Source organism: Taurulus bubalis (assembly GCF_910589615.1).
Source record: "Taurulus bubalis genome assembly, chromosome: 3".
Taxonomy (NCBI): Eukaryota; Metazoa; Chordata; class Actinopteri; order Perciformes; family Cottidae; genus Taurulus; species Taurulus bubalis.
Window position 1 is genome coordinate 24,750,474 of NC_136591.1, and position 72,089 is coordinate 24,822,562.

A 72,089-nucleotide genomic window follows, 5' to 3' on the forward strand; every position below is an offset into this window, starting at 1 on the left:
GTAGGACCTATAAATGCAGACTAATTTCTCTAATGTAAACCTTTGTTTGCACATAGTTCATGTTTAATTTTCACCAAACTTAGCTTTTCTGCATTGGATTCCCAGCAACTGTGTTGTGCATTTGCCTGAATTTCCTCCAACATTCACATTCTACAGGTACTAATTGTCTTATTACAAGAAAGCCAAGTACAGGCTCCAAAGCACCGACTTCTGTGCTGAACACATCACTGTGCTGCTTTTTTATTTAGACATAATTCCCACATATGAAGACATCAAGAGCACACACATAACATATTCAAAAGAGCTCAACTTTGCATGCAATGCACATACTGTCTCTGCAGTGTAATTACCCATTCACATATACAGGCTAAAGTACACACACACAGGCATACTAATACATGCAGATTAGACACACACACACACACACACACACACACACACACACACACACACACACACACACACACACACACACACACACACACACACACACACACACACACACACACACACACACACACACACACATAATTTAGTGTTTTTTTACCTGGAGCAACCAATATACTCTCTACCTAAACTGATGCAATCATTTGAACAGTATGGTAAACTATCAGGGTATAAGATTGACGTGGGTAAAACCCAGTTTCTCTCACATACATAACAATAGCCCACCAAGAGAAATTGAAAATAAATATCCCCTTGCATGGCAAATAACATCCTTCAAATATCTGGGCATCGATATTACAAAACTTGCAGAATATAACTATGATCCACTAATAAGAAAAATTAAGGAAGACATAGCAACTCCTTTCCTAAGTTTCCGTGCGAGGATTGAATCCATTAAAATGAATGTACTGTCCAGACTACTCTATCTATTTCAAACTCTGCCAACAGAGATTAAGCAAAAACAATTCCATGAATGGGACAAGATGTTATCTAGGTATATTTGGACAGGTAAAAGACCCAGGGTCCATCTCAAAACCTTACAACTACCTAAAGAAAAAGGAGGATGGGGCCTACCGTCTCTTAGGAATTATTATTTGGCGGCACAGATGAGAGCTGTAATATGCTGGTGCAATCCATCGTATAAGGCTCAATGGAAAAACATCGAAGAGAAAATAACCTCCACCCCCATACAGGCAATCCTAGCTGATAGCAACCTACAAAGTCACATAAATAATACTGATAACCCATGGTTGAAGTGGACTCTTGAAGTATGGAAAACCATTATAAGAGAACACAAATTAGAGGGAAATATTGTAACACTTAAATGATGTGCGTATGATTCCGACTTCACACCGAATAAATTAGATACTAGATTTAGGGATTGGACAGCTACAGGAATAACAGCCATATGCAAAATAATGAAAGGAGGCACACTGCTAAGTATTGAAACTCTTAAAAAGAAACAGGACTTCTATCGATACTTGCAGATGCGACACTTTGTGAATATGAAGATGAAAAATATGACAAAGAGTACATATCTGATAGAACTGTTTAGAAAAACATATAACTCAGATATAGGCAGTAAAATCATCTCATGTATATATAAATGTCTGTTGAATTTTAAAACACATTCAACCTCTTATATTAAAACAAAATGGGAGGAGGAGGGAGGAATAACTATATCCGAGGAAGAATGGACATTAATATGTAAAGTTCAATGGAAGTGTACCAGCTCGCAGACATGGAGAGAGTTTGGGTGGAAAAATGTCATACGGTATTTTATTAAACCCTCTCAGAAACGCCACTATGATAGTAACCCTCCCGTTTGCTGGAGAGGATGTGGGAATCAAAATGCAAACCATTATCATATTTTCTGGGATTGCCCAGCTATCGTAGACTATTGGAGAGGGATACACACCGCCCTACAGAACATGTTTGAAGGTGAGATACCTCTGGAAAGTAAGACCATGTGGGATATTTACCGGACACATTGTCAAAAAGAGACAAGTATTTAATAAATGTACTGCTTGTGGCCGGCAAAAAGACTCTCATCAGGAAATGGTTATCACAAGAGAGCCCCACTCTGAATACATGGATGGACATTACAATGCACATTAACAACATGGAGAAGATAACCGCATCTGTCAACCACAAACTGGAAAAGAATTTGGGATATTGGAAAAAATGGGTTGCATAAGTGGCACCCCATAGACCTGATTTTGTTTTCATGGATCAATGAATGAGAATGAGAACAGAGCGCTCCTTAGTTATACATTGTTTTTCTTTTTGTTCTTTGTTTCATTCTGTTTCTTTCTGTTAATTGTTCCGTTTTTAAAAAAAAAATAAAAAAAGAAAAGAAAAATGTGTTTTTTTAATTGCCTGGTGGGCTCCAGCCATGGCTTATCCCTCCACACTAAAAAGGCAGATAGCCAAGTAATTAAGCAACACTATTAGCAGCCTAACTTAGACAAGTTGTCACTATGAGGGAACGTTTCCCATCGGAAATGTTCAAAATGTTTGTTTTGCACAAACCTCAAGCTCCTACTGAGCAAAGATAAAGCCGCAGGCCGACAGTGTACAGACTGTGCATATAGAATACGATTGGACAGAACGTTATATCAACAAGTAAAATATCTTCCAACCGAAATTATAATATTGCCAGACACAGGAATGTAAACATTTTGGGTCTTTGGACTGAAGGTTCACACATAAATACAGACAATCAATTAATTTTAAGATAAAACAAATATTTCTATATGACATTATACAAACATTGTATTTCACTGTTAAGTTTTGGCTAACTTTGCTGAGTTGGACCAAAGGACCAAATACGAGCTGGCTCTAGTCCATACATGGCTGCCAGATTCGACAAAGATTCATGGGCTCAGACTTAGATCGATCTGGAAATACATAGTCAGACTAGCTTTGTACCAGTTATGGCCTTAAGAATCGGCGCAAGTGTTCTGGCAAAAATCAGTTTGAGACTACCAACTAAGTGTGCCGAAGTAAGTCCAAAGCTGGGCCGAGCACCTCTGGATACCTGACCAAACCTCATTAATCACAGATCATGTTATTTCACTCCATTTGTCTTGTTCACAATCTGTGCATAGAATCCTTGCATTGTTATATATATATATATATATATCATCATCATCTTGAATCAGATCATGCATCCATTCGAAACAAAGACCACACACACACACACACACACACACACACACACACACACACACACACACACACACACACACACACACACACACACACACACACACACACACACACACACACACACACACACACACGAATTATGTAAATACAGAGATGGAAATGACAGAAGGTTCTCGCTGATGAGACGCTCATGTATGATCAGTGGCTTGATACAGCATTAATGAGAGTGTTTAGGCTGCCTCAAAATAAGTGAAAACTACTGAATATAAACTTGTCACAACAAAACAGGCGCTATAGTGGAACATCAAAAAGCTGTGTTCCTTTTAACCTCTGTAACCTCACTGACCGTTCTAAAGGTCGGTCATCACAAAAACACGTTTGTGGACAAACGATTCCTTGTTTAGTTGGTCACTGAAGCTGCCAAATATTGGGAACATGTGCATAAAGTAAAGCAAGACATTGGGTGTATTTCCATTGACACAAGTCCAAAAACCTCCTATAGTGTCAATTTCTATTTTCTAGATGTTGAACTCACTTTATGACCTCTCTGTATATATGCAATGACAAGATGGTGGGGGTAAGATTAAGGGGAAAAGAGGGGTCCTGCTGTATTTAACGTCATCCAAGTCTCAGGGGACCATAGTTAACCACGCGAGGGATGGACGCAGATGCTGTTCAGAAAGAGAGAGTACATCTTCTGTTAACAGCTTAATGATTTTTCTTCTCCCTTTAGTGTGTGTGTGTGTGTGTGTGTGTGTGTGTGTGTGTGTGTGTGTGTGTGTGTGTGTGTGTGTGTGTGTGTGTGTGTGTGTGTGTGTGTGTGTGTGCACTACAGGATGCCGGTGCTCCAGAAACACGGCCTTAACAAGAATTCAAATTCTTAAGACGGAGGATTACGGAGAATTAAAACGAAAAATTTAAAATCTGTCCCAGAACTTTATTTTCTGTGCCGGAACACACACCGATACAAGATTAGTCTTGTGGAAATTTTAACCTGCAATATTAGATGAACTGACTTTGAATAACTGTGATAACACTGTAAGTATTCATTCAAGTTATTTGTCATATAAATGAGGAAAACTGCAAAGTGAATCATACTGTAACCTGCTGCTCAAGGTTTGGGAGACATCCAGTTCCTCTGAGAGTTGAACAGCCACACCACCGGAGAGGGTAAGAATCAGTTATGTTGAATTCAGTCCCATGGGAATTAAGATAAAGAAATAGCCCACTCTAAGTCTTGAAAAAGAAACCCTCTAGTACCCATCTGTGCAGTGTTACTGCTGGGTGTATACTGTATAACAGACTGACCTTTTATAAAACATACTTAATAATTTACATATAATGTTATGGACTTACTGAACCACACATCATGTATGTATGTCTCTCCAGTATGAGGACAGAGAGGAGAGATGTGGATTGCTCTGGTCAAATTTAAGATTGACTGTTCAACAAGATGGCTGTTTGACCTTGTGACCTGCTGAAGCACTTTACACCTGACCAACACGTATTCCGTGTACTATAGCTACACTAGCTCACAAAAAAAAAAGCTTTGGCCACACGTCTCGCTATTAATTCACAGCAGCAAACCCTCATTTTTTATTTATTTCCAACAGGCAAAAGAAAACTGATCCCTTGGCCAAAAGCACCAGTGGGCATCATTGCATAATGTACAAAGGTTCTGGCTGAAGTCTTGTTGACATGATTCAGCATGCTGATTCACACACATTTTAAGCTGACTACAAAAGCAGCACACACTCAAACACATTTCTACAGAAAATGTAATAGGAGGTAAAAACTTTTATAAAAAGGGGCAATCTACCAACCTTAAACACAGATAACAGTTTAACCCTTATGATGTCACCAGGGTTATCTCAGCTTGAGCTCGGAGAGTTTTTACAGAAAATGTATTCGTCTCAAAACTGGCCCTGAGAACCGGCCCACGTATTTTGGCTCGACATGTGTTACAAACTGGAGGCATGGAGTTCGAAAGACGTGGGCATTTACCAGGCAGCGAAGCTCAAATGAAATTATACTATTGAGCATTATGGGAAATGTAGGCTCTGTGTCTCTGATTTTGACCATTAGTTTTTTAATCCGTCTCTTGGGAGTCCCCACCTTTATAGAAGTGCAATACTAAATAGCTGGAGTACATTTACAGGTAACACTACTCTATGAGTGATGCCCATATGTCACATTTAACCTGTACATATGGTTGGCTTTGTGACAAGAGAATGTAATATCTAAACATACTGAATCAAAGTTATTAAAGAAATGGGAGATCATGACTTTAATGTTCTCAAATGAAGCACTTTCTGCAATATATATGGTAAAAAATACACTGTAATCCTTTGCATGTGAAAGTTATTCTTGTGTTAATATAGCCTTTCTGATTTCACAAATGACTTATAAGTTAGTCTATCGTGGCACTCTTTCTATTGATGACAGATACAATTACAATGACAGATGGGATTATTACACAACCAGCATCAGCCCTGAAGCATTTCCCCCTCTTTTGAAAAGCAAAACAGGCCATTTTTTTCCAGTATTTTGTCCTTTGAATGAACCATATCATCACCACCGGGTTATCTCCTCAGGTTTGAGGGGTTTTTAGAGGACACTTGTTAACGAGCTGTTGCTATGCAATCACTGATCAGAGAGGATGTCTGATGTGGAGTTCTGCCTTAGCTGAGGGAAACCTGATGATCCACCCTATTAAATATCTCATTCTCTCTACTGGACACAAGCCCACATCAGCAATGCGGGTTTCAGAGGCATGAGTGACCTCAGTCTGCACACACACACACACACACACACACACACACACACACACACACACACACACACACACACACACACACACACACACACTTCTGAAAAAATGTTCCATTTCTGCACAATGTGGCGCTCAACACTGAGCTTTAGTGACCTCTGGCAGCCTGCAGGCTATACTTTATGTTATTAAATAACCACAATATCAGTGATACAAATGTGTACATGATATTAAACAGTATCCTTTATTGGTGTGGAATTGCATAACAGTGCTATACGTGTTCGTAGTGTATTGTAACTCACTGATCCATAGGTTTTAACTCCACAGATTAAATAAGAGAAGTATCATTCAACCAAATAAAACAATAATAAGGACAGGCCATTCATTGGAGATGCAATTGTAAACTAAAGGTAGCCTGTCACAATAGCATACTGATCAAAAGCAGCCTAGCATAACCTCCATATTCCTTTAAAAAAAATAAAAAAAAAAAAAATATATATATATATATATATATATATATATATATATATATATATATATATATATACACACACATTTTCATACGTCCATTTTAATCATTTAAAGAGGGGTCCTTCCAGGGCATCAGTATGCTATTGCAGGGAGTGGCATGTTTAATAGGCTACGTATTGGCCTTCACCTACACCTCCAGATATCGCGCATACACATGAGGAATAGCGAATGTTAAGTCGTCCAAATGCGCGCTGCAAAATCTGCAGGATAAAACACACAATATGTTATATTACGTAAACGGTGTCTTACCTCTCAGTGCGGCGGCTTCTCTTTGCAGCGTAGAATCAACAACTGGCTCCTCCCCTTGAGGACCAAACAGTAGCACATAAATCTCCAACCAGTTTCCTCTTCTTCTTCACTGCTGCACACAAAACATATCTGACCGTCAAAAGCTGCAGAGAGGCTGGGTGCGCTGGTCCGGTACGCTACGGTGCGGGAGAGAGCCCAGGAGAGGAGATTCGCGGTGAGGAGAGCCTTCCCCCCCCTCCACCCCGGCACAGCAGCAGACTCATAGCTTCGCTGTGCGGCGGCCTGAGGGGAGGCACACTGCAGTGACATAAACCAATGGGATGACGCAGAATCCCAGGATCTCCTAGGCTTAAATGCCCAGTCTCATAAAAAAAAACACAGTGGTTCTCACATGTTTTTAGTGCTAAATATACACACATCTTTGTTTGTATTTTGTCCCAGTTAACCAAATATGTTTTTTTTAAATTGAATATTAAAAGCACATCGTGTAGACGCAATGCCCACGAGAGAAAGATGAGTTTATATGTTGTAGGTCTAATAACACATCGTATTAAAAGGTCAATTCATATATTTTTAAGCCTAATTCCAAATAAATAAATAGGCCATAGATGCACGTCCCTGTCTTTGTCACTGAACACCTTATACGTATTTGTATTGTTCCTATAATATACTCTATAATTTAATTATATAATTATCACTTACAAGGTCAATGTACTAATTCGTTGGACTGGGAATTATAATAAAATAAAGAGAATGCAATTCATTTCAACCTTGGGACAGAGGGCCTCTCCCTCATTATAACTTTTAATTATTTTGTGAAATTCAGATAATGACCTAATATAATATAAGACAGAACCAAAAGTATACAACATATGAATCGTTGCCCACACATGACACGTTGAGAGACAATATAGTTACAATTGAGGCATTTTTGCACTTCCTACAATTTTACAATGCACTACATTGTATCTTAATCATTGTGGATCCTCCATTGGGATCTGAGCTTAAAGCGATTGTGATGAGGTTACCGCTGTCTACTGGTTTTTGGAAGTATCCCTGCTTGGGTCGTCAATTTCCTTTCCAAATAATTAAATGAGTGCATTGTATTTTTCTAGGACTGATACAATTGTTTATTTGACACACAGGCCCAAAACTGTAAAAATGATTCAGTCAACATGATCATAATATAGATAATTTGATCATGATTGTATATGAACTACAACTACAATGATTCAGTTAGGGGTAGCAACCGGAAATTGTTTTCGGAAACGGAAACGGAAACACCCATCCAACAGAAAGGGGATGGATGCAACACAATGGAATCAAGATAAATCCCACCAGCAACAATAACACGTCCGGTGGGCGCTCCTGTCCTTCAGGATAAAAGCAACGAATTTAAACCGTTTGCAAAATTGGTTCTGAAATAGTGATTTTGATATCAATAGTAATACATAAATGCTAAGGCACGATATAATTGGGACACTACCCACACATCGTTGTATTTAATCCAAAGAAGTAGAATATTGTCTGGATGAAAATAGATAGCCCAAAACAAGTTGAGCTCTCATTTAGCACAGTGGCTACAAGGCCATACAACTCAGTAATGCCAATATAAATAGAAGAAAATACACAAACAAATCATACAATCACTTCAATATACAGAGTAGCATTGGATTTACATGTTTGCTTTCCTTTTTTACACAAGCACAGATTAAATGACCGAATAACGAGAACATTACGTCCGTTCAGTATATGTTCTATAATATGTTCAATTTGTTTTATTTAACTTTTATGTCGTCATTTGTGCAGCCGTGGCTTTTATTCTGAAGGGACTCGTGCCGGAAGTCGTCTTGTTGATGCTGCTGCTGGATCACAGGCGCATCAGAAAATCAATTAAGTTATGAAAAATACCATTAATTGCCTTTCTTTGTCACCGCAGCTCATGAAGAAATGGCGGATCTCCAGACGTTGTTCATTTGAGGGCAAACCTTTCGCACCCAATGGCGCGTATTCCGACGACAACCAGCACCTCAAACGACAGGAATATTTACGTTTTTTAGGTGAGTTAGCTCGATGGCTAGCTAGTGAAGTTGATATTAGCTGCTCGGCTAATTTAGCCGCTGGGTTAACATGTTCCGTCTAATGCTGACTGAAGAAGGCACTTGTCAATGATTACTACGTGCTGACAAGGAAGCGTTTTTGTTCAGCCACTCATTCGGCTGCGCGCCGCCAGTTTTGTCCAAATCTTGCTCCCATTTCACGTTGTGCTACAACATCTGTTAGCTGCATGCTATACGAAGACGTCTTTCGGTTTAAATTGCTCGTTGATTCGCTTGATTGCTCTCTGCAGCACCGGAGCTAACGTGTTAGCCATTTTGCTAAAGTAGCCTGATGGCTAAGCTACTTAAATGGTGGATTTCGAGTTTGTCTGCATCGTAAATGCACCAGATGATACACTCGTATGACGTCTGTGTTTTGTGATGTTGGTTTATTTAACTACAGTGTGTGCAATGTCCTCCAACTGGCTTCACTGGGACGTAATAGCGTGACTGATAAATGATACCGAGATGCACTGCAGCAAGACTCATGCCACTGAATTGGTGACTGGCTTAAATAGCATTTATAGTTAGCAGTTTTGTATTTGTTTTATTTAAGTAGGGGGCTTAACAGACGTGCACGAGCTAGACGATCTGCACACTGTGCACTGTGTGGTTAAGGTTGTTCTTCAAGAGCCTTTATGTGCAGTATGTGTCTTGATGACACCATCACTCACTCTTCACTACAGACTTGACACACTGTTGTTCGGCTCGAGGAGTCACTTAATCCAAATCAGTTTCAACCATTAAGCTTTGCATAATTGCAACTGAAATGTGTGGTCATCTATTTGTCGTTAACAAGCTACTTTTCGGAGCTGAAACGATTTTTAATTCGTCAGTTGATCAACAGAAAATACATGGTGCCAATTCAAATTATTATTCATCCATGTCTTTTTTTCTCAAGCAAAAATGCCATAAATGCACTGGTTCAAGCTTGTTAAATGATAACATTTGTATTTCTTTCTTATTTTTTGTGATATTTGTGTGGGTTTAGGTTCAGGGTTGTTGGTCAGATAAAACAGGCAATTTGAAGACGTCACCTTATGCTTTAGGAAATTGTTTTGGGCTTGAATTAAAATGGGTGGGTAAACTTACATTTTCTAGACCAAAACATTGAATTCATCTACGAAAATAATACCTACCTCTAATTGATTTAAATTGATTTTGTCTTGCATCCATAGAAATACTGAAGAATATCTTCCAAACGGATGACAATGAGCTGATGGTTTTGGAAGTCTGCAAGAAGACAAAAGACGGAGGCTGTCTGGAAGATGCCAAGAAAAAAACAACAGAATCCACAGCCAGTCAAGTGTAGGTATTCAAAGATTTTTTTAACATTTGAAAAGTTGATGCATAGCTGAGCTTCACAAATCGTCTGGCATCTTTAGTTTAACAACATACAGTAACTGTGGTTTCACAGTTAGTCCTCCGATTAAATCCCTGTGAATGTTGGCATGGTCGTTTACGACGTGGGTCCTCTTTGTCCGCTCACATCTGGATACCAGGCGTTGCTGTACGAGTGCTGGAAATGCTTCACATTCTGCATACATTAGAATGTGCTTATTGCAAGTTAGAAATATACAGATGTAAAAAACGGAGACGTTAAGAGATCAGATTCTACTTTTCTTCAATTCTCTGTAGGACCAGATTCAGAAAGAGGTGACTGATCATGTTAGTTATTACTTTAGCCGTTCCTAGAGACGTTACATACACAGCACATATACTGCTGTAGCAGGCTAACAAAATGTGGCCGAAACCAATTTCCCAAACCTCACAGTATGGCTAGGTGTGTGTGTGTGTAGCCAATTAGCAGTAGGATAGTATTTGTTTAACCAACTTCTTCATCACGCAACATTCACACTGAAGTAATTGTTATGACATTTAAAGCTTAAGAGAGACTGTCCCTACTTCTCCATGTTGTTACGACCTCTGTTTTGCATAGAAAAGGACAAAGATTCTAGTAGCATGTATTTCAGTGGTGGCCAATATGCAATGTCAACACCATAAACTCACAATCTGGAAACGGCTCAGTTACTCATTACTTATTGATTAGTATGTACTTAAAAATAGAACAAATAATGTTGTCATGCAGTAATTACAAAGGGTTTGCTTTAGTATGGCTTTTTATTTTTTACAGATGGTAACTTTACCAGATTATCCTAGTAGGTAGTTTTTATCTGCCCCTATTTAATATTCATCCATAATCTAATTTGATTAGATGTGTTTCGTTGAAAAAGAGAACCGTCCCACCTGATATTATTGTCATTGTGTCAAACCCCTAAACGACCAGTAGATGGCAGTATGGTGCCGTTTCTCAAGGATTTGCTCAGCAGTCCTGATGAGCACAATGCCCTTGAATTGGCCTCCTGAACAGTGACAGCTGTGTGATATCTGTTTTGGATTCCATCAAGCTTGAGAGACGAAGTTAGGATGTCAGGCATCATTAGCTGGAACTGCAGTAAAGATGCTCCATCTGTCAACTATAAGCACTTAATTTTGTGTGCATGAGATGCAGTTTGTATACTGTTGGGAAAGTAAATAAGATTTTCTGCATAGATAATATCAGACTTTCACTATTATCCAGTATGCTAAACAATTAACCTTGGAGTGTAACCGAAAGGATTTTCACCACCAGAAATACAGACCAGTTAATGACTACATGGCTGATTGCTTTTAAATACACCCCATATGTGTATGCTTTACTGACTTAATTTACCACTAAGCTTAATTCCATGCCATGTACAGTTGTGCATGGAGCCTGGTGACCCAGGCCCTTGTGACCAGCTAACCAGCAGGTAGTGGCTGCGAATGCCCTTTGATCAATGCTGCTTTACGAAATCCAAACAAAGCATTTTGTATAGTCTGCAGGAAAGAACAATGCTATTATCACCAGTGTTATTCATGCTGTTTGTTGACCCTAAAGGTAATGGTATGGTGACTAAGCACCTAACTCCCCTGTTCCAAATTTTACCCATTCTGATCTAGCCTCCCGATAAAGTTTCCGTGCCCTGGGTAAACATTAATATAAAGCCCTGATCAAATCACAATCAACGGGTCAGTTTTTCTGAAACGTTGCTTTGCCAATAACAGGGAAATATTGAGCCACGTTGATTTTAAACTGCCCCCTCAGTGAAATGTTGTTGATTTGCTCCTTTCTATGACTGTAGTGGATTCTGAAGATGCTGTAGCCATTGAAGCGCCAGGAAACCTCACCTTAGACACAGACTTCCTTCTTGGACAAGACCTTGAATTTGGTGATCCTGATCATGACCACAAGATTCTAGGCCTGGAAAAGTTCTCAGGTTTGTAAACCATTTTTAAGAAAACAATTCAGCATTTAAAGTTATCATCCTTAAGGTTTCAGTCCTGGTTGATTCGACAACACCCAAGGTTACAGTGGAAACAGCAAGTGCTTGAGCTTTGTCAGAAATGCAACAGGAGAGCAACTGGCTCATGATGGTTCAAAACAAAAAATGCCAACAGTGTTCAAATTGGTTTACATTATTAATGTGATCGACTGCAGTCGGCGCTAACCTTGTGACAAACAGCCGGCCACCACTTTGGGAAACACGGTCAAACTAGCCCCGACGTTGTTGTTTGGTACCTATTTAAGCAATAAGGTATGAGAGGCAGTACTGTATCGTCAATAGGGTTGTGTACCGAGAACCGGTGCCATACTGGCACCGGTTCCAACACATCCGGTACCTACCGGACCGTTTTTTTTTAACACTACTCTGTAAAGTTGCACGGTATATAAATACTAAAAAGGTAGCAAGGTGCCCGCACGCTAAAAACGATTATTAAAATAGCGCGGATCAGAGCACACTTGCTGCTCTGCTCTCTGTCTGCCTGCACGCAGATCGGGGCTCGAGGGGGCGGGGCTTCCAGCGCTCACACACACACACACACACACAGTGCGCGCACACAGAGATCGCTGGAGACACGAGCACGAGCTTTTGAACGTCCGTCCTCGGCTTGCTGGAACAAATCTCTCCAGTTGATATGAATGATGACGTGTAGTACAGTAAAGCAGCAGTTTGTAGAATCCAGCAGTTTCTGAGTTCTGTTGCACCAGTCCCATCAGGCCACGTTAAGTTAAAAGGATTGAAGCTGTAGTTTGAAGTGTGTTTTGTATGTACTTATTTATTTATATCTATAGTATACTTAAAACAGTTAATAATATTGTTCAATTTGAAGAAAAAAAATTGCCTTGGCAAAAAAAAAGTATCGGTTCAGGCACCGTTTAGGCACCGGTATCGTTTTAAAAGTATCGGTTTAGCACCGGTATCGGAAAAACCCAAACGATACCCATCCCTAATCGTCAATAATGTACAGTTGAGCCCTTGAACTTGGGTTTGCTATGCAAACGACACACATACGGGAGAGGTACACACACACACGAGAGAAAGAGAAAGTCTGTGATTTACTGACTGTAATCATCTCTCACTGGAAATTATCACGCTTTTATGATTAGCTATCAAACCCTTTTCATTCCTCATCTTAGTTTCCGGTTTTACGCACTCGCTCCCCGCTAATTAGTCTGCTCGGCGGTCAGAGCGTTATCTGCTCTGCTCTCCCCTCGCCCCCATTATTCACCGCTGCCATTTTCACCAAAAGTCCCCCCCCCAAAATATCAAAGTTTACACGAAACATGTTCGTTTGAAATGACAACTAACGGTCACGCTACTTGTTATTTTTAGTGCGCACTGATATGGAATGCTCTGGTATATATAAACAGGCGTACATTATGGCTCAATATAGTACACCCCGTGACTCACTCTCAACCAATCAGAACGCTTGATTTCATATACCCATATTATAATAGGTTATGGTAAGATTTTTTTAAATAAAAGCAACACTCCACATTCATTCAATAAATCAGCCCGCTAGTCAATCAGTCAATAATATATAAATTGAACAAAATTAACAAATATTAAAAAACAATCGCATGATTGCTGACAACTCAGACAATATCAGTACATTCTGAATTTACAGCTGTCTAAAATGTCATATAATAATAATAATAATAATAATAATAACAAAATAATAACTTTATTTATATAGTACCTTTTTAAAAACAAAGTTTTACAAAGTGCTCTACAGAGGAGCAAATTATAGTTATTCAAAACTTAAATAGTAGTAAACAAAAAAAGGACCATACCATAAAGGCAATGAATACATCGAAATCAAACAAATAAAAAAGGGCAAATGGATTCGCAAACAAACAAATAAATAAAATAAACAAACAAAAAACAGCGGAACAAAAAAGCTGCATTAAAAAAAAATCATAAACTGACATAAAATGACGACATCACTTAAAAACAATTCTATAAAAATGGGTTTTAAGAAGTGATTTGAAAGAAGTTATTGATTCTGCAAGCCTTATATTCCCTCTAAATTCTAATTAATATTGGAAGGAATCATCCCGTTTCCATTTCACCTCTGTGTGTAACTCCAGACATTATCAGGACATGCTGATATGACATTTCAAAATTATAGCCCTCAAAAATGTCATATTAGCCATGTTCCCTCTAAATTCAGATGATAATTAGAAGGAAACCTCCCATTTCCACGGAACAATTTTACTTTGCAATGATGGCCGACCCCCTATGAGCGCAACTCGGACAGTATTAGGATATTTTTGTGTTGAATAACGAAACTAAAAACAGCTAAAATGTTGCTCATGACATTTTAGATGGATTTCATTTTGAAATTGAAGGTCCATGCTGGCCAGACTGCAGTCATTTCACCAGGTGAATGCTATTAACGTGAAGCAGCCGCAATAGGAAATGTTCAGTTTGCATTGGCAGTAAATTAATACAGCTCTGATACAGTCAAGCTGCTTTCAGTTGGATAAAATTACCTGCTGCATCATTATCCGGTAATCTCAAGTGTGAAAGTAGCCCATTTTAATCTAGTGCGACTTTCCTAACGATGAAAACTGCTATATAACTACAGAATGTAAATGCATTAAAGAGTTGTGGCAGAAAAAATGTTGACCATGAATAGCATCTGGAATGAGGTTTGATTTCATTCAAATTTAATGGCAGTAAAAGTGGCGTGTGCCGTCGATGCCGGCTTATCTGTCACTCGTCAGTAGAGCAAGTCTATGCAGCAACCACATGTTTCCTCTTATAGTGTCAAACTGTTTCCAATTGCATGTTCACCTTCCTGCTTGCGTTTCTATTCGTATATATTTCCTAAACATCTTATCCCACGTAGGGCAAATGAGTAATGATTATACAATAAAAGGGAATGGGAGTATCTCACAGCCTGAACATTACGGTACATTTCAATTGACTCCACAGTTTGAACCGTGCCGTCTTGGTGAAAGGACAATAGCATCATTATGTTTTGTAGCCAGCATTTTAATTTACTGCCGTTACTATGAAAACATTTAATAAATCATTGTACCACGAAAGGAAGTGGTGGCTTCATTTGTCGGGAGGACTCAGAGAGGTTCTTACAGTTTGTTTGTCAGTGAAGCCTTTGCGACATTAAGAGAAATGGAACGACCGGCTCGTTTTTCCCCAGCATGACTCTTTGTCAGAGAGAATGATCTGAAAAATGGAAAAGTAGAGAAAGGAGCTGAGACACCATTCCATTATTATATAAGGGTCATAAAAACGGGACCATTACCATCAAGGACACCATTATAAGAGGGCATGTATTCATCATCATCATCATCATCATCATCATCATCATCTGCTGCTGCTGCCTCTGCTCCCACTACCCCACTGCCATTATCATTTCCCCCTCATCATCATCATCATCTACATCTACCCTCATCATCATCATCATCATCATCATCATCATCATCATCTACCATCATCATCATTATCATCAGCCGCAGCAGCCTCACCATTATAGTCATCATCATTACCATTAGGCTCGGTAATCATCCACGAGGGGTTTCCACGGGGCAGATAAAAGGGCAGTGTCGACTCTCGCCTTCCTCACATTTCGGCTCGGCGTCTGTGGAGCAGGGTGGTTTTTCTCTTCTGCCTTCTTGTTCGCGTTCAGAAGAATACGCTGAAGACTGAAGAGTTCCCCGTTTTGAAGCTTTTCTTCCTATCTTCTGGGGGGGAAAAGTGTCTTTCCTTTTTCTTTTTCTTGCCTGGAAAAACCCAGTTGTCCTTGCAGGTACCGCTGTGAGTATGAAATGTTTCTCTGAAATTCCCTTTGTTGCTGTGAAGAGAGATTCTGTCTGCACTGGAGTCAAGTTACGCACTGTGATGGAAACGGAAAGGGGCATTATCTGGAACAGATGGTTGTTGCTGGCTATTTTCTTCATTCCAGTTTTAAGTCATTCAGTGAGATCTGTTAAAAAGATAGTTTGAGTTGGTGTGCCTTCAGGTTTCAGTCTGACCTCAGTTCATTTGTATGTACTGGAAACTCGGTAATATAAATTGTGTCTTATTTTTATACTAACAGTGTAAACATAAAGAACTGTGTTGTAATCACAAATGTAGTGAGTTTTAACATGATGTTTTTTCACAATTGATCAGTTATTACAAACAGTTATGGTTCATCTGTTTGATTTAGATGAACAATACAAATAGTCTTACTGTATAATAATAGATGTGTGATTGTGTCGGTTAGTTATGAAAGTGCTTTTATGTGGCTGGCTGTTTGTTGTCTTTGTACTCAGATCTGTATTGCAAAAGAAATCTGAAATGCCTGAATAAGTGCTATAAACTGTACATTACAACACAAAAACCTTTCTCGGTAGATTCGGGACAGTTGCAATTATAAACCTTGGTGTGAAATATGGCAGTCTTTATATGTGCTCTGGTTTGTCAGTCTCTAATGACATTTAGAGGGATTTGGGAAGGTCTTTGTTCGGAAAATATGTGCAGTGTTTAGAAACATGTTTCTCTGTTTGTCTCCCCTGTTCAGAAGTAGCTGCCGAGATCGGTTTCTCTGTGTATCCTCTGGCTGATGAGGTGAGCCCTGCCTACAGCCAGCTCAGCATGGAGAGTGAAACAGACAACTCGCACAGCACAACTGACAACGGTAGAGAGGACGAGGGCAGCGCATCCCAGTCCGAGTCCACTTTCCCTCCCTACCTGTCCTGCAGGGGCTGCGGACAGCTCCGCGATGAACCTCTGGGGCCGGGCATAGACCTGGTCGGCCCTTACTGCCTTAGGTGCTGCAAAGCCTCCCGGGAAGCCAAAAGTACGGACTTCTGTTCCCCCTTCGGAAGCATCAGCGGGATCCGCGCCGGTTCCCATTTGCAGCTCGACGGCGACGAGTTGGGAAACGGGATGGACGACAAAGCACTGACAGCTGAGGACAAATTGGCCAAACTGCACTCGTGCCACCTTTGTGGCTTCTCGTCGCGTTACGCAAACCACGTGAAGCGCCACATGAAGACGCACAACGGGGAGAAGCCCTTTAACTGTCCCCTGTGCACATACGCCTCTGCCCAGCTGGTGAACCTGCAGAGACACCTGCGCATTCACACTGGGGAAAAACCATACAAATGTGACATCTGCACATTTGCCTGCAGTTCCCTTGGGAACCTCAAGAGGCATCAGCGCATGCATGGGCCCTCTGCAGGGCATGGGCCCTCTGCAGGGCATGGGCCCTCTGCAGGGCATGGGCCCTCTGCAGGGCACGGGCCCTCTGCTGGGCACGGGCCCTCTGCTGGGCACGGGCAGGACGTCCCGCCACGATCTGCCATTGGCCAAAACAGCCTGAAGAGACATGTGACTGGGCAAAGACCCAACGAAGACGTGTCTTGTACTTCAGCTAAGGGTATGTATCATGTTTTTATTCATTATTTCATCTCCAAAACTTTACTGTTTTTATGTTGTGACTCATGATACATGATCGTGAAACATGATGCACCATTTTGAAAAGCCTCAATCCGTTATCTAATATCGAATAACTGTCATCTTTTTTTTCTTTCTTTTTTAAGTTTCAGAAGTTGCAAGACCGTCTTCTAATCTGAGTTTGGGAGCCCAGAACAATGACTACCTATCAGCCTTTGATGGCTTAAAGGGGGCATCGCCACCACCCATACCAGCCTTGAACCCAGCTCCTGGCCACCAGCCTCCACGGCTGCTGAACGCCACAGACAGCGGGAGCAGCAGGGCGACCAGAGGGGGCGTAGCGGACGGCGCCGCCCTGCCCACGTCACTTTTCCCCTACACTTGCCGGTTGTGTGGCATCGTCCTGGAGGACGAGGACGGCTCCTCAGCCCAGATTTGTGCCAAGTGTACCCTTGAAATGCTGACTAAAGACTCTTCGTCCTCTCCAAACAGCCCTGGCGAGCGCAGTGACAAGGTGTACACCTGCTCCGCCTGCCCGTTCCTCACACACTACCCCAACCACTTGGCACGCCATATGAAAACTCACAGCGGCGAGAAACCATACAAGTGCCCACAGTGCGACTATGCCTCAGCGCACTTTGACAACCTCAAGCGCCACCACAGAGTGCACACGGGCGAGAAACCTTACAAGTGCCATTTGTGCGACTATGCCTGCGGGAACCTCGCCAATCTGAAGCGCCACCAGCGGGTGCACTCGGGCGCTAAGCCCTTCCAGTGTGCCGTGTGCAGTTACAGCTGCAACCAGAGCATGAACCTGAAGCGCCACATGCTCCGGCACACCGGAGAGAAGCCGTACAAATGTCAGGAGTGCGGCTACACGACCGGCCACTGGGACAATTACAAGAGGCATCAGAAGAAGCATGGCCTGGCCACAGACGGATGGGTCAAGGTTCCGATGACGGGTCACGATGACGACGAGGACGTGAGGAAAGGGATGGGAGCCGGCGTTCCAAGTCACCGAAAAGAAACGGGCGTTGATATGCAGTATATGTCGAGGGAGGGAGGCCTGCACTCGTGCTACAAACATGAGATTGCATAAAATATAACTCAGCAAAACTAAGCTACCAGCAACCTTTTTTTTCCACAGAGCCTTTATATTGTTTGTCTGTGTCAAACTTTTAGTGTTGTCGGATGTCTTCAGAGGCTGCTAATTGTTTATTTGTAGAATGTCGCACAATTTGTTCTGAATATTTGGATTTTAGTGGATGAGTGGACTTGTTTTCTACTCTGCTTTTGTGTCGGGACAAATAGACGTCGTCTACTGTGGAAGCCCTTTGACCGTCTCATTCTGTACGTTACTCCCCACTAGGCTAATTATAACAATCCCCTCATATATTACAATACATATCTGTTATTCCTGTGAGGACAACATTACCAAATACTCCTCGATACACATGTGCACATTTTTGCCTGAACTGTTGAGCTGCACTGTGTAGTGTGTATATATGTTTGTTTGTTTTTTAATAAGGGAAATTTGCTTTAATTTTTTTTTTTTTAAGTTGTTGGTCTTAAAAGTTTTGCTCAAATCTTTTAGTTTTGTACCAAAAATCTTATGAAATAACTTAAATGTTACTGACAGATGATCACACTTGCTTCATGAGGTCGTTTTAAGTCGACTACACAGTGCAGCTTCAAGTAAAGATGGGTCCTCGTAAGGGCCAATATTGTGCTTTGTTTGCATTGGGGCACACGCTCTGGTAACGGCATGCCTTCAGATTCATGTGCTAATGTATGTACTGCTAGCAGAGTGCTATTTAATTATACTGGAATTGTTTTACCCTCACTGAACTACATTGATTCATTAGGTTGTGTTAACCTAACTAAGTAATATCCCGTGTCTTGAACTGCATTATCATTTTTGCCAAACCCCTCAGGATTATATCTCTAATTTGGAATACTATGAAGACTATTTTAACACAAAAATTGCATGCAGAAGCATTCTGAAAGTCCTCCTCAGTTCTCACCTGGTTGGATGGTTAAAGTAAAAGCACAATCATACACACATGGTTGCATTTAAAAAGTTTCAGATCAAGTTGTGCAGTCGGGGGGGGGAAAGCATTGGTTGACATTTCTTTTGCGATTCTGGAGTAACACATTGTAAACGAGCATGTCGTTCAAAAGGATTCATTTCCTCTCAAACTTGTACGTTTTACAAATTCCTTTTAAAATGTCAAATCATCCTGATTCTTTTGTCACCTTCCTTTTGATTAGGTTTTACTGTTGACTGTGAAATTAGCCCATTCTTGTGTTTTTTTTTACTTGAAAAAAAAAAATCACACTATTAGTAAGCATGTGAGTGTGTAATTGTTTTATTTTTCTAATGTGGCTGTAATACACTGCTAGAAGTGCATACTTTAATATATTTAGAAATGTTTTTTTTTATCAATTTGAATGTGTGATGTGTCTTTTAGTTCCCATGGGAAGCATAATAGGGAATGTGATTTAAGTTTACGCTCTTTTTGAATTACTATTATATGCAAGTGAGATATTTTTCAGGTTGCCAACTTGCCATGACACAATGGAGAATTGATTAGTTCCGACATCCCCCAAGTGTCCGTTTTTTTGTCTTTATGCAGTGTCTCATAAATGCCTTAATTGAAGATTTTGAAATAAACACATTGAATTCATTTCATTGAATGTCAGACAACAGACTAGATCTAATTTTCTTTTCCTTAGATCGCCGATTGGGACGGACACGGACGGGGACACACACACACACACACACACACACACACACACACACACACACACACTCACTGACTGGAATATGCAATGACATTTGTGGTTGAGTGAAATATTTTGTATGGATTTCCATAACATTTGATTTGAGCCAGGATCATGATGACCAAATATCTGCAAAACTGGCATCGCTCAGACAAGCTATACTTTGAATTTAGTGCCATTTCTAAGGAGAAACTGTTGGCATGCTAACGTGCTACACTGAGATAATAAACATGAGCATGTTGGTGTTAGGATTTAGTTTAGCTTTTCAGTTTCTAAATTACCTCAAGTATAACTTTGGTATTGCTCGGCTGAAATTTCTTGTTTCTTATTGACTGACGCATCCGACTATAGTTTTAGCCGTGCCAAAAAAATATCAGCCAATTGTTAGGCCTGACTAATTCATCAGCCTGGCTTTTTTCTTCTTCTTGACAGACATGTTTGCTGAAATTGATTCAACTGTGCCCAAAAAATATCAGCCGGGTTTGCGTTTCTTTTTGACAGTCGTATCTGCTGATATTTATATTGTTTGTGCCAAAAAAAGGATCAGCCTACTGTAGATACATACGGTAATGACATTTAATGTAATATTGAACAACAAATGAAGGCACGTAGAGCCAGAACGATAAATCGGCTTATATTTTCTTGGCACAGCTGAATCAGAGACTGCTGTAAAATTGCTGTTGCTGTATATTTGAGGTCATTTAGAAACTGATGCAGTTACATAGTTTGTCCATCAGAGGGCACCAACATGTCAACTTTAAAATGTCCCACACACTACATTACTGGTTTGTGTATGTTGTTTTCAAGTAAAAACTGAATATTTGCAGATTTCTCATTTGGGCAATAACTAGATAATAATTAAAACAAGGGGTCACACTTTCCTCTCAGTTCTAAATACTATGAGGTGAGTTCTCTTAGCGCCCAATTATTTTGTAATTGTTGTGATGTACTGAATCATATCAGTTGGTTGCTCTGAGTGAGATTCTCTGCATATTACATCTGACAACACGATAACGAACACATGATGATGATGATGACACGAAGGAAGCGGACCATTAACAGACGACCGAGATCACCTACATTTTAGTTTATTTCAGCATCATGACAGTCATCACTGACCTTACCACTAAAATCAAAATGAAAAGTGGAATGAATCAAGACAATACAATCATTATGAAATTTGACATTTTCTGGAAAACGTAATGCTGATGATAAATGCACTTTAATTTGGCACCTACACAGTTATTAACATCCAGGACCTTGCAGTTTCCACGTACGTGCACAGGAATAATGAAAATAAAAATGAATAGTGGTGTCCGCATCCCTCTACTGTAAATGCAACTGGAGACAGAAGAAGCACAGCAGTGCAGGAACAAGACATTTAGTATATTGAGAACATTTCTTTCTACAGTCCTGGCTACCAGTGAGAGTAAAGCTGTTGATAGGTTGGCATCCATTTACATTTTAAAGGCTTTGAAACGAGCCAAAATGCAGCGCAACAGACACCCCAGCAATAAAAAATGGAACGACGTGTCTTATAAAACAAGCGGGATATGTTCGTTTTGTTGCCTGCTCCTCATGAACTTTGTTCACTCCAGCAATTGAGATCACATGAGCCACTTCACCAAAGCACCGTTTCAACTGAATCCTCTGAGATGATTGGCACAATGTGCAGACGCACTACAATGAACTGAAGCCCCAGAACGCTACCGACACCGTCGCTCGCCTCAAAAAGAACAAGACAAAGAAAATCAGATGCAAAATTTGTAAACATTTTACATTTAAACTAATAAAGTCCCCTAAACATGATGTAAACAATGATACGTTAGTCCATTTAAACTTGTTGTCCTATACAGCTTAGATTACGTTTGATCTATTTGATTACAATAAGCTATTGGTGATAAAGATATTAGTAAATGTTCAGAATACTTAATTGCATGTACATAATATAAAAAGTGACATTGTCATAATGTTTATGTTTATTCTGTGCAAAATGCTTTAGTAAACTATAATTTGGCATTTATGAGAAACCTTTAAAAATTGTTTAAAAAAAAAAGAACAAAATAATAATCATTGATGGATTTACAGAGACCAATGGAAAAAAATTAATCTCCACACAATGTTTGAAGTCATGCTCGAGCCTCCACTCAAAGCATTCACCTCCACCTGTAATACTGTGCAAAAGTGATGGGTTCAGCAAGTGCAAGCAGCCTGGCCAAATCACTCATCGACCAAGTTCTGCAAGATTCTAGGTAACACCGGCCAACACCGCCGTGTATCTGAAGCTTCAACCAATGTCTTGTTCAATGACAAGTCAACCCACGAGGCAAAAAAAAGTAAAAGTTAAGGCATCAGACTATTTCTGAAGGCAGTATGAGTGACAGACGCTGAAAACACCTCTGGCATCATCCCGCTAAGATGTCGACTGACTTGGCACATGAGTAGCATGACACAGTATAAAAACATGACATTTTGGTATATAGCCAGGCCAAACATTGAGCATCCATAAAAGTAAGCCGTTGCTCTGAATAGTCTACAGTTTTAAGATCAATGTCAACACATTCACTAGACTCTGGGTCAAGTCCAGTTCTGCTGTATTATCACTAGTGCCGGGTCGAACTAAACATTTGGCTCTCGCGTTGATGAGGGAACATGCAGCCAGCAGGGGGAGAATCCAGGAGAGAGCAGGTTTTTTTTCCCCATGTAGTTAATAATATATTAATTTACTTTGTACTTCATGTATTGAACTGCCTTATAGAACCTCACATATACCGATGACATACAGATGAAACGGTAATAATCCTTGTGGGTGAAACTGAGAATAAATCCTCCCTATTTGCGTACCTGTAGCTTTACTGTACACTGCCACACAGTTTAATAATATAGGGACAAAGGTTTCATTGAATATGGTGACTGTAACTAAAATACAAAGCAAGACGGGCATTTTTAGAGTCTAAAAGCAAGGACACGGTCAAAGAGGAAATGAGAGCTTAAGGAAGCGGTTTCTCCAGGAAGAAGCTACAATCTTGCAGAATCGGAGCGGTGTGTGGCCCGCTCGGCTCGGCTTGTAATCTTTGTCGTCCCAGTCGCAGACAGTGGAATGAAGAGGGGAGGGCGGCAGATCAGGGGTTACAGGTCATCGTCCCCGATTCCCTCGAAAGCATAGTTGCCATGGAAATCATTGCCGCTGATATCATTTGTTGAGTTGGAGGCGCTGATCCCTCGGAGGGACACCGAGCTCAGCTTGGTCTAAATGGAATAATTAAGTATATAATTAATCAGTATGCGTAACACTGACATTGATTCATTAGAATATGTTGAAGTTCTGGGAATACATTTTCTGACCCCATCATTCAACTGCATGTCATTGTTTTTAACAACGTTAAAACGTAAAGACAAAAATATACTCACTGAGAGTTTGACAATTTGTTCACGGTTCGGGTCAGGGGAATCCTGCAGACAAAACAACAACAACAAATTATGTTAAATTCCACACAAAAGTTCAAATAAAATTCAAACCATCAAACTCAGGGCATGTTATCCCACTCCTCACCAGTAGAGGGGGAGATTTCACAGCTTGCTGACTGTCTGACCGGTGGATGGAGCCGTTGTGTCGTTTCCTCAGCATCTAGAAGGAGACAGAGGACAGTAAAGTGACGCATCAAATTTTGGAAAGGTGACTTCACATCCTCTGCAAATTTGGGTATTGAATATAAACAGATTAAAAAGAGCGTGATCATTTTTTTGCTCTATGAGGATTATAGGTGGATTTGATTTTTCTTAACACAAACCTTCTTAATGCTGCCGCCTGACTTCTTCACCATTAATTCGTCCACCATAGACTGAAGGCAGATACTCATCATGATAGCCTGAAATCACAAACTGAAAGTCAATAACTGATAACTGAGTCAAGAAGAACTGCAGGAACAAAATGCTCCAAACATACCAATTAAACAAGCTCAGCGCTCTACTCTCTCATGCTTTCTCGAGTGATATAAACATGACTATAAAAATGCATTTTCCCCCAACCATAGCATGATCCGCAGATGACTTCCACACTGACCCTTTGTCAGTTCTTACCTGTTGACTCGTGATGGTGACCCACTGGAGGCGGTCTTTGCTCATCAGATACTCGAAGGCCAGCTCCAGTTTGACGTCGCATTTGGACGTGCTGCAGGGATTGGTGGTGCCGTTGGCTATCGGGACTTGCTGCAGAGTCAAGTGGGTTGTAACGTCATTCTTATGAACCTCGAAATACAACACAACTATCTGAACTGTCATCAACGACCACGTATGACTTGTGTTTATTCTATTGTGGACTTTTTCCTCCTTCAGCATTATAGTTAAATATGTCTTCTTGTGTATAAAGTGCATGGAACAGAAACAGATTTTTGTATTTCTTAACCAACATCCAACTGGCGTTAAGTCGAGGATAAGCTTGGTATTCTACTCCATGCCTAGAGAGGGTCATGTAAGCAGCTTAATCACATTTCCTATCCAACAGTACATCGCCTCTTGTTAAGCTACTGCATCATCGGGGACAGGCAGTCAAATCTTAAGAAGACACATGCTGAAAGATTAACACTGATGTAAAGAAAGAAAGCAACATGTACAAATAGAGAATATCAAAACCCCTGCAGAATATGTGAAGCTCAGAGAGACGCAGCTTCCCCAGAGACAAGCCCTCATTCCTCATTTATGGAGCCTGTGCTCTTCACTGAGACGATTCCCTCTGGGCCAGAAACTAGCTGTACCTCCCACCTGCCTAACTACACACAGAAAGCATAACATGAAGAAGAAATGTAGACAAAAACAAAGGGCTGACACAAACACACACTGACTGCTTATATATTTTCTTCCGGGTGCAATTGTGAGATGTGACTACAAGGGGGGTTGCAGCGCTGCACCAAATGAGATGTTTTGAATAGTTTGTTCAGAAAGGAAAGGGCTCATTAAAATTACTTTGACCTCTGAGAACGAGCTCAGAAATTAAGCACTCTGCTGGAAAGCGCGGGGGCTCAGCCTGTAATCAAACGAGCCAAGATGCATTTTAATTTGAGAAGTGTTGCCATGTGTACAGATCTCTGTGCAAATTAACTTTTGGAGAATCATAAAAAGCTTCTGCGATGCACATAATGACTGTGCTGCACGAACACTGATGCAATACAAAAGTGAATGTTTTTCCCCCATCTCCATGTAAATGAGGTCTTGGGTCGGAAAATGTTTGTCTTTCAAATGCTAGCAGACATTATGTGGGGTAGAGTTGCATGTAAAGCTTTTTTTGTTGCTCTTCACAGAAGTGAAAAAATATCCTTCAGCCTTTTTTCCAGACAACAATGCGTGGCATTGCATGATGGTTTAAATTTATGGTGACACTCAGTGACAATTATGGATTTTCTTCATTCTTAAACAAAGATTTGTTCTAGATTTCTTGCCAGCTACAGTTCCAAAGAAACCGAAATAAAGCGGCAACAAGAGAGTGGTGGACTTATTGGAAACATATTAAAATAGAGATCTGTGCAGCATAAGCAGAGAAATCCTGATTTTAGCCTCAACTATTGGTTAAGCTTGCAAACCACTGGATACTACATTTCCCACAATGCAACTGGATCTTCAATAGACCCACCCTGCATCCAAAATGCACACCTCTTTAAAATCCCACAACACTCTGTTGAAAATTATAATTTTAGCAAAGGTTTAAAGTTTCAAACTCAAGCCGAGATTCACCCGATGACATAATCAGAGTTATTTCCTCAGACTTCAGAGAGCTCCTCCAGGACCACAGAAGGCATTATAAAACCGTTTTAACAGGCTGAGGAGTACTCCCCTAAACTGATGCGTCAGATGGTTTGTTACACAGAACCATCTGACAAGCAAACTATTTGGAAAAGGTCAGGCACTTTAAAAAAAATACTCGGCAGGTAATTGGATGAACCATCTGTCAATCAAACTCTTAGTCGGCGGAATAAACATATTTTTCTTCAAGAAAAGCCTTCTTTCAACGAGGAAATACTCTCCAGTTCTGATATAATGTTCCCAACCGTGAAAGGTCAGTACTTCACATACCGAGTAAACTGATCTAAAAATGACAAAGATTTGTGAAACGTCGCGATAATAGTAATTTATTTTACGTTATTGTTATTATGTTATTTTTTCAAATCGGTGAGGCACGTAGTTTTTTTTACTCAAATGCCCGCCTGACTGAATAATCGAGTCTTCTGCCTTCAACATTTTCCTGTATTGATTAATCAGTGAAAATCAAAGCTACGATGTGCGACTTTGGAAGCCCTTGTTGGTGTGAGATGGACTCGAGTCAAAGCTGCTGCATCTCTACTCTGCCAGCTCATAGACTCCGACTAATATGGAGCAATTCCAATTTGATTATTTCACAGCTTCGGAGATACAAAGCATGCTTGAAGGTGAATTCACTCATTCTCAGTCTGTCACTCGCAAACGCAACACAATGTCTACTTACAGAGGACGTGACTCGCCAACACCGCATGCGCGTGACCTTGAAGCTTCCCTCCTTTATCTGCTCATTGGGCAGCTTCACGTGGAAGTTGAGCTCATTGTTGCCGGCGCTGACGATGACTTGGCAGCCCTTCTCAGGGAAGTCGGTGATACAAGGGTCAAATTTGATATAGCCGTAATATTTGAGAGTCTGACCCAGGTGGATGAACTTTAGGAAGAACAAGAAACATTTTTTCAATTAATTTACAATTTTTAGATGAGCAAAATATTTGGGAAATTCCATCTTTGAAAATAACTATAAATTCTCAACTGGATTGGTGTAATTACAAATTCATACCAGGAGGGAAACTAGGCTAATTGCATCACAGAATGCATTAGAGGCAGTAGTCTCTAAGGTCTACAGTTAGAGTTATGCTTGGAAAAAGACATTTCAGAGTATCCGCTGGACTCATCCAGAAGAGATGGCCTTTGCTTACTTCTTTCTTGGAGCCTTTCTCCTGCAGTGATTTGAGCTGCCTGTGCTGGTCTTTGTTGACGAGTATCCAGCCTCGCTCAATGTCAGACACTGTCTGGTGAAGCAAAAACAAGAACTGAAGTTCATCTCTCTGCACAGATGCACACAACAAATCAATGTTGTGTGTTTCCTTCAGTACATGTGGGAGAGATCCCACCTTCAGCCTTTCAGTGAAACAGTGCAGGTCAGCAAACATTACACAGAAACACCATTTAGTTTTCTTTGATTTCCTCTGCTACACAGAGGCAACACTCAGCAGTTCCAGATTTTAATCAAACTTGTAGCCCAAAAAGTGCTTCATACAACAGCAAAGGGATCCGCTGTTAACGGGATCCGAGAGGAACACAGAGAGGTACAGGGTTTTGAGGTGTTGCAAAGTCAAAACAAGCTGACATCACAATCAGATGTTGGAGACCCAGGGAATGGACAAAAGCATTTGGCCGCCCAGGGATGAAGCAGCGCTTGATTTAGTTTTCTTGGTGTAAAGCTGGCACCAGGCGAGCTCGATAAAGCACAACAGATGCAGGATGTACACAAACCCAACAGAATTAGGATGCTCTGTTTTCTTCTCAATGCTAATTTAATAATAAATACAAAAGATTGTTTGTTTTTTTGATCACTTTTGCAGCTGAAAATAAACGACTGCATCTGGTTTACCTTCATAATGAAGCCGCTTACCTGGGCGTAGAGCAAATTAAGGCCAACTCTGTTGTCCATGACATCACCGTCGTACGCCATGTCCCAGTAGCTGCAGAAAGAAAAGCCAGTCACTCTTTACAATATCCATATCCAAACGTAAATAAAAATGCACAAAGTGGCACAGCTACAATCCTGATTTGTTTGAGTGACTAAAGAGACATTTGCCATGAACAATACCCTCTCCTATGACTGTCTGCATACCAAGCAGCACCACGAAGAGGCTGCTGTCCAGTGAAGACAAAGTATCTCAAGACGGCACCAATGTTACACGAGTAGATGGGATGGGCGCTATATAAATGCATTTAACGTTTGATCAAATTATATCAAGTAAACATGAACTAACACTTGGCTGAAAGTGTGAAATGAGAGTGACTTGGAGACTAAATTCCTCAACTCAATGTCAACGAGGTAGCAGTGTGAGATAATTCATCTCAAGGAGTATCTCCTCTCGAGGTTGAAGGACAGCTGGAGAGTGAGACGGTACAGAGCTTGTGAGGCAGTGCTGTGCTTGTATTAGACACTATTGCTGGTACTTCTGTGCATGGAGATGTGTGGCAGCCTGAGGAGGAGAGCGTGACATTAAAAAAATGCATTAATTCAGTTGATGGAGGGGGATCAGAAATGAAACCGCATATGAAACTGGCCCAAATCGGATTATACAAAAGATTTAGGCTTTATTGTGCAATTAGTGTGTAATTTAGGATACTATATTTTGGAGTGTTTGTATATATTTTAGCCACCTTATTTTATATTGGTTTTAAACTTATCACTGTCAGAATTAGCAGAGCACTGGATTGTGTTTATCCGCATGTGCTCTTTGGCTATAATCTTATTGCATTCATGTCTCAACACTTTACTGCAGGCGTGAAATTCAACATCTTGTAATTGCATGACACAAGGGGTGTTAGTGGACGGAAAAGGTTGTTCAAGCAGATGTGAAGCATGCTGGCCTGGCCACATCTGCAATTCAAAGCAAGTAACAAGGGAGAAAGAAGACGGAGACACAGAGAAGGGATCTAGGAAGGAAGGGAATAAGAGTGTGTGGGGGAGGGATGAGTGCTTTTATTTGGCTGCTTTAGTTTCAATTAAAAGTGCTCTAAAGCCTCTGCTGAGACATGTGGTGCTTGAATTCCCTTAATGCATATACAGGCTACAAATGTCCATTAGCCATACTTTTGCATTATACATATATAAGTGCATATTGGTGCTGACCTACAAAAACCTCCACTACCATTAAAATTCCTGTTTTTTTTATTTCATACTGGAATAAAAAAAAGTTTGAAATTATGTTAATTCAATGTTTTCACTGGACTAAATCTCTTCCTTTTTTAGCATGTACTTTTAGCCCCCCAAAAGCTTTTCAATTCATTTTGAGCTGATCCTCCCCTGGATCTTGTACACTGGGGGTCTGTTTTTCCTCCACCTCCACTTGTTAGTTCTACATTCATTCTTTCCTCGCTGCTCGACGCTCCACAGAGAAACTAGGTCAGGAGTACTTAGACTTTCCTTGAGGCAGAAAGAAAGTAAACATCCTGTGTACCTCAGCCAGTGGGAGGAAGTAGAAAAATGTTGAGTTGAAGAGGGAAACAGTCACTAACTTCAGGCTCGGTGGGGACGCAACGTCAGGGTTTCCATGCATACCCACCCACAAAGATCTGCTCCCACCCAGGAAGGTTTTTTGCATTTTTGACCCCTTCCCTTCAGATGTTGTTGGGAGACTATATCAGAGACTTGGTGGTTCAGTTTCATGGGAATTGTTGCGGCTGTTCATTTCGCTTCAAGATTTAAGCTGTTAGCTCTACGTCAGGTGTTTACTAAAAAATAAAACAAGCTGTTAATCTATAAATGAAGACAAGTTAAAATATAATGATGAGTAAATGATGGCTTCAGTGGCCATAGCTGAGGATTATATTACTTACAAAGAGCATTAGCTATAGCAAGGTAAGTTATCATATTTAATTATTAAATGTATTAATATCTGCTATACATTAGTGCATGCACTTCCTTTATAGTGTTGGCTCAGTTCTGGCTCCTGTTTGTCCTGTATAAGTGCAATATGACCATTTAAAGAGAGCAGAGCTATTTGGTTAAACTTCAGGTTATTGTCAGTTCATAGACAGTAATTGACATCATCAGATTCATGTCTCAGTCTAATCCCTGACTTTTACAGCATGCCAGTCAAACGTGCCACCTGTATTGTAGTAATAACTCTTGTCGACGGCAAAATAAATTGTAAAATGAACTGCCTATGTTGTAGAAGTTGTTGAAGTCAGATACGCAAACCGCTGCTCTGACAGATTAAGAACAAGTGCTTCTCTGCAGATAAGGAATGAAATGAGAAACACCCAGAATTAATAAAGAAAACCGTGTCTACTGGTTGACCGATTAAAATGACATAAAGTACAGCACATGTAGTTAATGTACTGCTTACCAAACCAAAGATAGCTGACCTGCTTCTTTACCAGATTAGACCGAAAAGCACATGAATACTCTGGACAATGAATCACAGCAATAATTACATGTGGAGGAGAGCACTTTGGGAAGAAAATGATCAAATTCAACATCATGATGTGAGCAGGTGGTGGGTACCTTTTCCGTAGGAGTATGTGAAATTCAGAGCTCCGCAAGCTGGTAATGGATACATAAGGCAGCTCAAACTCCTGCAGCTTCCGCACAACTGAGAGAGAGAGAGAGAGATGAAAACAAAAACAGAGAGAGTAAGGAACAAGGGCAGCTCTAGTAAAGTAAGTCCCAACATTTGGATAATGATGGTAACAACAAACAATGAGGGGTGGGAGAACTCCACACTGTGTGTGTGTGTGTGTGTGTGTGTGTGTGTGTGTGTGTGTGTGTGTGTGTGTGTGTGTGTGTGTGTTTGAGAGAGTATTTAAATGTAAACAAATGATAATGTGTCTATGTGTGTGCATGCGTTCGTCCCTAATCTGCAGCGGTTTCATTGCTGCCCGTTCCCTAAGGAGAGTGAAGGGGTTCTCAGGTGCTTAGAGAGGCATCTATACATGTGCACAACACTACGAATCTGATGACTAAATAGAGCTGTGTTTGCCATGAGGTTTTTAAAGAATGTTTAGGACATTATGGTCAGAGATGCTGTGTACAGGAAGCAGAAACACATGCTGGTTGGAAACATCTGCAGGAATAAACAGAAAATGGACAGACACTGAATGCTTAAAATGTTTTGAAACTTTTCAGGCTTTTCAGAAAACTGCAAAAAAAACCTCTAAAATGCAGAAAAAAACAGCACTGCCATTTTAAAACACATATTCTTGACATGTCTTTGCATATATAACGCATGATTTACACTCAGATGTCTGCAAACGTAGTGCCTGTCAGAAAGGAATTGAATTATTCTAGCTATCCTGTTATGTCAATACACCCACCAGCAGTTGTGTTTGATCTGCGGCCTGCTGCGCCGGATTTATTCCGGTAGTCGAGTCGTATTCAACACATGGCCTTTCTCTTTCACATCACTCAGAGATTCAGATTTAAAACTGTGCTAAGAATATACAGCATGCCTGCGATATTTACAGATTCCTCCAAGTCCACCAGGCACCTTTTTCAGCCTGGAATGGATTTGGCGTGAGGTGTGGGGAAGCATTTGGCAAGTGGAAGATGAGAATTTGACCCGACAGGGCTGTGATGGATTGGAGAAGAAGGGAATGTGAAACTGAAATATCTCGATCTGGAACGCTTTAAGCCCGCCCTGCTGTGGTAGGCCTTGTGACAACAACGGTAAATGCAAATATTCTACTATGATTTGCATTCGCACAGTTACTTAAAAGTGAGAGCAAACAAATATTTCAGCCCCTTCTGAGTACTAGTGTGAAGGGTTAGGGGTATACGGGATGAAGAAAGGGGGCACAGGAGACAATGTTTTGACATGATAGAAAATTAACTTTGAGACAGCCAACACAGCTTGAAATACATGCAAATAATCTGCTGGGGCAGTGCTCAGAAACCTGCAAAGAGGGATATGAAGTCAGGAAGGTGAGGAACAAGCTCTCAATCAGGGTAACATGTTGGGTTTCCCCTTCACGGTCGACCAGTTGGGCTTTGCCTCTTACCGACTGAGATTTCTTGAGTCGATTAGTCATTTTTTATGCTTTTTCATGCTGAATGACTTATTTGGGCCTCTCCATACATTTAAAGGGTTAACAGATACTACTGACTGACATGAAAGCAACTCACTTTTGAGATCATGTTTATAATTATAAGAACCTTGTCAGATCAATACATGATCATATGTAGTATACAGTAGTCTTGAGCAAACCATGAAAAGAATAGAGTACAGGCACTAGACTTTCATGGCACGTTATAAAAGTTTATATTACTTATTTATTTTCTTTTGTGAGGTTGTTTTGTTTGCCATGCTGCAACACTGAAGTTACCCAATGGGATTAATACAGTATCTAACTATCTATTGTCCGCGCATTTACACTGTCCTCCTCCTGTAAACCGACTTTTAAAACTTCACTTATTAACAATGAAGGGCCATGGCAGAGTGTTGTTGGAGATAAAGAGAAGAAACAACATTTTAAATTCATACACAAACATGCCAAATATACATACAGAAGATGGGGCAAACAGAAGCATAACATATCCAGGTATAAAATTAATCTTCCCCAACCCCAAACTATGTGTTTTTGAATACCGAGTCAGAAATACTCTATTGATCCCCTGGGTGAAATGTTTATGTTATATTTGCTCTTATATACAAGTATAAAGAAATATAAGACATTTGGATAGTCTAATATCTAAATGGTAGAATCCACGTGCAGTTGTCTGGAAAATGACTTGACTAATCAGAAGTCAGCCAGTGAATCCAAGGCCATTTGGCATTTAGCCAACCACAGATTTTTAGAGCTCAGACGACAACAAATAGATCCTCAACCTGAAAACACTTCACACAGCCGGCACTTTGCACGACCCGGCCAACAAACACAAGGGCCTGGCTCTCGCTGAGCTCCTGAGCAGCTAATAAATAAATGATGCACTCTCGCCAGAGACACAGTAGCAACTCCGACACAAGAGGCAATTCTCATGAGGAAATGCGGTTCCTCTCTTTTAATTAAACTAAAGTACATCTCTAAACAGCGAGAGAGATTAACAGAGCTAACTCTTGACTGTGGAGAATTTAGAGAGAAAGAAAACTTAAATCAACGGTGTCACATTACAGCACATAATTCTCTTTGGTTATTCCTCAGTGCAACATAACAAATGTTACAGCATTAATCAAACTCATAGTTCCTTTTGTTTCTCTGTTTGCATCAATAATTGTGTCAGCTAAATTCTGTGTGTCTTCTGAGAATAGTCCTTGCCTGCCTGATTAAGTCGTTTTAGTTACATCGTTTTATCAAAGCGCTTCGTGTACAGCACACTTTTGTTTGCTGGTTATCTGGTGGTTTCCAGCTGTAATGCGTCAAAATAAACTTCAAGCCTTTTCAAAACATTTCTGAACGTCCATTCCAGGGTGACTCTAAACACTCGGCAGCCATGAATTATGGAGGACACAGAATACTTTTGATTAGTAATGAAAGCAAAATGTAAGGAGTTTGAATTCCTTGAATTCTTCTGATTCTTTACAAAAAATGTTACTTACATGTTAGACCTCCATCCATACATTCACGGACAAGGAAGAGACTAAAGTAACCAACAAGGTCATCTGGAAGGTCGAGTTTTGTTGCAACAGCCTGCAGAGAGATGAGGGAGTTAGTTTTTACAATCATTTCATTCATTCCTTCTTCTAATTGTATTTTTCCCAGTAAGTTACAACAAATGCAGAGACTTAATTGAAGGACGGATAACAAAAAAAAAGCTCAATATTAAAAATATTAGGACATATCTCTTGTCCTCTTCTACACCCTCTGTATATGCTGGGACAAGTTTCAAGTTGAAAAGTGGTCAAATCAAACTACATGTAAAACAGCAGTACATGTACTTTGTGTACAACTGGGGCTTTAGTCTGTAGCCTTTTGGCTTGCAAAATATCACAATTAATAGAAAATTCATCCACACAGCCAACTCGATAAGAAACTTGAATGTTTTCTAATGAGAAAACCAAGAAAACATTTTTTTTGTTGAGATCAGAAGATAGTTTCTTAATATCCATTTCCAGTCCTGCAAAAGGCATTATTAATACATTATCACACAAAGCGATGGCACTTGCTGACATTATCAACACTAAATGTTGGTTCTTATCTATCAACCTCCAGACGTTGCAAACACCAAGTGTGATTGTTGAGAAATTACACAGCAAAAATCTGACATCACACACACACACACACACACACACACACACACACACACACACACACACACACACACACACACACACACACACACACACACACACACACACACAGTTTTAATCGAGAGAACTGTGCCCTAAAACTTGCTGTGATAAACGGAGGTCAACTGTGGTTAAACTTTCACAGGAGCACTTGTGAAAGCTCTAACGCACAAGATTCACAGGCGAGCGCAAAAGGACAAGTAGATGTGAAGTACTAAAATGTTTGGTCACAATCACAATCTGACCTATAAAAACCAACATGTGGAAATCAATTGGTCAAGGCGTCTGAGTTTGATCGAAGTAGCTCTGACTTCATAAAGTCCTGTAATGGTTGCTAAATAAAGAGTCTATATTGTCTAAATTTAATTTACAATACAGTCTGTAGAGTCTGTAAAACTTCAGAGTTTACAGAGGAGTTTGATGTTATGAACAGAGAAGATCAAATGTCTCTACTACAGACAAACGCTGCGGAGGCTGATAACAGACTTCTGGCCACTTAAATAATTAATCAGCACTATTGTTTAATTTCCAGCTGTTTATATAATCACATTTCTGTATACTATGTATCTGTATGCACTGCTGCTGTAATCCTGCAATTTCCCTACTGCGGGACTAATAAAAGAATTATTTTATCTTATACTATATCTGCTTAACCTTAAATGTGCAAAATTCAGAATTCAGAGCATTAATATAGCAGCAAACCATGAGTTAAGTAATGAAGCAGAGGAGGAAGTCAGGCTTCTCAGTGCTTTGTTTACGTAGCCGGTGCGGCCATGTGGAGTTTAGCATGTTTAACACAGTGGTTTTCCTCAGAAATGTTAATGTATTAATCTTTTTACTTTTTCATGATCAAACTGAATCGGATACATTTACAAATTAGTGGAGTACTAGCTGACAACAGAGCTTTTATGTCCTCTTTAACAGCGCACACTTACATCAAGGACGTCCTCCGTCTGATCTGAGGTCAGAATGTTGACTGTGACCTTCTGACCGTTGGAGAGGCAGATGTCGAGAGCGACTTCTTCTGTGGGAATCTGCTGCGTCTCCTGTGGGAACGGTACAAAACATAACAGGCTTTCCTTCAGCTTCATGGGTCAGCGATGTGTTTTCATTCCTATCGGTCAAAACCTAAATCAAACCAGGTCTTAGGTGTGGGAAACATATGGGCTGGTCAAATATCACGTGGAGATAAAAACATAACAAAGAAGCTACCCAAATGTACATAGTGTCAAAAAGGTTGAAAATGCCCATCCCATTTTCAAGCTCAAAGTGAACCCAGATATTCAATTTACAATAATAGAACAATACAGAAACCAGCAAATTTGAGAAGCTGGATACAGATTATTTTACCATTCTTTTCTTCAAAGAAATGTGTCAAATACCCAATTAATCAAGTATCTAAATTATTGCAGATTAATTTTAAAATAAAAGAAGTAAGATGTAAAAAATTTGACCAATTGTTGCAGCTCCATTTATTTCACTACTCAGAGCTCACACAGAAATTAAGGGAACGGCATTAATTAGTTGTTTGTGCGACGATGGAACAAACCCTCACAAGATCGAAGAGTATGGAAAATAAACTGCCAAAACCTTTGACTATTCCAAGTCTCCGAGCTGATGAAAAGAATATCTGAAGTCTTAAACCGGATAACCCCAGGCTCTGCTGTCCTCAGGCCGTCTCTCAGCGCCGCTGCTAAATTGTCACTTATCTTCCCTGTTTCGTCAGTGGGGGTTGGGGGGGGGGGGTCTTCAAAGTACATCCCCACCACTGAAAGGTGCAGATGAAATGACAACACCGGGTGGTAACTCATCTACTATTCTGCACCTGCTGTCCTCGCAGTACATAAGGCGCTGGGGGAGGGGAGGGAGACAAATGCAGGCTCCAACGAGAGAGGAAGACGGAGGGAGGAGGAGAGGCAGGATGGGTGTGACGTGGCAGCAGACGGATGAATCTGTCCATGAAGGTTATTGGATTTACAGCCCTCCTGGCAACGCGGGTGGCAGCTCAAATGATGACGACTAACCTCGCTACCTGATCTGAATACACCATCCGTTTGGAGTAGCCTTTTCTCTCAGGCAGCAATACCAGAACCACGAGTTTGTGATTGTACAGCGTCATCTACTTTGGCTAATATTCATTTGCCCTTTTAGTACTGCAGATCTCGTGAGATGACTCATCAGCTTACTTTTTCTTTTTTCTAATACAATAATTTAAAAAGGATCCAGATCCAAGACATGACGCAACGATGTTCCTCTATTTGTTGAAAAGTTGCTTTTCCCTCGGTTATGTGTCTGATGTAATCCTTTCACCTGTTTTCTGCTTGCGTTGCAAACTTGATCTGACACATCAACCAACTTCTTTAAGAGATAAGAGTGCATGCTGCCACAAGCTCCGACAAACAGTAAGGATACAGCTACCTCACCCGTCCACATTACCAAAAGCAATTACTAGTTGGGAAGGATTTACTGCGTCAGCCTTTTGCTTCCTCAAAGGCCTATTGACCATGTTGACGCAACAGGGAACAAACACATTGGTGCAGGTCCAGTAGAGTCAAGCAGAAACACACAACCAACCTGCTGTGCTTTCCTCAAGAAGCTGTTGAACATCTCACTGGCTCCGAGCAAGGGATCCTGGCGCACTGTGAAAATAAAAAACAGGAGATATATAAGCAACTTGAGTACAAAATGAGTCGTAGCTCACTGAGGGAGGCGCAGAGGAAGTCAAGAAGAGATATGTCAGGGTTTGAACTGATGACTTAACAATTAGTTAAGGGTCTTTAAGTGGACGTTATGTAAACATAAGCCTCAGGGGAAGCCATTTCCCAATTGTTCTCAAGTTTCCTCTGATCACAGAATCTCATTTTGTTCCTGTGGAATGGGTTTGACCTTTCAAGACACTTCTCAAAGCAATTTAGCTTAAAATGGAAAGCAAGGGTTTTCTGGCATAGTTTCAATTGACTTTAAATTATGACAAGCCAGTTTTGTCATAATGCAGTCCCCCAAATTCGTAAACAAAAGGGCAAGATGAATAACTCTCTTATAATAATATCTTTGATTTTCTATTGAGGCACTTTTTAGTTGCAGTGTAGTACATTAAACGATCTGCATGACGACCCTGTATGATTAACATGACTGTTACACACTGTGTCTGTGTGTGTGTCCACTATTGTTCTTTTGACAAAATGTCAGCGGTCTGAGCCATCTGCGTCAGAGCAGATTGAGTTTGTGGCAGTTCATTTTCCATAACTATGTAAAAAGCCATGATGTAACCAAGTGAACTTGTAGCCAAGAACACCCTGTGTGCGTTTGCTTCCAGACTATGAGCAAATACACACTTGAACAACGCTTCCTTGTTCTGCTGTAACTGCCAGTGCTTGAGAGGATTAAAACAAACCCTCTGCATTGCTGCCAGTTCCACTTCCACAGTTCTGTGTGTCTGTGTGTGTCTGTCTGTGTGTGTGTCTCAAGTTCACCCTCGGTTGTTTACAACATTTGGGGTAATATGGTGAAAAGCTGCCAAATTAGGATTAAGAAAAACTCCAGTTGGATTGAACATGTAACACTTGCCAAATAAAGCTTTTAATACTCTCACATGCAGACATTTCCCCCCAAAATATAACTAGTTTCACTCCTGGTGTAAACAGCACAAAAAATATGAATCATACTTTTTAGCAGTCCGTTTTCAATTCAGAGAAAAGTATGTATCCCAAGAGGTGGCACATCATCACTAGAGACTCCAAACCCATGAAACTTGTAAAAACCCTACGAGATCTGAAAGCCTAAGCAGGGATTTGTTTCCCCTTTCATCAGGTGTGTCAGCATAACTCTGTCTAGTGAGGCTCTGGCTGACTGTCTCAGCTCAGTGTGCGCGCAGATCTTCAGTTCTTTAGTGAAACACTTTTAAATGGCATGAATAGACCAGTGTATGCTGGACTCCCCACAGACACACAGCCAACCCATGCTTGTGATTGTTGTGTAAAAGCAAATATTTCAAGGAAAATTGTGCTTCTGCTGCAAAGCTATACTGTTACAAAAACAAAGTCGACATTTTTTTGTTCTACCGTAACATAAAAAAACAAACCCCCTTAGGGATACATGCAGTGCAATTCAGAGAAGAATAGTAGCTCATTTAAAAACGGACAAAAACAACCACAATGTAGCTGGAATTTAAATTCAGCCAGAAATGGAGTGAAATGCAATACAACCCATCTGTAAAAAGTCCATTCAGCATGAATAACTTACCAGCCTGCATGTATTTCTCCAGCTGTTCTCGTCTCTGTTCGACCTCAGCAGGAGTCAAAGTGAAGATCTTCTTAGGAGGGAATGCAGGCACGACATTGCTGCCATATTCTTTCTTTATCTGTTGGTACAACACACAAGTTGTGAGAAGGTGAGGTTGCAGGATGACAAGCTATTCAACCTGTGTTGCTTTTTTCTTCTTCCTGAAGTCGGATAACTTTTTATTCAAATTTAGAAAAATCAATCAAAACAGATTAATATGTTTAAATGACAAAACCAATTAACTTCAGTACAGAGTAGCAGCATCTTAAATTAAAGAGTCATGGATACATTTTTTCTAAGAGGTACATTCATGCTGCTAAAGATGAATCACATGTTTATTTTAAGCCCCGTTTCAACGACTAGCCGGTGGAGTTTCCGTGCATAACACACACACAGACACATCTGGAACCCTGAATGTCTAGTCACTCCAAGTTTACTTTGTCTTCCAGCTTCTTGACTCATTTCTTCCCCTTTTTTTTTAATCATTCAAGAGCTGGTAGCTCTCGCAGATCTAAAAATCACACATAAAATTAGGTTTAATTTTAACCTGTAATGCTGCTGCAGGCAAAAGCTGTACATCACGCTCGTCAAAAGGAATTCACTGTTTTTCTCTCTCTATAAAACCCTCAGGTACTGCACATATTGCATGATGAAGGTTGGCCCCAGTGGGTGCTCGAGGAAGAGAGGGAATTTTCACCTTAACATACTGCCTTTTGGTATTTTCAGTACATCAGCGACAGCACTGGTTCCACATACAAATCAGCTCTCATAGCGACAGACACTAAGCAAAGGTCCCCCAAATCTGAAATACATTTGTGTTCAGTGTTGGTATTAAATAAGCTTTGGCTCTAAAAGAAGTGTGACCTTGTTAAAAATCTGTAGGGGAGAAAACAAGAGATGCAATAAACACATTCACATTTCTGTGTGTGTGTGTGTGTGTGTGTGTGTGTGTGTGTGTGTGTGTGTGTGTGTGTGTGTGTGTGTGTGTTGCAACCGCTGGAGTGTTTTTGGGGTTATGCGTGTGCCACAGGACGCCCTCGGGGGTCGGTACTTAAAGATTCAAGTGCGTCTCTCCCACACCCGGTTGCCAGGCAACAGCAACTGTCAGACTACAGACTTGAGGACGGAGATGGCAAAGTTTGGGCCCTGCTCGCTTATTTATTAATGTGAGATTGGGCACTGGTTGTGTTACAGTATATACCACGACGTACACATTCATAACACAGAGAGCTCACAGGTTGTCAGCCAGAAACACAGCAAATCTAAGTCTTTGAGACGATTCATCCAGCTTTGCAGCAGCATTTGTTTAAAAAAAAAAAAAAGGTATGGTAAGCACTTTCATGATTAAGTCAACTTTCTACACAAAAAACAAGTAGATGCTAAATAAACTAATTGCCTAATAACAGCTCAAACAAATAGCTGCGTCTGTGTAAAGAGTAACTGAGGCAGAGACTAAAAAAATGCAGGCAACTCACTTTCCAACAACATTTATTTTTCAGATTAAGATGCTTTTCTAAGCAGGTGAAGTGAAGAAAAGGCCAAGAACATTCCTTCCATGTCTCCCACCCCCTCCAACCTCTTCGACAATCCTGCCCGTTTACATGCAATAGTTTGGACTCTGGGAGGAATAACAGCAAGACTTCAAGCCACCGGGGTCGTGATTCAAAGTGATGGGAGGTCTTTGTGTCGTTTGTATCGACCCCGCGGCGCAAAGTCGAGCGAAAGGTCACCCCGGGTGGACGTGGTGGCATTTAAACAGAGTTTGGCTCACTCCACAAGCAGACCAGTCACTTCTGGTCCATAGCACACTACCAGCAATGGGTTTATTGTGATGGCTGAAGCCTTACCTGTTCATGGAGGCCGAGAAGTTGACTGTAGCGTACTCGACAGTGCAGCACGCCATTGACGTGGATGTTGTAGGCCTGTGGGAGAGAGAAGAAACAAAATAAAACGTGAAAGAATGTGTAAAGGTCTGACAAAGTGCAGAGAAGCGTATCATCAAAAGCTTGTATGGATCCATCTGAAAAGCTTGTGGGTGGACATCAAACTGACCAAATAAAATAACATATATAAGGATAGAAGAAGAAAAAATACATATACAATAATAGCCTTTCTTGGAATATAACGTTAATTCAACATAATAATTGTCAATGCAGACCAAAGCTGAATGGACTTTCTTCAGATGCAATTCTTCAAGTGTCAAACAACAACAACAGTTACCATCCTGTAAGCTTAACATACGGTAAGCTTCCCCTCCCAAATTCGCTCACACCACCTCAAAACAACCCCAATCTCTTCCGTCTCATCTTATTTTAACACCACGTGTTGTGTTTCATCACTCTTCATTTTCAGAAGGAGGACCAAATAAATTAAGTGGATTTAATCAAACGCTACAGACGAGCACATTTCAATTTCCAATCAAAACAGCTTGCATAACGCATAACACCGGCTCTAAGCAATACGAAAAGCAAAGATCACATGGGTAATGTCTTATTCTTTCCCTGAGGCACCACCGCTTTGTTTAGACAGACATCAGATATCGCTTATCTGCAAAACCACCGTTTAGAATCAGCAGTCCAAATATCTGCTAGCCATCAAGTTTAGAGCCAATCTCAGAGAGTAATCTATGTTTCATGTCACATGCCTCATTAAGCATTTGGAATGGTGCAAAACCACAAGAATAACAAAGTGATACTTTAGTTATGCACTCAGGAAAAGAAAAATATATTTGAGTTTGCCTAAATACTGGCTCACTTACAAAATAGCTCTCGTGAACTGTAAAAGAATGTTGTGTCTTTTGCAAGGTACCACAAGTCTGTTTATATAAATCTGTGAATTTTTATTTTCTATTTTTGAAAATGGCTCAAGAAACATGACATAGAAACTTTTCCACCACCACACTGACAATAACTCATGGTCAAAGACTGCCAAATGTTTGGCAAATATTGTGATTAAAAACAACGAGCGGGTGCCATCACATAAAGATGACTGAGATGAAGACGATCTTTCCTTCCTTTTGCCTGTCACAAGTGGCTAGATTTCAAATATGTTTTATGATTCATTTGTGAAAGAAAGAAAAAAGGAAAATAAATCTTGCTCCTTCATTTGCAAAGAAATGTCCACTTCAATCACCATGTGTGCAACTCTGGCAGGGGATGACAGGAAGTGGGCTCTGTCTGCTAGGATGTGAAGGCGCAAACTGTCAGTACTTTAATCTTCCCCTTCCGTTTCAAATTAATATTTACAATCAACATGGTGGATCAAAAATCTGTCAAAACAAACAAAAAGGTCTTAAATACGCTTGACTCCACTGTTGCTGTTGCTCACCTACAATCAATCAACCAATCAATAGCAAAAACAAAGTAAGAACACCCCAAAACTGCCAGAGTGAAAGAGGAAGGATAAAGAATTTGGAGGAAGGCCAGAGAATTAACTGAAAGATGTGTCGGCAGAATCCAGGCCGGAAAGAAGAATGAGTATGCAGAATGTCTTGGCTCCGTTTGATAACGCACCAAAAAATAACCCTTAATTTTTCTGTATAGCAAGCAGTTCAACTCAGGGACAGAGACAACAATACAAACAGTGTGATCTAGTGCTCCTTTCTGCACACAAGCTTCAAAACAAAAATGCGTTTCGATAAAAGATATTTAGACTCGATGAAGATACGACTAGAAACGAAACATTGTCTATTTATTTAATACATTTGTACTTTGGAGTCAGTTTGCAAGCGTTAATCTTATTAGCGACGGGAATTTAAAATAGCCCTGTAACCTTAGCCCTACACCTTCATCCTTTCACTAGTATGAAATGCATGTAATTCAATTTCAGTAGTAGGAATTCTAAAACAGGTGCTTGTTTTCACACATTGTAAGTTCATAAATATTGCTCACTGACAGAAGCAGGCTGAAACAAAACTATAAACAGAGACAGATGAACATGTTCATTTTAGTCCCAACCTGTTCCTCATGATAAGTAAATTAGTCACTATCACTTACAGAGGCTATCTATCTTTTCCACACCCACAAACAAAGGACTATGTGAACCAGAGTGGAAGATACAAGTCAAACAGACAAGAGGAAGTGTGAGCACTCAAAATAAAAAGACATGTCGGCCTGCACCATATTTAAAAAGAAACTGCAGCCCTTGTTGTTCTAAAAGGTAATTTGCAAACTATGCAGTTTCTGTGGCACATTGGTTCCAAGGTGCACATCCCATCTCTCAGCATTATAATCAAGCAAAGTCCCTTCCTGTGGGACAGATACAGGAAGGTCACAATGACAGTCACAGGACTGCCAGGCGAGAGGTGAAAAACAGTCGCTTTAAAGTTCCCAGTGCAGCACTGGGTAAATATGTGCTCAGCCAGTTAGAAACAAGCCAGAGGTGGCACCTGGAATGCTCAATTTTGAAAACCTGTTGACTTTAAACGGCAAGAGTATGTGATTACGTAACAATGTGGATGGGAAATAAATCAAATCCTATTACTGTGCACATACAACAAAGCGTTAACTACCACTACTACAGAAAATAAGTATATTTAAGTTTACATCCAAAGCTAATGTTGTACTTCTTAAGGCAGCAGGGACCCCAACATTAATGAGCTTATTCCAAGATGTGTTTTCCCCTCTGTGGAGCACATGGACTCAAGATGGAAGATAGTCATTCGCAGGTGTGTGACACCAAGCATAGTGTGTATGATGTCACATGAAGATCAGATGCTGCAGATGTTATTTCAAAGCATCTAGTGAATATCAGAATAGTTGCATTCTTCCATGAAACCTCCAGATGCAGAATTATTTTTTTGCTATGCCGTTTTATTGACAAGAAACCAATTTGAACCCAAGCTGTTCCCTAGCAATATAACAACTGGATAGACCTGGTTTATATGTTAATTGACACACATTCACACCAATGATGTTGTCTCTAGTAACACGAGAAAAGGAGAGAATACTTTGAGTTGTTCGTCTGAACAGCACTGCCTCTGCCACACATGAGCACAATGTATCCAGACTTTGTCCACGACGAAGGAAAACAGTGTGAAACATCCACAGAAGCTTAGCATAATTTAGGTCTGCCGTGCTTCATTAAAGCCATCCTTTACCAACCTCCATGAACGATCCTCTCTGAGCATGTCAGCCAACAACTCAAGGCATCGCACCGGTCAGACACAATGGCTTTAGATGAGGTATTAAACCACGTTAAAGACAATCAAACAAGTGTCAAGGAAAATAAACACACAGCTAGGTTAATGGGAAACTTGCTGCACAACACACCGAGCAAGATGATGGAGCCACAGATTATTGATTATTATACAGAATATTGCTGCTCTCGATGTGTGGTCAAGACTGCTATTGCTGTTAGTTGAGGGGACTTTACGACAAAGTGAAAGCAATGTTGGCTGTAAATAACAAGGAGGAGTATGAAATTATGGTGGCAAAATTATCAGACATAGTTTAAGTTCTGAATGAAACCTGTAAAGTTCACAAAGGGACTGTTGTGCCTTATGGGAAGAAAAAAAAATCTGAGATTGTGTAAGTGTCTCTTCGGGTGACATTTGACAGTAAATGACAACATGCCTTTTAGTACCAATTTCATAACAATGCAAAATGTGGGAGCCACATTACAACGTCTGCCAGGTCGATGATATAATGTAGAAGCATAATGAAGACATGGGGGTTACTTTCCCATTTATGCTTCCAATGGCCTCACACAATCACGTTCAATCTCTGCAGGATGTATTGGAGGTCAACAAGACTGAGCCTCTACTTCCTCGTGTTGTAATTTTCTAAATCAAGTTGATTCGCCTTTCTAGATTGTACCCTTGTGAAAATTGCTTCTGTGATACAAATTAGTGTTTTGTTAGGCGGCAGTTTGGCCTATGGTGATGCACCACTGTCCAATACCATCAGATCATGTATAACAGTAAAGCGGGTACAACGTAAACACAGACGATCATGCTCACCACATAGGTTGATCCATTTTCCCCCGAACGAACCTCCGTTTCGGGTATGGAAAAATGCATTTTAGCTCGAAACACAGCCCGGTGTCCGACGACAAGTCCCGTAACGCCACCACAGCTTCACGATGGAGAGGAAGACACCACGGTTCCCCCACTAAAGTCCACTGCAGTGACGGTCAGTGGTGACTACAGAGGAGGGGGAGGCTCTCGCACGGTCTATCCGCTGGTTTGTAGTCCGAGTAAAGCGCTGCAAGGCTGGAGGAGACCGCTGACGACTTTAATAGCTGGCCAACAACTCATGTACCAACTAGCATTCGCATAAAACTTCTCCCACGTCAGTGTCAAACTTTTCCCACTGCCGTTCCCGCAGCAGCCATGTTGCAAGTGTTAAGTAATTGCACCTCCAGTGTTTGCGTTGGAAAAAATCCCTTTAACCCACTTTTAAATAATTCGCGATAACTTAAAACCACCTACTGTAATATTTGAGTTTCAACGTGTACAGGTAGCTGTATTAATTGGCGTAACCAGATGAAGTTTCGGCATAAAAGGTGCAGTTGCTTCCTGCAAACCCCACAGCGTCGCAGAGCCGATGGCAAACCTTTCGAAATATGAAGGGGAGACAGTTACACTTGTTGTGGTTGGATTTATTTGGCTTGTCTTCTACGTTTGCTGAAGAGAAATATACACGACGACGAAGGAAACTCATAGATATAATGTGATAGAAATCGCAGCGAAGGAAGATGTACCAGCGCCGTTAAGCCATTCTGTGTTCAGTGTATCTGGTGGCCCATCAAGAGGCATTGCAACAATCCCTCTGGGCCAAACCATCTCATTTTCAGCCGGGGGGTCCACTCTTCACGGGTAAGAAAAAAAGGCAAAACAGGCACAATTTTCGTCACACGTTTTACAATGGAATGCATAAGCCTGTATTATTATAACATAAATGTGTCACTCGCATGTTTTTTTATATATATATTGAATTGTATAAGCGCATCGAACTTAAACTACACACTTGATTTGGTGCAACCCAAAGTGACAGTGAAAGCGCAGTCAAAATGCATTACAGTCAGAAAGAAATGCGTCTAGATTTTGTCAACAGTTCTAGAAATGTAATGAAATAGGTCTGTAATGTTACAAGCTACTTTGACTGTTTGTCTTGTGTCATAAGTAGATTATAAATGAGAACAAAAATGTTCGAATGCACTGAAGGTTTTACATGAATCTATTGATTGCATCAAAACATTTAAACAAGGGTTTTTGATTCGCTGCTAAATTAGTTATTTATATATATATATATATATTGTATGCAGAAATAGACAAGCTAGATGCTTACTCTATGTGTTCACGCTTATTATTCACTACATAATCAGATACTATAAATCCTCTAAATTGATTGTATGCGTATTAGCAGCGCAGCATCTAGTTAGACTTGTAGTGTTGGACCAGCTTCCTGTCACATGTTCGCCACAGTAGAGTCATATGACTTCAGTCGATGAAAATGAAAGCTGGGTGCAGCCAGCTCAAACCTGTAGTGCTTATTTTGATCTTGAATTCATGTTTTTACGCAAGTTATCAACTAAAAGAACTGCAGGTAAGACTCCGATTTGGCGCTATAACAGCTCTGGTCTTTACGATAAATAAGGGCATGACACAAATAGTGAGTTTTGGTGGATGTTCGGCGAGTTAGCTTCAGGTGCCAGCGAGGGGATGACCCGATATATTGTTGTTTACAACCTCTTTTTCACTTCGTAATGCTTTGTAATCGCAGGTATGTGAGCTCTGCAGCGGTGCAGTCCTAAATGGCACCGCAGTGGGCCAGTTTTGCTCCTCGTCCGCTGGTCGGATAGACGGACGCTGCTGCTTGAAACATGACAACACAGGCGACCCTGAACACATCATTGGGTAGGACTTCAACATTGCCTTCAAAGTCTATCGAAAACCGAGGATACGTTTGCGTACACCTTGATAAATGGCATGTGGATAACAAGATGGGGTAAAAGTAAAACAAAATATGAATAATTATGTAACGTTACAGAACACTAGTACAAATGAATGCTTAGAAAAGTTACTAGGCAAAAAAAGTCAAACAATTTCTCCTCGATTCATATTTAGTTAGTTATTTTATCTGTATATATTCCTTGCTGTACTTGTTTGTATACCATGTGTGTTTACCAATGACAATGTGTGCTGCTATAACTTTTTTTTTTTTAAATTAAAATGGTTATAATAAATACGTTTAACAAGGTTTTTTTGTTTTGTTTTGTATTAGGTTGGATCTGTCCAATTGTTCACTAACTCACATGGATATCCTTCATGGAGCATCAACGGCAATAATGATGTATGTACAGTTCCTACAGTTTCATGCTTTTTTATATAGCACTCAGTAGCACTCTGTATAGTGTACAGGCAACTATATATAAAGACCGTGCCTCAGTGACTCTGAGGTTATTTTAAAGGCAAACATGTACATGTTGACTCCCCATTATAGATTGTTGGAGACTTTTGCACTGTTGCACTTAAGAGATGTACGTGGGGGGATTACTCAGAATGTGTTTAGCATTGATAAGTTTCTCAGCTGTGGGAGTGAATAAAGTTTCTATTCCGAGCAGCAAATACAAACTTTATCTCCTACTTGCAAGGACCTAAACGTTTCAACTACGAGTAGAGAAGTATTCTTCACAGTACACAATATAAGAGCACTTCAGATATAAGGAATATTTGAACATGTCATATTTATTATCAGTATCCATGTTGTTTTTAACTTTCAAAACTTTTGTTTTTCAGAGACCTCTCACTCAATCCCATTGTCAACGTCAGCGACACGGCATTTCAAGGATTTACAGAGTTAAATCACATGTAAGTATTCTGTTGCAAAAACTGAACTATGACAACTGCTTCTGAGTATAAAGCATTTATATATGTATTGTTTTGTGTCTGTAGGATTTTGCCACAAAACATAGTTTGTCCAGGGGGCAACACTTCTTGGGAAAAGGTGGAGGTCAAAGAGGGAAACCGCATTTGTGAAGGCCAGAAAGATATGTGCAACCAGACTGGACAGCTGTGTAAGTTCCCATCTGATACCCTTACATTGACACAGGGGATCTAAAAGTGCAGTAGCCTTCTGATCATACTTGACAACCGTTGGTCTCATAATTATTAACAATCCTCAGCCATTAACTGCCCAGAGAACTCCCTCTGTGCCGCCTATGGCCCCAGCTTCTTTGAGTGCAGCTGTGCGGACAACTTTCACGGATACAAGTGTCTTCGAGAGGTTTGATTGAATCGTCCATGTTACGTATTTCATTAGCAAATTTAACGTTGGTGAATCGTTTGCTTATTTAAAGTTATGTCTTTACTTCCATTGTCAATAGGGGGATTTCCCTGTTCTCCTGGTGTTCGGGTCTCTTTGGGCGTTTACGGTTGTGTTGTCCTTCCTGCTGTGGCTCACCCAGAGACGCAAGGCCAAGTCCCTGTGAGGCTGAACTACAATGACTTCTTTATCTGCAATGATCTACTGAGCTGAAACTGAAAGGGAACATGCTGACATAAGTCTGAGGTGACCCCAGGCTTCTTTTAAGCATTGTTTTATTTTTACTCTATTTTATCAAGGTATATTTCAAAAACTGGCATTTTACTCTTCTTTTTTTTTTTTTTTACTGCATCATTAGTGCAATTTTAGAGACAATGCATTTCAACATGTTTCTCTAAGTTTTAAAATGTTTGGCAATAATACCACTGTTACCATTTATAATTGTATTTTTTAAATGTAGTAAACTGACACAAGATATTAACGAAGTGGTTGTGTGCCAGAAAAATCTGATGATCTGGTTGCTGTTAATTGTGCCAAACATGCACTGAATGTGTGAGTTGAGGCAATGGAACTACGTGTCCTTCTGCACATTTGAGGACATCTGTAGAATTGTTTACTTCATGTTGAATGAGTACTTCCCTCAGAGCAAAAACCAAGTTAGGTCCACTCTACGAATCGTGATGTGAACCATCAAAATTAAGATTTTCTGTATGAAGTTGTATATTAAAAAAAGGGAAATTGAGTTTAACTAAAGGATTTAAGTATGTTGTTTGCTTTTATGCTGTGACCACATCTTGAATGTTTCTACTCTAACATGAAACAAGTGTTTCACTTTTTCATTCAGGGTTCTAATAAAATATTTAAAACAATAAATATATTGCTTTGCTTAAGTTACCACCATGACATCCGGCACATACAAGCATTTGAACACCTTTTAGGGACTTGTTTCTCTAGGCATACTGTGACCAGCAGTCCTGGTATGTTCAATATATAAATTGACAGATAACAAAATATCAACTAGTGCATTAAATAATAAATGGCGACTGAAAATTAAACTTATTTTCTCCTTTGCAAAATTAAATTGGAAGCATGTGAGCACCATGTGTTGACTTTGGACATCCAGCCTTTGCCAAAAAAACACCTGGTTTATGACTTCATTTTTCAATTGATCCAGTTCTTAAACTAGTCAGGAATTTTATGGCTCGCATAAAATCTTCAGAGATACTGTACTGCAGCTCTGAGTGTAATTAGGAAGCCTTTTCTGGCTCGTTTAAATTGCGACGAGTGCGTGATGTGAACCACAGTGGAATTGTTCTGCACTAAATACAAGCAATTAAATGTGCAGTTGTAAAGAAACAACATGGATCTAATAAAACATCTTGTCTTTACCCAATATTAAAAAAAGACAGAACTACGCTCCTCACCTCCAGGGAAACACATCTCACTAATTATCCCATAAAAACACACATGGACTCTGTTTAAAAAAAGCCTTTGCCATTTCAGATATATATTTATTACATGCTCAAAGCACGATATTGTGTTGTGGGCAAGCAGTCAAGCTCTCAAACTCCCATCAAAAGAAAAGGCAGAGAAACAGACTCTGAGCTCAGACTGATGAGAGCAGGAGGTTGTTCACTGGTCCACGTTTTTGACTCTAAGCACCACAGGAACCGAGGTGCACGGGATCATTCCCAGATCTGTGATGACTAAGTCCACGAAGTCAGGCGGTGTTACGTCGTACACCAGGTTGAGCAGGCCAAGTGAGGGCACTTCCTGCCAGTGCTCGAGCTGGGTCTTCCCTTTACGGGTCACAATGAGGTCATCCGGATCATCTGGAAAGCACAGGTGAAGATTAATTTGCTAACATTTGAAAGGAATTTAAAATCAATACACAGGTCAAACTTGAGCAAAAAGCCACACTTCAACAATACATTTATGGAACATTTCAACAAACCCAACCAGCCGCTGACAATTTTTTTCCCATACCTAGTTCATTGGACACAAAGGAATCCGTCTGCACCCTCTCACAAAACTTGTAGGTCTCACAACACACCAGCACCGGCACGTTAAAGGCTTTGGCCACCAGAGCTATCTGCGACGTCCCCACGCGAGACATGACGTAACCGTTGGCCAGCAGCGCGTGAGCACCAAGGAACACCTTTGATACCTATGGAAGTCCAAGATCATGGCATTATTATGACAAAGAAGAAAACAAGGAAAATATCGTTTTCGCTTTGGCTACTCTTTGGGTAAATATACCTCTGGAAGAATGTAGGAGACGGCGGAGATAAGGACGTAGGTGCAGCTGATGCCTCTCTGGACGAGGCGCCTCAGGGCCTCCCGGCCCTCCAGTCGGGGCCTGCTGTCCACCACGATCACGCGGAACTTCCTGTTCTTCTCAAAGGCCTCGCACAGGATGTGGTTGACCAGCGACGAGCTGAGAAGAGATGGAAGTAGAGACGGTGGTGCAAGTTGGAGAATGTGGAAGGAAGGTGGAAGTTTTCATAGAGTGTTAAGTGGTTTAAAAGTAGGTCTGGAGACACAAGTGTTGCATTTCTTGAACTGTGCAGATTTTATAGCTGAAACTAAAAACACACATTTATGACATTTAAAGAAAATGTTTTTCTTTGCATATCAGCTTTAAGAGGCTTACCATCCATAAACTAGGATAACATCTCCATCACTGATCTTTTCTATGGAGTACTTGGCAATAGCTTTAGCAGCAAGGATGATCTTCTCATTAATGTAGCACTCGATACAGCTCAGCAGTTTGCTCTTTGCCTAAACAGAGAAAGAGAGAGAAGAGAGTTCATGAAGGGGGAAGAGATGGAAACTGTATATCGGTAACATTACGTCTATTGTATCTATGGAATATACAACACGTTAACTTTATGATCTCTGGTCAGTAAAAAAGTGTGACAATAACCTCTTCTTCTTTGCATTGACTAGGAATATTGGAGATCTCTTTCTTGATGTATTTGATTGCATTACCCATGCTGGCTGACAGAGGGCGACATTGATTCAAAAAACTGCAAGGAAAATAAGACAGAAGCAACAATATTATGTGTTAAACAGTCAAATGTCATTTTCAAAGAATGACACATTAGGAGAACCGTAACGTTGGAACAATTCTTTGTACCTGATATAAGGTTTCAGCTTGTTGACCAAGTCTCTAGATAGCTCCTCATTTGGAGGTGTAGTATAGTCTCTTATTACCTGAAGGGGGGAAAAACATTATTTGAGTTTGTTGATTTTAAATCTATCCACAATTTTAAACAAGTGTTAAACCCAACATTTGAAACTGTCGGGTTGCTGGTTGCTAAAGATCTGGCGCTGAGCAGCATTGCTGGATGGACCGCATCGCTTGAAAAGCTGGAAACGGGACTCTATTGCTGGCTTTATTTTGTATGGCGGAGCAGCTGAAGAAGTATGAACCAGTAACAACAACATTGTAACAACCTTTAAGGCTATGAGGAGTGCCTATAGCTTGCATTTTCATTAAACTTGATTACAAATGCAACCTTTTGTTTTTGTTGCAGTGTTGTCTAAAAGGACAATGGGTTGGTGATGCAGTCAGACCAAGGCTTTGTACCTGTTTGAAGGCATGCAGCAGGGCGACAGAGCGAGCGTTAGATCCAGCCACAATGCCCTGTGAGTACTGGAGACCCAGGCGAACGATCGCAGGATGGATCACTGTGGAGGGAATGCTGCAAAAGACAAAAACAGTTAACAACAATGAGGGACATTTAAGATCTTAAGAAATTAGGACAAATTATTGGCACAACATAAATACTGTAATTTTACCCTAGTTGCTGTGTTAGAGGGGCTTTGCGACTGTACTGGTGGAGATGAGAAAACAGGCTGACTTTGTAGCCGTAGTCCGACCGGAGAGGGATCTGAAATGAAGCAGATTAGAGCCCACTGCCATCAATCCCAGTGATTCAGTGGTTACAACTAATATCATGACGTTAACGCACAGTCACAGCATAGAAGTAAATCACCAGTGAGATTTAATGGACCACAAGGAAAAACAAACGTTCCAATAGAAGTGAATTGTATTACGAATCAAAGGCTACTCTCACATTCAATTTAGTGTTGTACAGGAAACCCACTTTCTATTAAGTATGATTTTGCTGTAAATACTCTCCAAATACAAACAGAGCGGTATGGAGTGCAACCACAGAGCTGCACAGCAGACAGCTCCGTGTCATCGGTAATCACACAGAGAACAGAACTATACATTGAACACGTTATCAACTCCTCAAACGAACACATGCAACCGACACCCGACCTCTGGCTCTAAGGACCAAACAACGAGTTTGCATCCTCGACTTTTTTCCAATTACAGAGTGGTGCCGGAATACGATAACAATTACATGTTAGCAAACAAAACTAGATGAATGTCAATGTCACACATTTATAATTAAAAAAGTCAGACCTTGACATTTGTAGCAGCATTGCACCCTGGTGTCTGAAAGAAATGTTAGGTATGATCACATGCAGTTGTAAGTTGTGGTTATGTGAGGCTGAAGCGATCGACAAAGCATGATTAACACACACTGCAATTTAACACATTTTAGGATTGTTGGTGACGTATCAAGAACTGTCCTTGCTGTAAATACACTAATATCAGAGAATCTGTAACAAAAATCTTCAATTTTGTGGGAAATGACCAAATGGGAGCTTAATTACTGCCATAGATGCATGGCTATGCAAGACATTGTATGTCATTTTGAAATCAATTATGTTTTATAATAATAGCCAATGCATTTATAGTGAAAACTAAAATGGAATATCCACCTTTATCTACATGCATAATAATTTCGTTGCTTTAAGTAGTGAGGTTTCAGTGCTAAGTTTTTAAACGGAAGCCAGTTTTGTATTGATCAAAGAAAGTGTGTCCTTTAACCAGCTGGAGAAGCTGGTAAGTGTTAACTTTTTTTCAAGAAATTTACAAATGAAGAGAAATTTGGAAATGGGACTGTAGGTAACTTGGTGGAATCTAAGGAGAGCTTTTTGAGGAAAGGGAAGACACATGCTGTCTTTGAGTAGTCCGATATCCAATCAGAGGAGAAGATTAATAGACAATAGAGCGGGAAGGCAGGGGGCAATGACCAGCATGTGATAAACTATGTCCAAGAAAGCCTGCATGGAAATAAGGCTCAACTTTGCAGAACAAGGCAGGTAACTCGATCAGTGATAAACTTTCAAATTTGATCTGAGACCATTGATCCGGTCACCTGAGAAATTTAGTCTCCATCAGAGGCGCAGGATTCAGAAGTAAGTTAGTAGTATAAATAAAAACGTATGGTTATGCTTGTAAGTGTCAGAGAAATATGCAGCGCTAACACATTATATAGTATGTTATTTAACAGGTGTTTGATTAAAACAACCAAGATCCAGGCAATTTCTAATTAATGTTAGTCCTTTTCAATGAGATTGGCAAGAGTTACCAACATGCCCCAACTCATTTAGTGTCTTTTTCCTATTTTCTTTTTTCAACATATTTACAGTGAATGTATAAAGAAAGTTTAGTGCTTGAAATTTAACAAAAAATGCTCATGCAAAAGCGCAATCCTCATTTTTGTGACTGGCAGCGCTAACTTATTATATGCAGGCAAGCTTTGCTGAATCAGACCAAGCATGCTTTCAAAATTCAACATTTTTAAAGATGACACAAAGCAGCTAACCTGTTGTCTTTCCAATTTCTTTGCAAGTTTCTTTAAAACGTCCGGGTTGTCCACTTGGACGTGTTCTGGTAGCCTCTTCACCACTGGAAACACATAGAAAGTGTGACTTTCTCCACAGCGCATGATGTATAATTTGAGATTGCCACTGCTTATGCTGGCTACTATAGTACCTGGCTGCAGCTCACTAGGCGCTGCTTTAGGTTTGCCCGCAGGGGGCGGCTGCCCCACGTCCCCCTTCTTGCCCTGTTTCGAGGACCTCTCAGACTCTTGCCGAGCTCTCCTCTCAGCTTTCAGGTCCGCTTTACTCTTAGCTGGCTTATCTGCAGGGGCAGGAGTTTCTGAGGCAGGCACAGGAACCGGTGCAGGAGCGGGCGCTACTGAAGGAGTTTGAGCGAGACACAGCGAGGGGTCAGGGTAAAGATGAATTACAGTAATGGAGCACAGTTAGAGAGAACATTTCCTTGACAAATATCACAGACGTAATCTACGGTCTCCTGCTAGCAATTGACGCTCACTGCAGGGCAATGTGCAAAATTAATACAAATGTGCTTCATAAATACATACTTAAATACACTTTACCATTACACCTTAAATGACTGTTATATATGCACTTTATTTTAACTTTAATTGTATATTCTACTGTGGATTTCATTGTAAATATTAATGCTCCCATTTATTGCACTCTGTCTATTGTTAAATGTTATGCACCTTCCACCAGGACAAATTCCTTGTATGTGAAAACATGCATGGCAATAAATGGTTCTGATTCTGATGTGACATATTTCCATTCAACTACAGCAGTCATCAGTGCAGTCTGAACAGTACACACCTTTCTGTGAGGGCTGTGTTGGAGGCTGGGAAGCTGAACAGACAGGCGTCTCTTCTGTCTTCTTCTTTTTCTTCTTTTTTTCATCTTCATGTGAAGCCGTGTCATCTTTTTTCCCTTTGCTTTTCTTCTGATGTTTCTTCTCTTTCCTCAGCCGCTGCTTCTCCTCTTTGGTCAGCTCCTTGCCTTCAGTCTGTTAAGCAAACAAGTCAAGAGGGGGTTCAAAAAGAGACATTACAGTCAAGCCCAATAGGCAGCCTGATGCGAGACTGTGGCACAATCCAAGAGCACACCAACCTTTGCTCGTTCGATGTCATCTGGATCGCAAAGCTCATCTGTAAAACAACCAATGGATGGTTACATTATTATTAAATTACGGTCTGTAATGACACGAGCAGCCTTCAGTTAGCTTCCAGTCCTTCAGTGCTGGTGATGCTGTTAGCTCTCTATACAGTCTGCCATTTAACCTGCTAGGTTGGCGTCACGCTAACTAAACCAGTAACAGGACTGGTCGGCTTCCGTCATTCGCACAGAACGGCGACGACTTGAAACAGATAGTTTTTAGTTATTCTGTTCATTTAAAATTAACAATAGGGAGAGAAAAAAAATGATGCAATAACGCGACTGCCTCCTGGTAGCGCAACGGCACCGCTTGCAAAGCTAAAGTTAGCAGCACGAGCACAAGGGGAGTTAACTTTGCTCCAAGCCAAACCCGGAGACAACAAAAGCCGGACAGCACGCGCGAGACATTTCGTCGCACCGTTAAGCTATCAAAATACCTCTGAACCGTTATAAAGTCCGGCTGTTACACACTCCCGAACTCACCTGTCACTCCACTGTCAGCCATGTTTACGATGCTGCTTAACTTCCTCTGCTGCTGCAGAAACTACCGCCCCGGGAAACTTATATCGCCCCCTGGTGGCTAAACGTAGTGCTGCCATCACTTTTAATCTTAGAGGCGTTTTCCTGTGAAATGGTACGATTTAATTAAATGTATTTTCATTAGTTTTTTATTCATAAAGGGTTGTTAGTTGTAAGCTTCACTTGTATATCACACCTCAGACGGCAGCATCTACACACTTTTTCACAACCTTCTGCTCACAATGACCAGACCGCCTTGTTATATACTGTATATTGAATATATTGATAGATGATGTATGCTCATTTTACACATCATACATAGTTGATTGCAACTTTCTACTAAAATCAACTACATCATTGCCTAAGAATGATTATGCTTTTTTAAATTTCCTTTGACTTATTGATTGATTGACAAAATAATCATCAGCCATGATTTAATACCTCTATTAAAAACATGAAAATGTATTTGCATTTTCAATTCAGTTGGTACATTTGTATAGCAACCGGGGCAGACTGAGCGATTGCTATATACAACTGTACAGCTTGTTTTATGAAAAAAATGTATTTGGATGTATTGAACACCATAAGTATTATACAAGTGAAATATATGGTTTGAGAAAATTAATTAAAATTAATTTAAAAAAAAAAAGAAATTCACAGATGTGCGCAAATAAAATAAAATAAGATAATCCTTTATTAGTCCCGCAGTGGGGATATTGCAGGATTACAGCAGCCTTGCACACAATAGAGACACATAGTAAAAAAAAAAAAAAAATCAAGTAGTATAAATAAGATAACAATAAACAGTAGTAAACCAGTAGTAAAAACAGTAAGAGAAAAGTACAGTAGCAATTTTAAATTAAATATACAGACGGAATAAGAGTATATAAAAGTAAAAGTACTTAAATGTATTTATATTGCACCAGGTGAGTGCAATTAAAGTGTCCACAGTGACTAAAGTGTCCAAGTATCCAAAAGTGTCAAAGTGTGCATTACTGAGAGCTCAGTGTGCAAATTTTGGAGATCTCGCCTACATTTTCTCTGGACTAAACCCTCTCTAACTTTGTTCTGCTTCACTTTATCAAAGTCAACCTGCAACCTTTTCATTTTTGCAGTGTGTCATTTTGATTTACTCTTAACCAGTAACATATAGACATTTCATTCTTTTCTTTCCTCTTCTTTTCTTTCTTCTTACCGGTCACTCCCCTGCACACTTCATATTTAAACACTCATGCCACTTTAACATACACTTCCATTAACATTATCTGTTTGTCTGAGCACTATCTTATACTTGATTTAATATCATTGCACTGTTGCTGTCGTTGATTGTTGATTGTTGTTTGTCTCGTCTAACGTCTCGTGTCTAATGTATGCACCTTCCGCCTAGAAAAATTCCTCGTTTGTGTAAACATTCCTGGTAAATAAACGGTTTCTGATTCTGATTCTGATCCTGATTCTGATTCTGATTCTGATATTTACACATCTGATCTCACATGAGCATTTCATTAAAACACAACAATTATTCAAATAACCCTAGGTTGCAGAGACACACCCTTTTTAGTTTGGGTATGCAATTTTCGAGGTGGGTTTTCAAAGTGTGGGTTTTCAAAGTGTTCAAATAAATAAAAAGAATCACACAGATAAATAAAAAGAAGATGAAGCATTTGTTATAGGGGATTCAAGACAGATAATTACATTTTTGTAGTGTGTGCATTTATTGTCCAACTCCCTATATCACATTTATGTAATGAGAAGCTGAAAAAAGCTTCATGCTGCAATAGCCACGCAGCATTTATTAGACGTGTGATTATTAAAAATGTTTCATTTACAGCACTGTCAAATCAATTGTATTCTGCTACCTTTATAATAATAATCCCATGAATGGAAAAGAGGATGGACATAAGTCATCAAAACATTATTAGTATTAGTATTATTACAGTCACCAAGTCTCACTCAGCCTCATTTCCTATTAAACAGGTCAAGTTTGACTTTTGGTGGAGGTATTTTTTGCTGAATAATGTATGAATATGCACATTTTATACCACTGTCAAAAACAATCAAAAACAAGAAAAAACTCAACACACATACAGTTTGAAATAGTATGAAGAAAACTGATGAATCTGTATTAAAGTATTAAGTATTAAATGTGTTTTAAACTTTAGACATTGAGAAGAAGTTTAATTCACCACAGTATGTTGTCAGCAATCTTTTATTTGCTTTTTCAAACATCCATTGCCATACAGGAAACAAACAACACCAAATGACTGAAGAAAATGATCTATCATTGTCAGTAGACTACCTCTAAAGTATGCAGCATACACCACAACGCCACTGTGTCTTTGATTCCACGCTGACTGAATTCACGACGCAGTAGCTGGTTGAAGGGGACCAAACCTCACAGAAACACCTGACTTGGTTCCGTTTGACCAGCCACAGCAAGGCGTGTTGTTTCAGCTGCGAGAGGCAGAGCGAGTGAGAGCAGGACGGGGCATGCAGTGAGGAGGGAGGAGAGGGAAGGTTATCGGAATAGAGGACATAGAAAAAGAAGGAAACGACGGAGGAGAAAAAGAGGAAATAACAGGTGGACATCATCTGCGAGCGGTCAGGCAGTCATGTCCTCTTCGGCCTTACCTGATGAAACACAGAGAGAGGAAAATAATATCATCAATGAGTCTTTACTGACACATAATTACAACACAGAAACAAATGTGACCGTGGAACCAAGCAGATAGTTCCTATTTAGAGGTTTGGGAACCCTGACAGCCGGTGACATCGGCCTATTTCCTTCCAATTCCAGCCTGCAGGAGCAAACCTTCACTCTCGGTGTCAGCGCCATTTCTCTGCCCTCCCTCCCCTCCCTCCCCTCTTTCTTTTTTGAGAGTCCTGCGGTTGCTATAATAGGTGACAGCTGTGGTCTGTCAATCCTCCCTGTCAGCCGTTGGGGAAGGGCAGGAATTTTTCAAGAAGTCCCTGAGACCCGATCACTGAGGGTAATACTAACTGTGCATGTGTCTGAGCTGAAAGAGAGGGAAAAGGCCTTTCACCTGTTGTCCTGCCACACATAACCACACATGCTCACATGGACCCCCCCCCCCCCCCTCCCATCTCATAAAACAGACAAAGGCGCACTCAGACAATCATGCTGAACGAAGCTCCATCTTTTATAACTTTTGTTCAATCTTAAAAATAGACTTTATAGGTAAGAAAGAGGACCAGTGTGTTTCTTCTTCCCAGTGTGGTTGGTGCGCAAGACCCCTTGAAACCACACACTTCCTTACATTCCATAAATGGAGAATAAATATGGGTATATAAGGAAGCATGTCCTCGCAAGGGGCAACAACTGGATCCACCGCTCTTCGGACACAAAGCACCCTTTCATAGTCACAGTTGCAGAGTAGCTGGAACAACCGGCTTAAGAATGGTTAACTGTGACAGAGCGAGCAGGAAGCATGGGGCGAAAGAGACACGAGCATCTGCGCCACAAAAATTCAAAGTTTAGTTTGACAGAAGGAGACATTTGCTGTTGAAAGTGTGGCTTATTTGAGATGAATTGTCCTATTGTTATTGTCTATATAATACAAGCAAAAAGTAGAACATTCTGACAATAAAAGAAAAAAAATGAACTCCATTGTTTTTCCCTCACAATAAGTGTTAATACAGCTAAATACCAGCCAAAGCAGCTTTTTGATGGGTCATGCCAATGTAATGATGCTTAAATCTTGTGTGATAAATAACTCTGGAGGGGGAGGCAAATTCTGACTTCCAGCACACCAAGGTCACAATTTGTACTCTTTCCTAAACATTGTGCCATGCCAAGTCATGTTGATCTCAACAACTGTGCGATAGTGTCATTTTTAAAGAACAGAAACAATAAGAAATCAATGTCAAAAGGAATCCTATTTGAACTCCATTGAAAATGTTTTTTACTCACCTTCAATGAGTTCTGTTGCGTCTCCTCTTGTGGTTTTCTGTGCTGAGCAGCTTGAGGCCACATTGGGTTCAATAAGCTTCTCCTACACTGTCGTGTGGCGACTTTCTTGATAAACTAACCGCTGCTATGTCAACCAGCTCCAAACCAAATGGCCATTGGAAAGCCCTTCTTCTTTGATTAGACTGTGATGAGAATGTCCTGATTCTTTCCTGTATTACACCTCAGCTTCCCCTCACCTGGCAGAGGTGTCAGGCTCTGCCATGGTGTGTTGCATCTATCGTAAAACTTACAGAAAACATCTGACAACTGGTTTGACGCTGGCAAAGCAAGGAAACTATATGACAAAAAAAGTCTGCAGCGTCTGAGTCTGGAAGACTAATGCGTGACCAAAAACCATATCACTGTATTGCCCATTTGTTAATGTCAAATATTAATCTTTTACGTTTGCCAATACAGAAAAGGTACCTACAACAAGTTGTTGGTAAAAAAGCGGAGATTAAAAAAGGAACACTGTGACCAAAAACACAGAGAAAAGACCAACCTCTAAAACCAACCTTATTCTGCTGCCCTTTACACCCTTCAAAGACCAAAACCCATCTCAGACTATCCCCCTGCTCTCTGAGAACCATTTCCCCACTTCATCCTGCCCTTCTGCTCTCTTCGTCTCAGCTATCCTGCGATCAGCCATCCTCCTCCATATCTGGCCCGGTGGATTGTGCCCACAACAGGCCTTGCAGATCGGCCTTTTCTATCCCGCGCAGAAGCGCCCCCCTCCAAAGCGGCCTCCCACCTGTTGGTGTCCTTTAGAAGCCCGGGCCTCTCCTGCGCCTCCTGTCCGGCCCAATCAGGGCCCTGACAGGGGGGAGCCAGCCTGTGAAATCACACCTCTCAGCTGTTCGCACTGGGCTCGAGACACCCTACACCCCTGCCGTTCCTCAGTTCAGCCCCCCCCCCCCCACCCCACCCCAGCCTCTATTTTACACCCAATGTCAATGGCTCCTTTTTAGAGAAAAAAAAAAAATAAAGGGATAAAGAGAGGGATACAGAGAAACAAGGAAGCAACTGTACAATGGGCGTGTTTTCTTGGGTTTGGGGGTACAGTCAGAACAGCAGTTACAGCAGGCCACAAGTCACAGCTGAAGCCAAGGTTGAGTTTCATGGTTTCCGCGCTTCTCTCTAGTTTCATTGTATCATTCGCAGTATCGGAAAAAGTGACGAAAACCTCTCACAGAGATGATGACCTTTGTGACACATCAACCTGCCTCACAGTCAACCAAATGTGGCGAATCCTTTGATACACTGTAACCTAAACCTCCGTTAATGAAGCACAGCCAATGATATGTTAGGAGTGCGACTCAGTTATATGGGTGCTCTTGTGGCTCCATAAAAACAAGCAATAAATTCTCCGGCGGCCACAAGGTGACCATCCTGCCGCCATGACACTTACAAAACAACACTGAAAGTAATATAAGCAGGAAGGGAAGAAATTGGTAAAAAAAACAAGCATTTTGTCAACCATTATGAACCTTTTAGCTATACACATATCAGATGTGTTCTTCTCAGTGATCAATTAGAGCCCGTAGATCCTTATAAGACTGTTTAGAAGCATCTGTGTGACCATACAGTTATTATACCATTACTGCGGAGGCAAACGGGCCGAGCTCAGGGATTCATTTTCCTCTACTGCAAGCACAAGCCGCTCCACTAAGGTCAACACCTGTGTTCTAAAATCAGCGCTGGGGTTGGGTGTGATAGGACTCCGGGCCTCATTCACAGAAAGCTCCAGCTAAGAGAGGGGGGCTTATATTGAAACTTAAAACTCTTGCTATTTTCGAGACACTCGCCGTCCACAAATAGCAACTCCATCGCATCTTTGTAGCTCCCGTTTTTTCTCCGCCACAGGACGTTGTCTAAATTCGACAGTTGTTCAATATTTCCCATGGCCCAAAGCCAGGGTGTATCACAAATGCAACATTTCCACTAATGTCAGCTATGCACCAAGGCCTTGCCAGATATATATCTGGGCACTAGGAATATCCGATGACCTTTGTTGTTGAGTGGATTCTTGATCGCTCACACCGGACACAATGGTTAAGACACAAATCATAATCCTGCTGTTCCTCTTCGTGGAACAGCTGATCACTGTCACGTACGAGCTGGCTCATAGGCCGACAAGCAGTTCATCTCATCGACATCATCTGCTTCTCTTTCATCATGTGTCATGCATCATGTATAGGATCTCATTTTACTCTGTGATTCTTTTTTTTCATCTGTCAACCCCTCTTCCTATTCATTTATTTGAGTTCCAATCATCCGTCTGGTGACCATTTATAGATCTTATGACTCCCATGAAAACTCTCACAAAACATGCTCATGTAAAGTTCAAACGAGATTCAACGTTGAGATTTCACGACTTTAAAAGTTCATAGTTCATATTTAAGAACAATCAAGCCAGAATGGGAAGAAGACAGCACAGGGGTTCAGCGGTTGTGCTGCATGTTATCTTCAAATTGGGTCAGGAGGTTATTTTTAACCCGTGTTCACATACCGGGGCCCCCGTTTGCTAATCACTTTGTTCCCCTCTGTCATACCCATCTACCCCATTGCCAATGTCCCACTGCTTCTGGGGAGGTCACAACACACTTTTCTTGGCAGGAGGAAATAATTTCCCTTGGGACAGCAGGTAGGAATTAGACTGACTAACCCCAGAGCAGTTTCCTCAACATTTCTATTGGTATAAATAAACTGACACCAGATCAGGTCCTGCATGTGTACAAGATGGAACAACCTCAGAGATTACCCCTGTTCTTTGGAGGAAACTCCCTGTGGGAGGTGGACAGTTTGACAATTTGACTGAAATCACCTTGTACACAACATCTCCTGTCTGACTAAATGTTGTTTTTTTGGCCTTGATTTTTTGGTAACAGTCTGGATAATATGTTTTGAGATGTTAGAAAGTGGGGTTGTGTTAATGTCTCCATTTGCAAAGTAGGTGCTACAATGAATAAAAACGAAAATTGTGTGATAGGTAACTCGAGCAAAGAGCAAAAATATGCTGCATGTAAGGCATAAGGGGGGTTGGAATACTTCCACTATATAAGAAAGTAAAACCTCACATTTAAAACTGGTAAAGGAAAACAATGCTTCAATGAGAAACAAACATGTTAAAGTGAACTGCTTGGTTTCATTACGTAGTCTGACATTAATGCCCCTCTCTGTCCTTGCCTGAGCACAACAGTTGCAAGCGCGGAGGTTGACACAGCTGTTGCAGGGAGCCTGTTCCCGTGTGGTAAAGCAATGGAACAGAAAGGTCAAAGGTCATCATCATTTAGGCTAAAAGAAAGAACAGGTGATGGAGAGGTGAAGGCAACTCATTCCCATAATTCACATTGAGACAGATGCTATGAGTGCATTAGATTTGAGAATGAAGGACGGCAAAAACAACATATTCTATTTTTGAGATTCAAGCTTTTTGGTTACAACCTAAAACATACATTGGCCATGTAGTTAAACAAAAAGTGGTACCCCTTGCTTACATTTAAGGTTTCTTCATATATATTTCTTGAAATATGGCACCCTAATTAGGCTCTGATCTGTTACTGAAGCCCCAAAAGATGTTCTGACAGGAAACACATCCCTGACCTTTCTCACCAGCCAAACAATTAGGACATGAAAGAATTGTGGGTGTCACACTGGGGCGATTGTGGGTGTCCCCCTTAAGAAGCCCTGTTGTAATGGTAGGGCAGCCTCTGAGTGACCAGCCGACAGGTGAGCTGCAATGTGGTGGATCAGTGTACACCAGGGTAAACATGTGTTATTTTCTCACAGATAAGGTAAACTTAAAAAAAAGAAAAATACAGTCAAAATTGTGTTTACTTCATGAGAAGTTGTGGATTCATGACTTTTATTACACATTCTTTTCCAAAAACCTCCCTATAACTTTGTTATATCTAGTTGTAGAATGTCACAGACTATGGGAGCAGCAAAAGTAAATGTTCATAAACATAAATGTATTCAGTAATGTCAGTGCTGTTTTAAGATCAACTTTAAAACCCATGTTTGAAATGTTTGAACTATTATTACTCCCACTTGCTTTGTGAAAAACATATATCTCTTATACATTATCAACATACATCATATAATTCCAACTTTTCTACAAGTTATCTCTTGTACTACATGGAACATATTGTACACATTATCCTTTACTGGGGCTCCGCTGAATGAATGAATGTGGAGCAGCCTGTGGAGCAGCCTGTGGACACCCAAGTGCCGGTGGGGGTCGTCAGTCAGCTGCCCGTCTCCCACCAAAAGGAAACGACAACTGCAGCAGCAACAGCAGCAGCAACAGCAGCAACAGCAGCAGTGACACAGACATAAAACAAGAGATGAGGTTAATGGTGTGCAGAGGGCGGGAGGGGATCAGCTGAATCAGCCACCCAGCTGAGGATGTTTGAAGCAAGTGTCAGCAGGGATCAACGGTGGTCTCTGTTCCATCCTCAAACCTGTTCGTCCTCTTTAAAAGAATGAACAGTTTTGTCAGCAGATACATTAACCCTTTTAACTTCTCACGTTTTTATTTGAATAACTGTTCCAAAAGGTTCCCCAAAAATGTAAGATTAAAACATACAAAACTCTTCTTTCCTCTGCCATTATTAATTACTTCATAACCTCTAAGATTCATCTTGTGGCCCCTGGAGTGGCCTGACCCTTAGTTTGGTAAACAATTTAACTGTAAAGTCATGAAAACTAGCCCTCGACCTACAGCAGTAAAATACTACTTACACACGCAATCATGAGTATATGCAATTTATTATGAAACATTAATCACAAGGACCTATTTTATACCAAGCCAGTATTCTTACTTTTAATATCTTTCCGAAAATGTAGCTGATAATATTTTCACGTAAGTAGGATTTTGATAGCAGTACTTTTACTTGTAATGAAGTAATATTTTCACATTGTGGTATTGATACTTTTACTTTTAAAGATTGGAGTAACTCCACCAATGTCCAATGAGTATCACTACTCATTGGACAGTGAATATATATATATATATATATATATATATATATATATATATATATATATATATATATATATATATATATATATATATATATAGTATATAATATAATGCAACACTTTGTACAAAGTTTGTACGTGGTGCATAGGTTTTCATGCTATATTCATTCAACTCCTCCACCTCCTCTCGTCTTCTCCATCCCCCTCGTGGGCGGTAACAGCTGTGGTGTCACCCTAGTCACATGGCATGGGCAGGTGGGGGAAACCTATGTGGGACATCCATCCCCCCTTTCTTCCCTCCTATTCTCTCTGAATGTCAAACGACCTCTCTCTCTCTCACACACACACACACACACACACACACACACACACACACACACACACACACACACACACACACACACAACCTCCTCTTTTCAAGGGTGTGGCCATTTTGCATTGCTGGAATGTGCTCTGTGTTTGTAACTCATACTGTATGTCTGATCTGACATTCCGCATTTAAATATCTCCCTCTTTTTCGTCCCTGCTCGTAGCTGTCATGTCGCTGTCTCTACTCAGAGATCAGCTACATCATTTGTCCAACTATAATCTACACTGACACTGTAACACAAACAGTTCTATGTTGTAAATTGTGAACTGTATATTTGTTGTCAGAACGGCCTGATTGCGTTGTTCGGGTACCACTCTGAAGCTCTGAGAGAATTGAACTTTAAAGTCCCAATAAGACAGTTTGAGGACCTTGCGATTCTCTAATTGTATTGTATTTGATATTGAAAGGGAAATTACAAAACTATTACAAAAAAAACAATTCCATTCTCTTTTTTCCAAGATCAACCAAGATACTTCTTCTTTTTTAATTAAATGGTGAATCAATGGGATATTGCATGGAAAAGGAAGGCTGTTTTATTGTACATCTTATAATTTCTATTTTAAAATGTTCTTTAAAAAATTTGAGTATGCAGAGTGTTGCATTTTACAGAGATAATACAATGTTTTTTAAAGAACCACAATCATCAGTCTTTTTGACAGATGATGATTATTTCTTCTTTTTCTTATTTGGTATTCAGTAACAGCAACATGGCAAAGGTGTGTGTCAGGTCAGTGCAGTGAAGTGGGACACAGTCATTTAACTTGAGGATGGATATTCAAGCGTTTGGAGGGAATCTACTTTGCTGCAGTGCCATTGTTCAAGGTCCCACACTGCTCCATCTCTTTTATGTCACAGTAAAGAGAATATGTCTGAAAGAATGTGGATTGGACCAAACATCCCAGGTTTACTGGTTACTAGTTTATGACAATTTAAGAAAATGTTATGTGCGTGTCAACCTGTTGATCCACCAGAATATCTTAATCAATCACAATGAACACAGAGATATATGCACAACATCAGGTTATTTTAATCCCAGAAGCAGAAGTAAAAATACTCCTGGTTGTCACACGGTTAATTCCTCCAAGTATTGTTAGTTTAATTTAATTTTCCCTCTTTACAAATTAACTCATAATGCTTATTTTTGAGTTTGTAGTTGGCGTCACACTCGCATTGGGACCGTTGTGTGCTCCTCTAGTTTCTGGGGACAATATTATCGGGCGGACTGACGGCGGCATACTCTTCATTCGTAAAAACCAAATAGTTTATAATCCAGTACGTCGTTACATTAACGTAATGAAAACCACTTGTGCATGAAGACGCCGGCTAGAAACGTGGTTTACATCAAAGTATTTGTATAACAGTTTGTATTTTCTCCAATATGGCGGCATCCATTGCTGTGCTCTCTTCAAACTGACCACTAATATTGGACAGGTTGGTAACGTTGACGTTATCTGTAACTATCTTTTAATTTATGAGCTTGAACAGTTCAGTTTTCTTGAGGTCAATCGGCAGCAGTTTAATAAAACAAAATACTGCATCTCTGCGTGTGTTGTTTTCACTGTATTTGTATGTTTCATGGTGAACAATTGACGTTAAAGCTGCATGATCCACCGTGAAGCTAACGCTACATGTCCGTAGATAACTGTGGTTTACACACTGTAATTCTATATGATTGATAATCTATAACGTACATGTGTGTCTCTGCTGTAGACAATGTTACTTTCAGCTCCCCGCCTGTCCAAAGTGCTGCAGCTCACCCTGGCGGTAATCAAACCAGATGCTGTGGCTCATCCTGTCATTTCAGAGGTGAGCACCACCTCACTGTGAGTGAGTCCTGCTTCCGTCCTTTATTCTTTTATAGGCCGTATCCAAACATATTTATGTACACTACTTCAGCAGTTTGATCCATAATTGACCATACAATTCCACAAGTTCACTTCACAAACTGAAATAAAGTGTGACTAGTATTATATTTAGACTCTATATATCTTATTTAATTATTCTATAAGATTTTAGATTGTGAAACCAAGTGTCTTTCTCTTTTTATCCATTCATTGTTTTAGCTCGCTGTCAAATAAATCCAAGGGATTTAGACCAAACAGTGAAGAAGCTCCATTTGCTGTCTCGATAGATTCACAAGCCCCAGGGCCTTAAAATCATGAAAGCGGGTCTCTTTAAAAATTCCATATTAGTGAAAGGTCCCATTTTAAAGCCCCAAAAAGTGGACTACCAGTTGTCATCTTAACAGAGAGGAAGAGCTTTTTATATTTTGCAAGGAATCTGCACACAGTGCCTTGTATGTAGTTTTGATCCAAACATATGTAGGTATAGTGTAGTGGTCATCAGCTATAGTGTGGCAAAAGAAGGTAAAACAACTCTTTTTTTTTTTTTTCAGGCTCTTCACCAGAGAATCCTGGGCAACAATTTTGTGATTGTTAAATGCAAAGATCTTGTGTGGAGGAGACAGGACTCCGAAAGGTTTTATGCTGAACATTCAGGTGTGTGGAGACAATTAATTTGTGTTCAAATGTATTTAAAAGAAAGAGAAAAAAAAGCCTGCTCATGATTCTATCTGAGCAAACGGTTGAGCCAGCAGCCCGTTTTGGCAAACACATTATATTTGTTGTTTATGTGATATGTGTGTATGCTTTGTGGGTTAAACAAGTGGTTCATTCTTTACTGTATCGCTAGAACACACACACACACACACACACACACACACACACACACACACACACACACACACACACACACCCCGAGAGATACAAATCATTGTCTTGTCAAAAGAAGGATAACCGAAAAATATTTTTTTATCCAAGTCAGACAGTTTCACACATTTAAATAGTTTTAAAGCTATTTTGAGTTGAAACGGGTTAAAGCTCTTTTTTTTTTTTTTTAACTTTCTTTTGTTTGCTTCTTAGGGCAATTCTTCTACCAAAGACTTGTTGAATTCATGTCAAGGTGAGCCAGAATACTTGTGCATTTCCCAAACCATGACAGCGTTGAATGAATTGCTTTAGATAAATGGTCTGTTCTGTCTGATGTATTTGTAACGGGAGAAATTCCCACAGCACATAACCCACAGGGCTGACACACAAAAAGCAAATGTCAATGGGGACGGTGCTCCAATTTCAATCTCAGCAAGTCACCAATGAATCATTTTCTGAAGCTTCACAACAGGGGTTTCAATTGTCAGCGGACAACAGTCCTTGAGCAATTTGTCTGAAAATAACCATGTAGCCTGCTGACAAGAGCTCCACGTGGATCTCTGGATTGCAAAAGATGCTCGTTGTCACATTGTCATTTTAGTCTCCTCGTGGCGGTGAATTGATAGTTGCCACAACAAAAACCTTTACTGGATGCTGTCATGACGAGTGATTGGAGAAATCCTCGGCATTTTGGCCAGTCAGGTTCGAAGCGGCTCCAGCCGGCGTTGTTCGCCTTAAACCGATAAACTGAATGTGTATTCATGGCGGCGCTCTCTTCCTAGAAGGCTCTGGAGTGAATAGATTGGATTTGTATGAGAAGCCAATTTTGGGCTCTCCGTTGAAGCATCCAAATGCTAATATCTGCAACAGCCACACAGAGCAGCATATGGTTTAACAATGACTTTAAGCTGACACGGCATGATATTTGACTGTAATTCACAACGACTCAAACAGCTGTTATTCCTTCCTCGAAGTGGTCCGATGCGAGCCTACGTTCTAGCCAGAGAGGACGCCATTCGCCACTGGAGAGAACTGATGGGACCGACCAAGGTGTTCCGAGCCAGATACACCTCGCCCGCTACCATCAGGGCTCAGTTTGGACTCACAGACACGCGAAACACAACTCACGGCTCAGGTAGGAAGTATGTTGAGTGCCATGTGTTCACATATGCTCCTCAGTGCGTCATATGTAGGTCAACACGTTTACAGCATGTCCTACAGCCATGCATTATCAGACGGGCGGTCACATTACATACAGGTGACCAGGTTTTCAAATTTTTCATATTTTTAATCTCAATCCTCTCCAGATTCTGTTGAGTCGGCACAAAGAGAAATCCATTTCTTCTTCCCGGACTTCTGTGCGGAGGAGTGGATGGAGAAGGAGGAGCCATCGTTTAGATCAGGACGAATGCATTACGACCATCAAAAACAGATTCACACGCTTTCAACACAAAGCTGACCCCAGAGCTGCTGTTACAGTCTCTGATCCCCAGCGGGGCACTCGGAAACTCTGCAATCGTTAGTCTATTGCTCATACGAAAAAGCACTCTCCCAGAGAGGATGCCATAATTTGACATGCTCTATAGATATGTCTCATGTTTGATGATCCCGGAAAAGTGCATGTTATTTATTTATCACCACAGTTCCTCAATTTGCCATTTGTTCATCCCATGTTTTTGTCAGTAAAGTTTTTTTTCCTTGAACATGGACAGAGATGCAGCCTATGAAGTCATTTAAAAGAAGGACCATAAATGTTTTTTTTAAATTTTTATTTATTCTCATTGAAAAACACAGAACGACTAGATAAGAAAATGTAACACTGTATTGTACAAAACGACACCACGTAGAAAGACAATGTTTCACATTGTTGTCACAAAGTCCTTCCCAGGCTTCACTGTAAATAGTGCAATCGTCACAATCAATTTCAGTTTCCTGAGCCATATAGATTGTAGCACAGCAGCAACTACAGCGTATGTGTCAATGTCAAATAACAAAACTATACGTGTAGCTTGTGGATATTCGATAATGTGAAATAATACTGTAATACTAGCTTTACGCGTATATTTATCCTCAAAAGTATTGTAAAATAGCAATGAGAAGGCTTTTTAGTTTCTAGGTCACTTGAGAAATTTGACACATGCCAAAAAATTATTTCCTATCTTCTGTGATGAAGTGTAAATTCTTAATATTTTTTTTGGTCTGATACTGTATGTACTGTAAAATGTTAGGTTTTGTATTTTCTCTGCCTAACCTACAGTTTTACCTGTCAGCGCGTTCTACAGTACAGCAAGACATTGTTGTAACAGGCACCAGAGAACTAGTTGGCCTAGATCTGTTTTTTGTTTTTTTTAGAGAATAAGCTATGTTTTTAATATGACAATCTATCTTGTACAGTTCAGTCTCTTCCTCCTTGTGCTTTAGTCAGTTTCCTTGTTTCACAGTCATCTGAGATTTTTAGTTTGGGCTTCCCCCTGCATCAGGCGTTCTGCGTGGCCACCTGTTTGAGGCTCTCCACGGGTTTCATGACCTCGTAGGTGGTGAGGGACTTCTTCATCTTCCCGTTCTTGTCCACCTGATGGATGCTCTGCGTCACTGTAATGGTCACTTGCTTGGTCGACATCCGATTGTCCTGCCATTTCGTCTGATGATGAAGAATGAAAAGATTGGGATATTATAAAGTATAATACTAAGTTTGCTGTAAAGTTTGTTGAGACTGCAGATGAGAAGCGAGCAATCGAGCTACGTGTTGTTCTCTAAAAAGTGCACTGGATCATCTACGGACATCCTGGATCATTCATTAGATGCTGTGTTCTTAAGGGTGTTCATGTGTTTAAGCAAAGAGGCGTGTGCCAAAATTATGACAAAGTTACAAAGGCTGCAGTGAATGCCATTTTCATTATTGATCAATCTGCAGATTATATTAGATATCATGTTTTGATCCAAGAATAGCATCTAAATTTCACATTTACGAAGCTGAAATTAAGAAAATTACTAAAATAATCACCTGTCTGGTCAAACAGTTGCTGTTTACTTTTCTGACAATCGACTAATCAATTATTTCACAAATTGTTTCAGCTCTAACTGCAACACGAGCAGAACATCCTAACAAAAACAAATGGCTTGATCCTTCACATCTTTCCAATAGCTCTCCCACAACTAACGACTTCATGTATAACAACAAGAGTCTTACGATCTCTTCGGTGTGGAGAACACTTCTGCGCTGCACCGTGGTGCCGGATGACGGCAACACCGCCTCCTTGGGTGGAGAGCCCAGGGTTGCAGGGGGGCTGCTGGGCATCACGTCGTTCAGGCTGGCTTCAGACACGGCCGAGCAGACCTTCAGGTACGCCTGAGCTGGGAGAGGGAGGCCGTCCTCGAAGAAATCTGGAACTGGTACAGAACAAAACCTCAGCGTTGTCTTATCGTGGAGATGGAGATGGGGGTGTTACCTTTCAGCATGGACTTCCTGTTACGACTTCAAGTGTTTTTCAACGAGTCACTCACAGACGAGTGAAGCTCATAGATGTTTGAGCTTAGATTGTTTTAAAATGTATTTACACATACAGTCGCTGTAAACAAAGGTAGGCCATTCAAATCAACCCAATCAGATAACACAAATGATTTTAGCAGAAAAACAAAATAAATGTAGTTATGTCGACACCATATTGTACAACAATTCTTATGAAAGACTTAAAAACCAAATAGCAGATGGGAGAATATGATATTTACCTATTATATTAATTACGTTGACAATATCAAGTGAACTATCTCGGAGATTATCCACATACGTACATCAATTCTAATGCTGAAACTGATGTTTTTCCGAATCATTTGGCTAATACTGGGTCTGTTTTTATCTACAGAATGGAAAACAGAATTTGTCTTCACAATTACATCAGGGTTCCTCCACTTGCAGTCACTAACCGCTGTATCTGTTGCCATGAGAGCCAAGTCCTGTCTCTGCACAGTGGCTTTTGATGTCGCCTATTATTTCCATTTACCGATTCATTCCCCCTCGGCTTCAAAGAAACAACACACCCACAAAACAGTAGAATTATAGTTGGATCCATCTGTTTCTCGACTGGCTGTGGTGACCAACCTTAAGAGATTAAAAGTTTCCAAATGTGTAGTCTGCCACACATCCTTGTGTTATACGTAACCCTTATATTTATGCGTGAGGGTCACCGCAACTGTTTTTAAAAATCTTCATTCTAATTTTCTGAGTGCAGGATGGCTTCTCGTTTGAATTGGCCGTGCAAAACTGTTGAAAGTGTTTGACGTCAAAAGGGAAACGGGGTTACAAATAGACGATTTATTTCATGCTGAGCAAAGCAGATAGACAAACACACACTTAACATTGATGCTGTTATTGTAATGAAAGGACATTCATTGATAATCAAGTCAAATTATTTACAGCATAAATCTTAATTCTCCAAGTTTATTATGAGAATGGCTTATAATGGTCCCAATAAAAACAAAAACTTAATTTAAACTGACATACTCCTTATGAAAAAAAGATGAATATAAAGGAGAAAACATAAGATTGAAATTGAAAACACACCGTGCTCTGTGCTGGGAACCTAATTAAGTACTAATTCATACAACCATAAATGTATTTGTTCAGCAGTTATTAAATTACTGCCTGTTCCTGTTAAGAAACCAATTACATATTCATTAATCCATCCACTCAACCGTAATTCATTCTTCTTACCAGGGGTGATTGTTTTCTCAGAAGCGAAGCCGGCCTCCGAGCTATCAGAAGGGATGCTCTGGATGGACGACAGGGGGATATCGGTGTCTGTGCTGGTCAGCCATGTCG

The 72,089-nt window shown here is 40.4% G+C and overlaps 6 protein-coding genes across 7 annotated transcripts in view; 3 read left to right on the plus strand and 3 right to left on the minus strand.

Moving 5' to 3' along the window:
- Window positions 1-8,567: 8,567 nt before the first annotated feature.
- Window positions 8,568-19,065, plus strand: znf513a (zinc finger protein 513a; the record flags this gene model as incomplete). The annotated part of the gene is made up of 4 exons (XM_079215479.1): window positions 8,568-8,727; window positions 11,931-12,065; window positions 16,663-17,523; window positions 17,687-19,065. 4 exons carry the CDS (start codon window positions 8,568-8,570, stop codon window positions 18,637-18,639), a joined length of 2,109 nt encoding a protein of 702 aa, XP_079071605.1. The 3' UTR covers window positions 18,640-19,065.
- Window positions 19,066-23,453: 4,388 nt separating this feature from the next.
- snx17 (sorting nexin 17) lies at window positions 23,454-44,615 on the minus strand (the record flags this gene model as incomplete). The annotated part of the gene is made up of 15 exons (XM_079214636.1): window positions 23,454-23,573; window positions 23,736-23,777; window positions 23,878-23,952; window positions 24,116-24,193; window positions 24,405-24,530; window positions 26,800-27,003; window positions 27,272-27,364; window positions 27,988-28,057; window positions 30,598-30,685; window positions 33,626-33,716; window positions 35,251-35,361; window positions 36,890-36,954; window positions 38,558-38,675; window positions 40,444-40,518; window positions 44,556-44,615. The coding sequence occupies 15 exons, from the start codon at window positions 44,613-44,615 to the stop codon at window positions 23,454-23,456; spliced, it is 1,416 nt and encodes a 471-aa protein (XP_079070762.1).
- A 1,411-nt stretch (window positions 44,616-46,026) lies between these two features.
- Window positions 46,027-48,729, plus strand: atraid (all-trans retinoic acid-induced differentiation factor). Its single transcript, XM_079215407.1, has 7 exons — window positions 46,027-46,143; window positions 46,321-46,454; window positions 46,822-46,890; window positions 47,337-47,408; window positions 47,493-47,614; window positions 47,723-47,823; window positions 47,924-48,729. The coding sequence occupies exons 1-7, from the start codon at window positions 46,045-46,047 to the stop codon at window positions 48,026-48,028; spliced, it is 702 nt and encodes a 233-aa protein (XP_079071533.1). The 5' UTR covers window positions 46,027-46,044; the 3' UTR covers window positions 48,029-48,729.
- Window positions 48,730-49,339: 610 nt separating this feature from the next.
- Window positions 49,340-55,244, minus strand: eif2b4 (eukaryotic translation initiation factor 2B, subunit 4 delta). Of its 2 annotated transcripts, none has more exons than XM_079215909.1 (13): window positions 55,204-55,244; window positions 54,676-54,713; window positions 54,382-54,571; window positions 53,723-53,926; window positions 53,553-53,635; window positions 51,667-51,758; window positions 51,455-51,569; window positions 51,002-51,078; window positions 50,789-50,891; window positions 50,516-50,643; window positions 50,122-50,299; window positions 49,849-50,029; window positions 49,340-49,694 (listed from the first exon to the last, which is right to left on the minus strand). In XM_079215909.1, the coding sequence occupies exons 1-13, from the start codon at window positions 55,223-55,225 to the stop codon at window positions 49,495-49,497; spliced, it is 1,611 nt and encodes a 536-aa protein (XP_079072035.1). In that variant the 5' UTR covers window positions 55,226-55,244; the 3' UTR covers window positions 49,340-49,494. The 2 variants fall into 2 exon arrangements, with proteins under 2 accessions (XP_079072035.1, XP_079072034.1); XM_079215908.1 differs by having other exon boundaries at window positions 53,723-53,929.
- An 11,031-nt stretch (window positions 55,245-66,275) lies between these two features.
- On the plus strand, window positions 66,276-68,869 carry nme6 (NME/NM23 nucleoside diphosphate kinase 6; the record flags this gene model as incomplete). The annotated part of the gene is made up of 5 exons (XM_079215118.1): window positions 66,276-66,368; window positions 66,958-67,060; window positions 67,484-67,523; window positions 68,245-68,405; window positions 68,578-68,869. 5 exons carry the CDS (start codon window positions 66,276-66,278, stop codon window positions 68,727-68,729), a joined length of 549 nt encoding a protein of 182 aa, XP_079071244.1. The 3' UTR covers window positions 68,730-68,869.
- An 877-nt stretch (window positions 68,870-69,746) lies between these two features.
- The window catches only part of baalcb (BAALC binder of MAP3K1 and KLF4 b), a gene marked incomplete at both ends in the record, with an annotated part of 2,416 nt that continues 73 nt past the window's right edge, over window positions 69,747-72,089 (minus strand). Inside the window, 3 exons of the mRNA XM_079215516.1 lie at window positions 69,747-69,911; window positions 70,461-70,660; window positions 71,982-72,089. The exon at window positions 71,982-72,089 is cut by the window's right edge and continues 73 nt beyond it. Coding sequence (XP_079071642.1) covers window positions 69,747-69,911; window positions 70,461-70,660; window positions 71,982-72,089 — 473 coding nt within the window. The remainder of the gene's footprint in view (window positions 69,912-70,460; window positions 70,661-71,981) is intronic.

Excerpts from the sequence above, each read along its gene's own strand:
- eif2b4 (XM_079215908.1), bottom strand. The coding sequence starts at position 55,225 with ATGGCTGACAGTGGAGTGACAG. Across the intron at positions 54,572-54,675 it reads ATGACATCGAACGAGCAAAG|ACTGAAGGCAAGGAGCTGAC; the intron begins GTTGGTGTGCTC and ends TTTGCTTAACAG. Across the intron at positions 50,644-50,788 it reads GTCAATGCAAAGAAGAAGAG|GCAAAGAGCAAACTGCTGAG; the intron begins GTTATTGTCACA and ends TTCTCTGTTTAG.
- atraid (XM_079215407.1), top strand. The coding sequence starts at position 46,045 with ATGAAAATGAAAGCTGGGTGCAGCCAGCTCAAACCTGTAGTGCTTATT. Across the intron at positions 47,615-47,722 it reads CAACCAGACTGGACAGCTGT|CCATTAACTGCCCAGAGAAC; the intron begins GTAAGTTCCCAT and ends AACAATCCTCAG. Across the intron at positions 47,824-47,923 it reads GATACAAGTGTCTTCGAGAG|GGGGATTTCCCTGTTCTCCT; the intron begins GTTTGATTGAAT and ends CATTGTCAATAG.